Source organism: Mus caroli, unplaced genomic scaffold (assembly GCF_978045245.1).
Source record: "Mus caroli unplaced genomic scaffold, Mus_caroli_1 scaffold_10, whole genome shotgun sequence".
Classification (NCBI taxonomy): Eukaryota; Metazoa; Chordata; class Mammalia; order Rodentia; family Muridae; genus Mus; species Mus caroli.
The window spans coordinates 84,923,051-84,995,139 of NW_028227265.1; the positions used below are offsets into that span (position 1 = coordinate 84,923,051).

General features: G+C 41.0%; 2 protein-coding genes across 2 annotated transcripts in view; both read left to right on the forward strand.

Annotated features, from left to right (window-relative positions):
- The first annotated feature begins 1,290 nt into the window (after positions 1 to 1,290).
- Cyp4v2 (cytochrome P450 family 4 subfamily V member 2) lies at positions 1,291 to 34,365 on the forward strand. Its single transcript, XM_021170035.3, has 11 exons — positions 1,291 to 2,055; positions 6,604 to 6,716; positions 12,941 to 13,026; positions 14,012 to 14,202; positions 14,572 to 14,641; positions 23,271 to 23,397; positions 25,356 to 25,541; positions 29,950 to 30,052; positions 31,356 to 31,490; positions 31,588 to 31,767; positions 33,045 to 34,365. Exons 1-11 carry the CDS (start codon positions 1,842 to 1,844, stop codon positions 33,215 to 33,217), a joined length of 1,578 nt encoding a protein of 525 aa, XP_021025694.1. The 5' UTR covers positions 1,291 to 1,841; the 3' UTR covers positions 33,218 to 34,365.
- Positions 34,366 to 46,783: 12,418 nt separating this feature from the next.
- The window catches only part of Klkb1 (kallikrein B1), a 27,923-nt gene continuing 2,617 nt past the window's right edge, over positions 46,784 to 72,089 (forward strand). Inside the window, exons 1-14 of the mRNA XM_021169470.3 lie at positions 46,784 to 46,927; positions 47,528 to 47,586; positions 52,463 to 52,625; positions 54,635 to 54,741; positions 58,304 to 58,463; positions 58,849 to 58,958; positions 64,470 to 64,629; positions 65,551 to 65,660; positions 66,219 to 66,381; positions 66,477 to 66,589; positions 67,051 to 67,219; positions 68,944 to 69,119; positions 70,184 to 70,279; positions 71,834 to 71,973. Of these exons, the coding sequence (XP_021025129.1) occupies positions 46,797 to 46,927; positions 47,528 to 47,586; positions 52,463 to 52,625; positions 54,635 to 54,741; positions 58,304 to 58,463; positions 58,849 to 58,958; positions 64,470 to 64,629; positions 65,551 to 65,660; positions 66,219 to 66,381; positions 66,477 to 66,589; positions 67,051 to 67,219; positions 68,944 to 69,119; positions 70,184 to 70,279; positions 71,834 to 71,973 (1,857 nt within the window). The 5' untranslated portion in view covers positions 46,784 to 46,796. The remainder of the gene's footprint in view (positions 46,928 to 47,527; positions 47,587 to 52,462; positions 52,626 to 54,634; positions 54,742 to 58,303; positions 58,464 to 58,848; positions 58,959 to 64,469; positions 64,630 to 65,550; positions 65,661 to 66,218; positions 66,382 to 66,476; positions 66,590 to 67,050; positions 67,220 to 68,943; positions 69,120 to 70,183; positions 70,280 to 71,833; positions 71,974 to 72,089) is intronic.

A 72,089-nucleotide genomic window follows, 5' to 3' on the forward strand; every position in this document is an offset into this window, starting at 1 on the left:
TTTTCATTATATTTATGCATTCGTAGGTATATTAGTGTATGTGCATTACAGCCATGGAATATAATAAATACAGTAAATCGATACAATTCTTGAAAACAGGCAATTTTAAGGCCAAATATATATTAGCATATCACTGAGCACTTCTGCTCATAAGCATATGTACTGAATGGAAATAATTGAGTCAAAAGATATCAAAGAGAAGGAATATTCATAATTATCCACAGCATAGGAAGCATCTATATTTATATTACTATGTTTTATGAAATATATTAATGTTCTACACTAGTGTGGATACATACACTATATAACATGCTACTTTGAATAGTTATGATAATGTAACAATGTATGTTTTGCTTTGTCATTTGTTTTCTTTTGCTCTTTCACTTAATGTTTTATGAACTTCTTTTCCTGACAGTACACACCAGATGGCTCTTTTGTAAAAAGTAACTGCAGGGGTGGGCAACATGGCTCAGCCGGCCAAAGAGCTTGACACCAAGCTTGACCTCCAAAACCACATGGTGGGTTGTTGTCCTCTGATCTCCATGCTTGCATACAGATTGAAAAAAATGTAATACTTTTTAAAAAATTCAACGAGGAAAGCCCTAGATGTGCTTTCTTCAGGTACCAGAGGCCACACGGGTGGCAGTCTCTGTATGAAAATAACATTCTCAAGAAAATGAGAATCCAGGGCATCTGTGGATTTCAACTTTCTTGGCACTCTCCCCAGTGTGCAGTAGGCAAGGGCACTTCTCATCCTGCTCTTTGGTAAGGACAATTGGGTGTAGGACAGGGACTCCTGTTCGGTCTGGAGACCTCCATGGGTAGCTAGAAAATAGCTCTCCTAGCTTCTTCTCTCTGGCCTTTCCCTTCTGTAGGCTTGGCATTTTAGCTTCACTTTGACTGTGCCCCATTACTGTTGCCAACCCTCCTCATAGCTCGCCTTCTTCCACCCTCTTCTGAACCCCCCCCCCCCCCACTGCACCCCATCCCCACCCTTGTTCTCTCTCTAGTTCTGGCTTTCCTTGATCAGAGAATGTTTAGGGAAGTGCTAGACTGTGTTTTCCTTTAGTTCTGGTGATTCAGTCTGTCAGCTGACACTCACTGGCTTCCCCAAACTTCTAGGTCATGGGAAGGCCGGTGCTGTGCAGGACCCTGAAGCAGGGTCCAGAGTGTGTCCCGTGCCCCTGGGCAAAGGCCCTGCCCTAGGGCAGCAACTGATGCAGGTTTGCGCAAGGGCTAGTGAATTTAGAATTCCAAAAACTGCCTTTCGACACCGAGGACTCTTCATTTGAATTTTTTTTAACAGACTGCTTATGAGATCTGTAATCCTTCCACAAAGCAAGGGAGCTGCAAAATTCAGCCCACATTAGCGGGCCCTAGGGTATCCGGAACTGGCGATGCGAATTTCTAGTTTCTTCTCCATCCCGAAGCTACCCTAAATTCGACTTCCTCCGCCATCCTCATCTTTCCACACCCTGAGCTTTCACGTGCATTCTGAACTTCAGAGCTCAGAAGTTGTTCCGGTCTTTCGCTTTCGCCTTGAACCCCAGAGGCTGGCGCGTAGTACGCAGACTCCTGCAGGGCATCACAACAAACCTGCGGGAGCTTTCCCCGCCCCACTCGGAAAGTTTGTCCCCAGGGCGAGGTGCCGAAGCTACAGATTTTCCCAGCTCCAGAGCTGGAAGATCTGAGAGGACCTGGTGTGCCCCGGGGGTTCTTTCCCCTGAGCCCTGAGCCGGGAGCTTGGAGTTCCCGAATTTGTCCCTCCCTCCTCTGCACCCTGCAGCGGCTGATCGCCACCTTCTCACTGACAACCCAGAGGGAAGAGGGGAGTCAGAGAGATGTTGTGGCTGTGGTTAGGGCTCAGTGGGCAGAAACTATTGCTTTGGGGCGCAGCGAGCGCGGTCTCCCTGGCCGGCGCCACTATCCTGATCAACATCTTGCCGATGCTGGTAAGCTACGCGCGGAAATGGCAGCAGATGCGGTCAATCCCGTCGGTGGCCCGCGCCTACCCCTTGGTGGGACACGCGCTGTATATGAAGCCCAACAACGCAGGTATGTGTATGTACAAGGAAGTGTCTACTCCGACCCTAAGGCTGTTAGACTCCTCTTCAGTCAGAGAAACCTATTTAATGGACTGCTCCCACTCCCTCCCAACTTTTTCTTGTCACAATTGAGGTCTTCACATCCCTCAGACCTGCTAAGAGAAAGAAGAAATCATCCAACCTCCACCTCCACACCCCCACCCCTTCATCCCCTCCAACTCACCCTTACCCTCCAGGGAATAAATTCCCAATTCTCCCCATACCCATTTCCACTCTAGTGCCTACCAAATTGCTTTGTGCCTCCCATCCTATAACGAGCATAGCAAACATACATATGTGTATATAACATGTGTGTATAGAACCGGTTACAGTATTTCCAAGTAAAACGTGATCAATATGCAGTTAAAATCCTTTTGGCCTTTGTATTTCAATCCTTCTGAGGAAGTCTTTCAAGGCCAACTTCAGCAGACTCTACTGCCAAGGGCCTTGAAGTAAATTTATATGGCTAGGTTCAAAAATCTTACTTATTGGAGAGGTTTTGGTCGTTATTGCTGTTGTTGTTTTTTTTAAACCTGAAATAATCTTTAAAGAAATGTTTTATGCAAAAAAATTTTTGTTCTTTTGCTTTAGAAAAATACCTTAAGTCAGAAAGTTCTTAAAAATAGTGGTATCTGTGGTTCCCTGTTAGGGATAGTGTATTCAGTCTTAACACTTAATCTTCATGGCTGTGTAAGCCTGGACATCCAGAACTGAGAAGAGACTTCCAGATGGCACATTTTAAAAGAACCTACACCAGATCCTACCTTTTCTTCAGATTAACTATTAATAGTTGTTTTACGGGCTGACCATCAATTTTAAATCTTCTTTAATATAGTTTTTAATATAGTTGCATCTCATTTTATTTTTTAATTTTTTATTGGTTATTTTCTTTATTTACATTTCAAATGTTATTCCCCCTTCCTGGTTTCCCCTCCAAAAACTCCCTATCCCATCCCTTCCCTCTGCTTCTATGAGGGTGCTCTCCCACCCTCCCACCCACTCCCATGTCACAACCCTGGCATTCCCTAGGCTAAGCATTTAAATCTTCTTAAGATCCTTTATTATCACTTCTGTGACCCAGGACAAAAACTGTCACAACAACTTAACTTGAATAACATGGGACATCATGGGAAAGTTTGTACGAAAATACTATCTAGGAGAAATCCAAGTAAACTCTCGTCACCTAACACTCGGTGTGACTTATAAGAAGTAATCCAACAACACTTTTATGTATGTCAGAACCATGTTGATAAAAACCCATGCTGTTTAGTTGAATAGTACTCAAAAGAAAGCTAGCCTCCCCTTCCACTCTGACACTTGAGAGTCTATCCTAACCATTCCACTGTGAAAATCGCAGAAGATGAAATACAAAACCCAAAATGCCCATCAGGAAACAGTTCGGTGTCTCTGGCTATATACAGAGCCCCATCATGTTCAGTAAAATGAACCACCCCAAGACCTGGTAAGGTCTTATTTTGAGTGTTGGTAAAGAGTTTTTCAAAGGAGGTTAGTGAATCTGAGTGGCCCAGATAAGAAAAATTCCTCTTTAACATGAGCAGAATCCTAACACCCCGAGTTCAGAAGAAACAATGCAGAAAACAAACTGGTGTCTCCTGAGATTTTTCTCCAGCCACCGTGGTCATCAGAAGTCCAGGCTTGCCAGCCTTCAGACTTCACTGCTTAGGCAAGCTCTTGGCCTTCCCCCACTTCCTCTTCTCCAGTTTCCTATGCAAGTATTTAATTTTCTCTCATTGGTGTTACTCCTCACAGTCTGGACTGCTCAAAGACTCTAGGGTTCTAATTCATCTTAGACATTGTCTTGGCACATTTGTCTCAGCACAAATACATTATCCAAAGGTTGACTTTTTGAGGAAGCATTGTGTATGGAATGTGTAGGGGTGTGTGTGTATGTTCATGCATGTATATGTGTGAAGGTGTGTGTTCGAATATATATGTGTACGTGTGTGTGTGTGTGCATTCAGTTCTTGTTTGCTTGGTTTTTGAGATGGGGTTCCTATGTAACCTTGGCTGTATGTGTGAGTATGTATGGGTATGAGTGTATGTGTATGTATGTGTATTTATGTGTGTGTGTGTGTGAATGTGTGTATACGTGTGTGTTGTGTGTGAATGTGTGAGTGTATGTATGTATGAATGTGTGTGTATGTATGTGTGTATATATGTGTGTATGTATGTGTGAATGTGTGTGTTTGTGTGTGAGAACATTGAAGCACCCTAGAGGAATGAAGAGATCTGCACTCACAAAAGACAACCTTGAGGCATCAGTTCTTTGGGCATTTCCGTTTCCTCATTCTGGAAATTCTATGTCACCATTACATTTCTGCTGTCTGCTGTCACCATGACACTTCAGACTCTAAAAATGGTTCAGGAGGTGCACACAATTACAGTGATAATGATACGTGTTTATACATCTTAGTTTTGAACCGTTTCTTTATAAACAAACTTAATCTGCTCATGATCCTCATTAATATGTCTGAGTGTTTTGATTGTAAAACCGTGTGTTATTATTGTTTTATTCTATTGCACAAAGTGGCCTCTGGAACATTCTAGTGTCTATTTTATTTTGTTTTATTATTTCTCCAGTCTTTTCAGTAAATCACTTTCCATCATTTTAAGGCAATGTCTTCCATAACATTTTCACACATTATTTTTTTCTGTAATTTTATTTTCAGTATTTTAGGTGTTAGATATTTTGATCCTTTCTGGTTTTCCTCATTTGGGATTATAAATGCTTGAGATCACAATTCTATTTGGGTTGTCTTGGCCTTAGAACCCCTCCAACTTTTCCCTTGAAAAGTCTTATTTTGTAGAAGTCTTAGTGAGTAAGGCCAGTTGAAAGGAACTTTGAGCTGCTGCGATTCCTTAAAGTTGTTCTCCTTGGAGTAGGCCTGAGGGAGGAGAATGGCCCCTCACACAGGAATCACTTATTCAGTCAACAAGCACTGGACTTGAGATGAGAAGTGTTGCCCAACTTTCAGTTATGAAACTGACTTGCTTGGATGGTCGCTAAGAACTCTTTGAGCTAAGGGTTCTGTTGTCACTCTTACTCACTTCGTTTAGAGAAATAACATTTGCAGTTATGTAATCTGAGCCAAATTTCTAGATCTTCATCTAAGATGTACTTGTTTACAATAAGCCTTTTAATTGCCAACCAAGCATTTATTGATGCCCTTTGTACTCAGCATTGAGCTCAGAAAAATTGGGCCTATCAGAACCTGATGAGATACAACCTCTGATCTGAGTGACACTGTCCCTTATACAAGAGTCTATGGCTTTTATGCTGTGGCTAATATCCAGATTCAGGCCTTGGTGACCTCACTCTCAGCATTGCGTGTGGACTCCAGTTGGCATCTAAACTCTTACACTTTCCAGTCTTCTGTGTTAACTAACCAACTTTCCCAGTGGGGCCCAACTTTTGGATCTGATTCCTTCTAACCACAGATTCAAAAGCCACTAACTTCCCATCACATCAGACCAAGGCAGCCATAATGCTAAAGTAAACCAGAATACTTGAAACTAATGAATTGATACAGCCCACAAGTTAAAAAAAAAAATATATATATATATATACACACACATACATATACACAGATATAGATACATATGCATGCATATGTGTATATTTCTGTGAATGTACGGTACATATGTGCAGATGCCTGTGGAGGTCAGAAAGGATGTTCAATCCCTTGTAGCTGGATTTAAGGTGTTCTATTATGAGTGGTGGGAATTAAACCTGAGTCCTCAGGAAAAGCAGTAAGTACTTTTACCCACTGAGCCATTTCTCCAGCTCTAATTTTTAAAACTTGAAAATTATGTCTTTAAAATTATGTGTGTGGTGTGTGTGTGTGTGTGTGTGTGGGTGGGTGGGTGGGTGGTGTGGTATATGTATGTGTGTGTGTGTGTGCGCGTGCGTGCATGCTATGGCACGGTGCATGTGTGGAGGTCAAAGGGCGTTGTCTACCTAGAGCCAACTCTTTCCTTCCACCCTGTGATTCCAGGGATCAAACTCAGATTGTCCGGCGTGGTAGCAGACATTTTTACTGGCTGAATCATCTTTCTAGCTCCTTCCCTGCTATTTTGACAATATTTTTTATCTAAGAGACATTTGGGATCTCTTTTTCAAGTGTGACACAATGGTTCAGAGGTCAAGTTTTGAGTCATGGGCCAAAGCTGGGTTTTACCATTTTTACAGGCCCATGGTATTGGGCGTTGATTCATTAAGAATGTATATTTTACCACATCAAATCCTAATAGTTATCTTATAATAACATATCATTGTTACATTTATCTGAAGAACAGATATTATTTTATTAAAATAAACTCACAGCTACAGGAATGTTGTCCACCGCCTGTGAGCTCACACCCCCCTCTCCAGGTTACTTTAGCAGTGATAGAAAACACGTCTTGTATATTTGTTGAAAGGAGATAATGAACACCTGTACAGTTCAATAAACAAATTCTTGTCTTGATTGAATTTAAGACAAAAACATTTTTCTTCCAGAATTTTTTCAGCAGATAATTTATTACACAGAAGAATTTCGACACCTGCCGATCATTAAACTTTGGATTGGACCCGTGCCCCTGGTGGCACTTTATAAGGCAGAGAATGTGGAGGTAAGTATACAGGGTTACAGTAGAAGACAGTTCTCTGTATAGGCTATGATACAAGAGTTTCATCAGAACACAAGAAACAAATCCACCTTCGAATTTCATTATAGTCTCTTCAAAGAGCATTACATTCATGAGGCATTGTGCAGGCCACTCGGTGATTTATTGTTGCAATTCAGTTGCAATCCTGGGAGAATAACTCCGCATGGCTGTATGCATGTCTCATTAGGTCTTAGTGTACTTGCTCTGCTTTTAAAAGAAATTTCTGAGGGAGGTTGTTGTTGTTATTTTTGGTTTTTAGTGTTTCCTACTGGGATTAAATCTAAGGCCATGACGTGTCATGCAAGTGTTCTTCCACTGAGGCCTATGTGTGCTTATGTTTTCTCATTTTGAGACACTGAGTTGACTTCATCAGATAGCTCGAGGCAACCCTTGAACTTGCCTGGAACTCTCCTGCCTGAACCTCCTGAGTAGCAGCTGGTACAGCAACCCGGCACCAAGCCTGTGTGCCAGGCACGGTTTTAAGAGTTCAAAATTCATGACTAATAAAATAGGGGTGTTTTCATCATCTCATATTATATTATATCGATGATATATTTATTATTGTACTGAGGATATGACCCACAAAGAAAAGAAACTAAGCTTTGGTGTTGTTTGCCCAAGAGTGAGTGAGCCCAGAGTCTTCTGAAGTTTTCTGACCTGATGTCTGGAACAGAGGTTTTCATAATTCTTTAGTTCTGTTGCTTGTAATGAAACACCATGACAAAGGTCACTTATAAAAAAAAAGAGTTTAATTTGTGGCTCCAGGGTTCTAGAGGGTTAGAGTCCATGAGTGTTCTGGCAGGGGGCAGGGGCCAGTGGTCAGAGGGCAGAGGGTAAGGGCAGAGGGCAGAGGGCAGCAGGAGGCAGTTAGCAGCCAGCAGGCCAGCATGGTGCTAAAGTAGAAGCTGAGAGCTCACATCTCAATCCACAAGAATCAGGCAGAGAGCTAACTGGGAATGGTATGGGCTTCTGAAACCTCAAAGCTGACCTTCCATGACGCACCTCATTCAACAGGACCACACCTTCTAATTCTTCTCAAGTAGTTCCACCAAATGTTCAACTGTATGAGCCTATGGGGGCCATTCTTACTCAAACCATCAAAGAGGATGTGCTCTCCATTTATGAAGCAGCACAGGGACCATAATATTGAGAAGGAATGAGAGACTTTTGTCTTAATCAGTCTTTTATAGAATTCTCATAGAGTGAAACAAAATTGTTCTTCTACCTCTTTTAACTCAGAATAGCACATAAAGCCACAATCAGATATTATCAATATCTACCCACATGCTTCTTTCAACATTGTGGTGTGTGTGTGTGTGTGTTCTATTTGCCACATCTCAGGCACATGCACATTGTTCTGAGTCAGAGGCACGAATGGTTTATGAAGAAAAATTAGGGCATATGAGACATTCAAGCTATGCATTCAGATGAGCTTATAGGAGATAATTACATTGGGAGTCCAAAGTACAGTAAGATTGATTCCAGTGTTTTTCTTAAAGGTCAGCTAATTCTAAGCAGGCTGAATATACAGGATGAGAACATAGCATAACTGATCTCCATTCACATTATGAGCTTGTTGCAGATGGGATGAAAGTTTGATTTGTAAGGGCAAGCAAGCTACAGGCAGCAATCTCAGAAAAATTATTCCTACAATCCTAAGCCCTTTGTTTTATTAATTAAGGGGCCTGTCAATCCAAGAGGCCGTTGAGGACTGGTTGGCAATAGTGGAATTTGTTGGAGACTGGCCTGAATTAGCATTACTATAGTTTTAGTGATTCCTGGAAAAGGTGGACCATTTTTTATATTCCAGAGAGGGTCCCTCTTCCTTTGTAAGGTTGTGATTTCTGGTGCCAGCCTATGGTGTGGCTTTTCCCAGTCCTGCTGAGGCCCAAAGAAGGTCTGTAGGAAAAAAGCAAAGACATTGAGCCTCGGCCCCAATTAATGAATGGAATGGGAGGTAGCTCCTCGATGAGCTCTGGAGGGAGTTGATATAAAACCTTGTAGGGTGGTGTTGTTTGGTTTGGGTGGCTCACAACCATTCATGAGATCTGATGCCCTAAAGACAGCGTCAGTGTACTTAGATATAATAATAAAGAAATAAAACAAAACAAAACAAACAAACAAACAAAAAAACAACCCCTTTTTGTTTCTTAATAATATTTTCTCACAGGTGTTAGGGAGGGAAGTTGAGAAATAAAGAAGTTCTTTATTCCCTAGTTTTCATTTATATACTTGAGTTTTGAATAGGAAATGGGCTCATTTAATTACGGTTTGACCTTGACATCTATAGGGAATGCCATGACAGACATAAATGTCCAAAGTTGGCCAAATGAGATAAAAGTTTTCCCTGAAGCAGTAGGGTGTTAATTGTCTCAATTTTTATGGGGATCTCCCATTACAGAGAAACAGGTAATAGGTATCTGAAAATACTTCTAGCTTATTCATGGTTTTTTTTTAAAAAAAAAAAAGATAAAGGCAAAGAAATTGTATCGAGGCAAACATGAACAAGTTTAAAAGAACCGAAGAAATGAACACCAGCTATATGTATTTGCCAGAGATCATTAGGATAAAGTCCGTGGGCATTAACTCCTTCTGGGATGGTGGGGCCCTATGACTTGCAGCTGGTACAGAAGTAGATGATTTGCTGAAACTCGGTCTGTGGTAACTGAAGCTATTTTTGTAAAGCTTTAGCTTCTTGGTGAAGCAAGGAAGAGAAAGTAGCAGCCTATTCAAGAAAAGACACACATTGGTGTCAGCATGATGGTTTTGTTTTGCAATGGTCAGTTTATCCCTATATGAATTCAATAAGAATATATTGAATTTGTCTAGAGGGACGTTTCAGATAGTGATGACAAGAAGGAGTCTTGAAATAAATGTGGAATAGCTTGATCTACACCGGGAGAAATGGTTAAGAGACTGAAAGGTTAGCCTTGGAGATGTTAGGAAGCAGACTGGGCAGCCCAAGGTTTGGCCGGTTGGCTGGTGGTTCCTATAGGGTTTCCAGGAGAGTGCCACGGTCCAGCATCAGAGTGCTATGCAATAGTCCCTTTTGTCTGACTTGTTGACTCCATCTGAGAAAATGGTTGGAGCTCATATGAGAAACAGGATGTGTATTTATGGGAGAAAGGTTTGTATGGGAAGAGATACAATGGCACATGTAGTCTCTATGGGAAAGAAGCAGAGAAATTTGTCCCCCCCCCCCCCGACCCTGTAAATGTTATTTCCCATTCTTCTGAGGTTTATGAAAAAAAAGTGAACGAGTCTTGAAATTTGGAACAATGGATTGTTTTGGTTCAGCTGGTTGAGGCAACCTCCATTAAATGAAATGTATATAAGCCTGGGACATTTGTGTTAAGTAGGGCATATTGCCTTGTTTTCTCACCATTGGCAGAGGTAAGGGTATTGATCATATTGAAGCAGAACTTTCCAATGAAACTGAGACATCTGTGTTAGATATTTGAGAGTGGGAATTGAAAGGCAATTTTTTTCTATAGCACCAATGTGTAAAGGAATAGTAAGATGAAAAACAAACAAACCTTTACACTGACACCAACAATATGGTTGTTTTTAGGGACCATGGCAGGAAAGGGCATTTGTGGGAGTAGGCAACCATAAGGGTACTGCCAGAATTTGATTACTATCTGGGACGTCATTTTAAGCACTTGTGGGGTTAGACTGGTTTGTTTATTAATCAGGGTACTGGCAAGGTGTTTTGAGCTACAGTATCTAAGTCTACATTTTAAAGGTCATCTTTTCTTTTTAAGGTGAATAAACAGATTTCTAAAAGCTTTCAAATTTGTATCAGCAAAGAAGTATTATGTCCACCCTTTATATCCAAGGTAGCAGCATGACTGGTGTCAAGTAAAGGCAGCTTTAGCTCTGGATGGAAGAGCAGGGCAAGGTAGGATCAAACAGGATGGAGAATTGGAGCCAGAAAGTGTATGTGCTTCAATTGTGGGATTTTGGCTTTTGTTTTTTGTAAGTTCCCCCTTTTATCTTTATAAGGCTGTGTAGCTAGTCTAATTTGGTTCCAAATAGTGAAATGGTTTTCCCCCATGTTTCTGAATCAACGGTTCCATGGTCAGGATACCAGGGACAATACTTTTGACCTGTGTTTAAAAGCTTATGATTTGACATTAATGATGACTTAGCTCTAGTTCCTATAAGTAAAGGCATTAAGTGTGCAAACTCAGGAGACAAAGAATTCCCCCATAGTGAAAACAAATGCCAAAGAATATCAGGGGATTCATCTTTCCATTTTCCTTGGCTCCATTTAGTCCCCAGGCTTGAGTCACAACTTATTTATGTTCAAAACTCTTGACTTATGTCTTTGAGGCATAAGACTTAATGAACCACAGAGAAAAACAAATGCTGATAAATATTGATCTGAAAAGCAGAAAATGCCTTGTCTGATCCTCTAATTGTTTTGATCTCTAAATTCCTCATTTTTCTTTTATAAATCTCTTATTAAGGTGATTTTTACCTGTTCTAAGCAAATTGATAAATCCTTTATGTACAAGTTCCTACACCAAGCCTTGTGTGCCAGGAATGATTTTAAGAGTTCAAAATTATGACTAATAAAATAGGGGTATGTTCATCATGGTTTTTAGAGTCTCATATTATACTATATCGATGATATATTTATTATTGTACTGAGGATATGGCCCACAAAGAAAAGAAACTAAGCTTTGGTGTTGTTTGCCCAAGAGTGAGTGAGCCCAGAGTCTTCTGAAGTTTTCTGACCTGATGTCTGGAACAGAGGTTTTCATAATTCTTTAGTTCTGTTGCTTGTAATGAAACACCATGACAAAGGTCACTTATAAAAAAAAGAGTTTAATTTGTGGCTCCAGGGTTCTAGAGGGTTAGAGTCCATGAGTGTTCTGGCAGGGGGCAGGGGCCAGTGGTCAGAGGGCAGAGGGTAAGGGCAGAGGGCAGAGGGCAGCAGGAGGCAGTTAGCAGCCAGCAGGCCAGCATGGTGCTAAAGTAGAAGCTGAGAGCTCACATCTCAATCCACAAGAATCAGGCAGAGAGCTAACTGGGAATGGTATGGGCTTCTGAAACCTCAAAGCTGACCTTCCATGACGCACCTCATTCAACAGGACCACACCTTCTAATTCTTCTCAAGTAGTTCCACCAAATGTTCAACTGTATGAGCCTATGGGGGCCATTCTTACTCAAACCATCAAAGAGGATGTGCTCTCCATTTATGAAGCAGCACAGGGACCATAATATTGAGAAGGAATGAGAGACTTTTGTCTTAATCAGTCTTTTATAGAATTCTCATAGAGTGAAACAAAATTGTTCTTCTACCTCTTTTAACTCAGAATAGCACATAAAGCCACAATCAGATATTATCAATATCTACCCACATGCTTCTTTCAACATTGTGGTGTGTGTGTGTGTGTGTTCTATTTGCCACATCTCAGGCACATGCACATTGTTCTGAGTCAGAGGCACGAATGGTTTATGAAGAAAAATTAGGGCATATGAGACATTCAAGCTATGCATTCAGATGAGCTTATAGGAGATAATTACATTGGGAGTCCAAAGTACAGTAAGATTGATTCCAGTGTTTTTCTTAAAGGTCAGCTAATTCTAAGCAGGCTAAATATACAGGATGAGAACATAGCATAACTGATCTCCATTCACATTATGAGCTTGTCGCAGATGGGATGAAAGTTTGATTTGTAAGGGCAAGCTTCAATAAGAGGTGGGATTTTTTTTGTAAGTCCCCTCTTTTCTCTCAATAGGGCTGTGTAGCTAGTCTAATTTGGTTCTAGGGAATGAAATGTTTTCCCCCATGTTTCTGAATCAACGGTTCCATGGTCAGGATATGAATTGGCTTCAATGATGACTTAGCTCTAGTTTCTATAAGTGAAGTCATTAAGTGTGCAAACTCTGGAGACGAAGAATCCTGCATAGTGAAAACAAAAGCCAAAGACAATCGGGATTCACCTTTCCATTTTCCTTGGCTCCATTTCGTCCCCAGGCTTGAGTCACAACTTATTTATGTTCAAAACTCTTGAGTAAATTTCTCTGAGGCATAAGACTTAAGGAACCACAGAGAAAAACAAATGCTGATAAATATTGATCTGAAAAGCAGACAATGCTCTAGGTCTGATCCTCTAGTGTTTTGATGTCTAAATTCCTCATATTTTTTTTGTTTGTTTAAAAATTCTCTTCTTAAGGTGATTTTGACCAGTTCTAAGCAAATTGATAAATCGTTTTTGTACAAGTTCCTACAGCCGTGGCTGGGACTAGGACTCCTTACAAGGTGAGTGAATGAACAAAAGAGATCAAAAGAAAGGGACATGATTGCTCCTAAGCATGGTGCATGAGAAAGTTTATTGTAGAGAAAAGGGAGAGCGTAGTGGGAGAGGCAGAGATATCTCAGAGAGTCCAGGGTTGACATGCCCCTAAGCAGGTGAGGAGAGGGGGACCAGGTGCCGGAACCAAGAGGGCAAAGCTACAAAGAGGAGGAGGTGGACCCTTGGCTGTAGATGGAAGGACACTGGGAGAACGCAGTGGCCAGGACTACTTGGATATGTTAAATAGGCACCTCAGCTATTTGTTCCAGGGTTTGAGACTTAATAGTAAGACAGTGTCTGCTTGTTTAATAGACAACCTCCAAGTGTCTGGTAACCTCTAGCCATGGTAATAGATGGTCCCTAGCCAGGCATGCTTACAACCAGAAGTTACAAGTTAAGAAGTGTAGAAAGCACCCCCAAGAATTAGGAGGGAGGTCTGCAGAAGCGTGAACATATGTTATGGAGGGAAGCCTTGAAAAGTTAGCAGCAAAGCCAGGCAGCCCCAGCTACATATATAAGTCAGCTGTCATCTGGCACCTGGAGATAAGCTGCTTTCCCCAAGAGAAGGCTCAGCCGGGAAAAGGCAGTTAGTATAAACTATTTTGCAGGATTGCAACCATAGAAATTCAGGTCGAGAAATTAAGGAGCACGTGGCTGTCTGAAGAATAAAGCTTGTGGGAGGAACTGATATTCAGAAATTCCTCTTGGAAACAGGCAAAATCGTCTCAACATCTTCAGTTTTATGGAAGGAATTTTAACTAGCAACATTGTAGAGCAAGGTCCAAATAGCTACACAGGGGGCATAGGTGAAAATACCCTACTCGTCTGTCTTTCTTGTTCGAATGAGATCATTGAGAGGCTGTGAGTTGTACTGACCAGTCTGGGTCCATGGCTGCCACGCTGTGGCTTTATCCCTCTCTGATTGATGATACTGCTGTGCTGTGCTTGCAGTACGGGGAGCAAATGGCGCACCAGGAGGAAGATGCTAACGCCCACTTTCCATTTTACCATTCTGGAGGATTTCTTGGATGTCATGAACGAGCAAGCAAATATATTGGTTAATAAGCTTGAAAACCACGTCAACCAAGAAGCCTTTAATTGTTTTTTTCACATCACTCTTTGTGCTCTGGATATAATCTGTGGTGAGTCAGATAGGTTTATCCTATGGAAATTAAATGGCTTAACTAGAAAACAAGATTCCATGGGTAGGACAAACGAGGGGACTGATTGGAAAAGACCTGGGATCCTTCAGGTTGGAGTTACCAATATGAGCCTCCCCAAGAAGCAGCAGCCATTTTGAGCGAGGTGACTGGAGCAGTCACCTTGTCACTTTGCCTGAAAGGACAAAGGGGAAAGGATGACAGGAAGGAACTGGAAGTCGGAGATGCAGAAGAGAAAAGGAGAGCAAACTGAAGAGAACAGGATTTGGTGTTTTCCAGTGTCCCCCTCGTCATTCAGCAAACACAAGCTGACTGCATAGTCAACAGCTGCTTCTCATCTGTGTTTTGCAGAAACGGCTATGGGGAAGAACATCGGAGCTCAAAGCAATAATGATTCCGAGTATGTCCGTACAGTGTATAGGTATGTATGTGTGGGTGGGTGGGTGGGGGTTGTCTTCTAATTTTCTTTAAAATATTTACTGATCTGGGCTTGAAAACCACTGCTGATCACATCCATTTATGTGCTATTTTCATCGTGTTTGAAGTGAAATTTTTGAAAAAAAAATTCAGCTCAGAACATAAGTGTTAACTTTAGCAACAGGAAATTTGTTGTAAATGTAAATTATAGCATATCTGAGTGCTACAGAAATTTAAAATCTCCAACTGCATCTTGATACCAAATGACCAAAGAAAAATCTAAAAGCATTAATAGCACAGCAAACTATTTCTATATATTATTTGTAAGAAGAACACCCTTGAACAGTGGTTTTCAACCTGCAGGATGTGAGACCATTGGGGGTTGAACAATCCTTTCACAAGAGTCACTTAAGACTACTGGAAAACACAGATATTTATATTATATTCATAAAACCAGAAAATTATAGTTATGAAGTAGCAACAAAAATAATTTTATGGTTGGGGGTCACCACAACATGAAGAACTGCATTAAAGGGTCCCAGCTTTAATTAGTGGAAAACCACTGCTCTAGAAGATCTATATCAGAGTGCTGTCAGTGGTGATCACTGATCACTTTTCAGTGTATGTTTTTCTTCTCTACTGAGAAATTTTTCATGTCATTTATTTTCTTCCACCTCTTCCACACTGAGTGGGTGCTGACTGTGCAATTGAGGCAGCTGTTTGTTTGTTTGTTTGTTTGTTTGTTTTAACTTTAAAAGTGGTTGGAATTATCTATTAAGAGATGGAAATGGGATTCAATTTGATTTATACTACGTTAATTCATTCCTCCAACTAGTTTCATCTGAACAACTGTTTATTGAACAGCAGTGATCACGCAGCTACCACACAGTTACCAGGCAGCTTTAAACTGACACAGACGACAGAATAGCATAGGAGATTGAAACGAGAAATATAAATTTAGATAGTCCATCCTTTCATCTTAGGTCTAAACTTTGTCTCATAACTCCTTTTGTGGGTATTTTGTTCCCTATTCTAAGGAAGAATGAATTATCCAATACCCCACCCGGGGATCCATCCCATAATCAGCCACCAAACCCAGACACTATTGCACAATGCCAGAAAGATTTTGCTGAAGGGACCCTGTTATAGCTATGCTGAGGCTATGCCAGTGCCTGGCAAATACAGAAGTAGATCCTCACAGTCATCTATAAGATGGAACACAGGGCCCCCAATGGAGAAGCTAGAGAAAGCACCCAAGGAGCGGAAGGGGTCTGCAACCCTATAGGTGGAACAACAATATGAACCAACCAGTAGCCCCAGAGCTCGTATCTCTAGCTGCATATGTAGCAGAAGATGGCCTAGTCAGCAATCACTGGGAAGAGAGGCCCCTTGGTATTGCAAACTTTATATGCCCCAATACAGGGGAATGCCAGGGCCAAGAAGTGGGAGTGGGTGGGTAGGGAAGCAGGGTGGAGGGAGGGTATAGGGAACTTTTGGGATAGCACTTGAAATGTGTATAAAGAAAATATCTAATAAAAAAAAAGAAATATAAATTTAGGAACTGTAACAGTCACTGACAAAGAAAAGATGTAGTTGTTATCATATTACCAAACATGGGTATGTTCTAGAAAATAGTGCCCAGGGAAGGCCTCTCTAAAGAGCTGTCTTTGAGGTTGTTCTAAAGAAGGCTGAGAAGCAGTCTGTCTGCCCTGTCACTTAAAATGAGAGGCAAGTGCTCGGACAATGTCACAGCAGGTTGCTATCTCATGTGTGATGTGTCAAAGACCACTTCCTTTTCTACATCATTTTAAATTATTTTATGTGCTCATGTGCATGTATCCTGATGCACATGTGAAAGTAGAGAACAACGTGTTGGTTGTTCCCTTCTGTCATGTGTATCCCAAGGTCAGAACTCGGGTGATCAGGCCACGGAAGCAGGTTCCTTCACCTGCTGATCCGTCTCACTGACTTCAGGAGAGTAGAGAGCTTAAAGAAAGTCAGATTTCTTTTTTTTTTTAATTTTTAATATTTTTTATTGCATATTTTCCTCAATTACATTTCCAATGCTATCCCAAAAGTCCCCCATAGCGCCCCCCACTTCCCTACCCACCCATTCCCATTCTTTTGGCCCTGGCATTCCCCTATATTGGGGCATATAAAGTTTGCAAGTCCAATGGGCCTCTCTCCAGTGATGGCCGACTAGGCCATCTTTCGATATATATGCAGCTAGAGACAAGAGCTCTGGGGTACTGGTTAGTTCATCATGTTGTTCCAACTATAGGGTTGCAGATCCCTTTAGCTCCTTGGGTACTTTCTCTAGCTTCTCCATTGGTAGCCCTGTGATACATCCAATAGCTGACTGTGAGCATCCACTCCTGTGTTTGCTAGACCCCGGCATAGTCTCACAAGAGACAGCTATATTTGGGTCCTTTCAGCAAAATCTTGCTAGTGTATGCAATGGTGTCAGCGTTAGGAAGCTGATTATGGGATGAATCCCTGGATATGGCAGTCTCTAGATGGTCCATCCTTTCATCACAGCTCGAAACTTTGTCTCTGTAACTCCTTCCATGGGTGTTTTGTTCCCAATTCTAAGAAGGGGCATATTGTCCATAATTTGGTCTTCATTCTTCTTGAGTTTCATGCGTTTAGCAAATTGTATCTTATATCTTGGGTATCCTAAGTTTTGGGCTAATATCCACTTATCAGTGAATACATATTGTGTGAGTTCCTTTGTGATTGTGTTACCTCACTCAAGATGATGCCCTCCAGGTCCATCCATTTGGCTAGGAATTTCATAAATTCATTCTTTTTAATAGCTGAGTAGTACTCCATTGTGTAAATGTACCATAATTTCTGTATCCATTCCTGTGTTGAGGGACATCTGGGTTCTTTCCAGCTTCTGGCTATTATAAATAGGGCTGCTATGAACATAGTGGAGCATGTGTCCTTCTTACCGGTTGGGACATCTTCTGGATATATACCCAGGAGAGGTATTGCTGGATCCTCTGGTAGTACTATGTCCAGTTTTCTGAGGAACCGCCAGACTGATTTCCAGAGTGGTTGTACAAGCTTGCAATCCCACCAACAATGGAGGAGTGTTCCTCTTTCTCCACATCCTCGCCAGCATCTGCTGTCACCTGAATTTTTGAACTTAGCCATTCTGACTGGTGTGAGGTGGAATCTCAGGGTTATTTTGATTTGCATTTCCCTGATGATTAAGGATGTTGAACATTTTTTCAGGTGCTTCTCTGCCATTCGGTATTCCTCAGGTGAGAATTCTTTGTTCAGTTCTGAGCCCCATTTTTTAATGGGGTTATTTGACTTTCTGGAGTCCACCTTCTTGAGTTCTTTATATATATTGGATATTAGTCCCTTATCTGATTTAGGATAGGTAAAGATCCTTTCCCAATCTGTTGGTGGTTTTTTTGTCTTATTGATGGTGTCTTTTGCCTTGCAGAAGCTTTGCAGTTTCATGAGGTCCCACTTGTCAATTCTCGATCTTACAGCACAAACCATTGCTGTTCTATTCAAGAATATTCCCCTGTGCCCATATCTTCAAGGCTTTTCCCCACTTTCTCCTCTATAAGTTTCAGTGTCTCTGATTTTATGTGAAGTTCCTTGATCCACTTAGACTTGACCTTAGTACAAGGAGATAGGAATGGATCGATTCGCATTCTTCTACATGTTAACAACCAGTTGTGCCAGCACCATTTGTTGAAAATGCTGTCTTTCTTCCACTGGATGTTTTTAGCTCCCTTGTCGAAGATCAAATGACCGTAGGTGTGTGGGTTCATTTCTGGGTCTTCAATTCTATTCCATTGGTCTATTTGTCTGTCACTATACCAGTACCACGCAGTTTTTATCACAATTGCTCTGTAGTAAAGCTTTAGGTCCGGCATGGTGATTCCACCAGAGGTTCTTTTATCCTTGAGAAGAGTTTTTGCTATCCTAGGTTTTTTGTTATTCCAGATGAATTTGCAGATTGCACTTTCTAATTCGTTGAAGAATTGAGTTGGAATTTTGATGGGGATTGCATTGAATCTGTAGATTGCTTTTGGCAAGACAGTCATTTTTACAATGTTGATCCTGCCAATCCATGAGCATGGGAGATCTTTCCATCTTCTGAGATCTTCTATAATTTCTTTCTTCAGAGACTTGAAGTTTTTATTATACAGATCTTTCACTTCCTTAGTTAGAGTCACGCCAAGATATTTTATATTATTTGTGACTATTGAGAAGGGTGTTGTTTCCCTAATTTCTTTCTCAGCCTGTTTATTCTTTGTGTAGAGAAAGGCCATTGATTTGTTTGAGATAATTTTCTATCCAGCTACTTCACCGAAGCTGTTTATCAGGTTTAGGAGTTCTCTGGAGGAATTTTTAGGGTCACTTATATATACTATCATATCATCTGCAAAAAGTGATATTTTGACTTCATCTTTTCCAATTTGTATCCCTTTGATCTCCTTTTGTTGTCGAAATGCTCTGGCTAGGACTTCAAGTACAATGTTGAATAGGTATGGAGAAAGTGGACAGCCTTGTCTAGTCCCTGATTTTAGAGGGATTGCTTCAAGCTTCTCACCATTTACTTTGATGTTGGCTACTGGTTTGCTGTAGATTGCTTTTATCATGTTTAGGTATGGGCCTTGAATTCCTGATCTTTCCAAGACTTTTATCATGAATGGGTGTTGGATCTTGTCAAATGCTTTTTCCGCATCTAACGAGATGACCATGTGGTTTTTGTCTTTGAGTTTGTTTATATACTGGATTACGTTGATGGATTTCCGTATATTGAACCATCCCTGCATCCCTGGGATGAAACCTACTTGGTCAGGATGGATGATTGTTTTGATGTGTTCTTGGATTCGGTTAGCAAGAACTTTATTGAGGATTTTTGCATCAATATTCATAAGGGATATTGGTCTGAAGTTTTCTATCTTTGTTGGGTCTTTTTGTGGTTTAGGTATCAGAGTAATTGTGGCTTCATAGAATGAGTTGGGTAGAGTACCTTCTGTTTCTATTTTATGGAATAGTTTGTGAAGAACTGGGATTAGATCTTCTTTGAAGGTCTGATAGAACTCTGCACTAAACCCATCTGGTCCTGGGCTTTTTTTGGTTGGGAGACTATTAATGACTGCTTCTATTTCTTTGGGGGATATAGGGCTGTTTAGATCATTAACCTGATCTTGATTCAACTTTGGTACCTGGTATCTGTCTAGGAACTTCTCCATTTCATCCAGGTTCTCCAGTTTTGTTGAGTATAGCCTTTGGTAGAAGGATCTGATGGTGTTTTGGATGTCTTCAGGATCTGTTGTTATGTCTCCCTTTTCATTTCTGATTTTGTTAATTAGAGTACTTTCCCTATGCCCTCTAGTGAGTCTGGCTAAGGGTTTATCTATCTTGTTGATTTTCTCAAAGAACGAGCTGCTCGATTGGTTGATTCTTTGAATTGTTCTTCTTGTTTCCACTTGGTTGATTTCACCCCTGAGTTTGATTATTTCTTGCCGACTACTCCTCTTGGGTGAATTTGCTTCCTTTCGTTCTAGAGCTTTTAGGTGTGTTGTTAAGCTGCTAATGTGTGCTCTCTCTAGTTTCTTTTTGGAGGCACTCAGAGCTATGAGTTTTCCTCTTAGAAATGCTTTCATTGCGTCCCATAAGTTTGGGTATGTTGTGGCTTCATTTTCATTAAACTCCAGAAAGTCCTTAATTTCTTTCTTTATTCCTTCCTTGACCAAGGTATCATTGAGAAGAGTGTTGTTCAGTTTCCACGTGAAGGTTGGCTTTCTATTATTTATTTTGTTATTGAAGATCAGCCTTAGTCCATGGTGATCTGATAGGATGCATGGGACAATTTCAATATTTTTGTATCTGTTGAGGCCTGTTTTGTGACCAATTATGTGGACAATTTTGGAGAAGGTACCATGAGGTGCTGAGAACAAGGTATATCCTTTTGTTTTAGGATAGAATGTTCTGTAGATATCTGCCAGATCCATTTGATTCATAACTTCTGTTAGTTTCACTGTGTCCCTGTTTAGTTTCTGTTTCCATGATCTGTCCATTGGTGAAAGTGGTGTGTTGAAGTCTCCCACTATTATTGTATGAGGTGCAATGTGTGCTTTGAGATTTACTAAAGTTTCTTTAATGAATGTGGCTGCCTTTGTATTTGGAGCATAGATATTCAGGATTGATAGTTCCTCTTGGAGGATTTTACCTTTGATGAGTATAAAGTGCCCCTCCCTGTCTTTTTTGATGACTTTGGGTTGGAAGTCAATCTTATCAGATATTAGAATGGCTACTCCAGCTTGTTTCTTCATACCATTTGCTTGGAAAATTGTTTTCCAGCCTTTCATTCTGAGGTAGTGTCTATCTTTTTCTCTGAGATGAGTTTCCTGTAAGCAGCAAAATGTTGGGTCTTGTTTGTGTAGTCAGTTTGTTAGTCTATGTCTTTTTATCGGGGAGTTGAGTCCATTGATATTAAGAGATATTAAGGAAAAGTAATTGTTGTTTCCTGTTATTTTTGTTGTTAAAGTTGGCATTCTGTTCTTGTGGCTGTCTTCTTTTAGGTTTGTTGAGGGATTACCTTCTTGTTGTTTCTAGGGCTTGGTTCCCGTCCTTGTATTGGTTTTTTTCTGTTATTATCCTTTGAAGGGCTGGATTCGTGGAGAGATAATGTGTGAATTTTGTTTTGTCATGGAATACTTTGGTTTCTCCATCTATGTTAATTGAGAGTTTGGCTGGGTATAGTAGCCTGGGCTGGAATTTGTGTTCTTTTAGTGTCTGTATAACATCTGTCCAGGATCTTCTGGCTTTCATAGTCTCTGGTGAAAAATCTGGTGTAATTCTGATAGGCTTGCCTTTATATGTTACTTGGCCTTTTTCTCTTACTGCTTTTAGTATTCTATCTTTATTTAGTGCATTTGTTGTTCTGATTATTATGTGTCGGGAGGTATTTCTTTTCTGGTCCAGTCTATTTGGAGTTCTGTAGGCTTCTTGTATGTTCATGGGTATCTCTTTCTTTAGATTTGGGAAGTTTTCTTCTATAATTTTGTTGAAGATGTTTGCTGGTCCTTTGAGTTGAAAATCTTCATTCTCATCCACTCCTATTATCAGTAGGTTTGGTCTTCTCATTGTGTCCTGTATTTCTTGGATGTTTTGAGTTAGGATCTTTTTGCGTTTTACATTTTCCTTGATTGTTGTGCTGATGTTCTCTATGGAATCTTCTGCACCTGAGATTCTCTCTTCCATCTCTTGTATTCTGTTGCTGGTGCTCGTATCTATGGTTCCAGATTTCTTTCCTAGGGTTTCTATCTCCAGTGTTGCCTCGTTTTGGGTTTTCTTTATTGTGTCTACTTCCTTTTTTAGGTCTAGTATGGTTTTGTTCATTTCCATCATCTGTTTGGATGTGTTTTCCTGTTTCTCTTTAAGGACTTCTACCAGTTTGGTTGTGTTTTCCTGTTTTTCTTTAAGGACTTCTACCAGTTTGGTTGTGTTTTCCTGTTTTTCTTTAAGGACTTGTAACTCTTTAGCCATGTTCTCCTGTAATTCTTTAAGTGAGTTATTAAAGTCCTTCTTGATGTCCTCTACCATCATCATGAGATATGCTTTTAGATCTGTGTCTAGCTTTTCCAGTGTGTTGGGGTGCCCTGGACTGGGCTAAGTGGGAGTGCTGGGTTCTGATGATGGTGAGTGGTCTTGGTTTCTGTTAGTAAGATTATTATGTTTACCTTTCGCCATCTGGTAATCTCTGGGGTTAGTTGTTATCGTTGTCACTGTTCAAAGATTGGAGCAGACTCTGTGTTCCACTCACCAGAAGTCTCAAAATCCTGTGGTGGGTGTCCTGGGTAGCTGGCGGGTGTCAGCCGACCCTGCACTCTAGCTACCCCGGTGCTGGTCTGACCGGAAGAGGCTTGTGGCCCTACTCAGGCCGGATTTTTGGCTCCCCAACCAAAGCAGTGTCAGGTCCCACGTGATTGGACTGGAGCAGAAGCTGTGTTACACTCACCAGAAGTCTCAAGATCCTGTGGCGGGTGTTGTGGGTAGCTGGCGAGTGTCAGCCGACCCTGTGCCCTAGCTACCCTGGTGTTGGTCTGACCGGAAGAGGCTTGTGGCCCCACTCAGGCCGGATTTCTGCCTCCCCAACCAAAGCAGTCTCAGGTCCCGCGTGATTGGACTGGAGCAGAAGCTGTGTTCCACTCACCAGAAGTCTCAAGATCCTGTGGCGGGTGTTGTGGGTAGCTGGCGAGTGTCAGCCGACCCTGCACCCTAGCTACCCTGGTGCTGGTCTGCCCGGAAGAGGCTTGTGGCCCTGAAAGTCAAATTTCAACTAAACCTTTGGTACAAATGCACTAACATTCCTCAGAAGTTGGGAATTCACACTGTAGAGACAAAAGCACTGACCAGAGGCTGTCTGCATGTTTCATAGCAGATTTTTATTATTTCTCTAATACATGTATTATTTGTTTCAGTTCCATGGTATGTATATTAATCTCTTATTTCACCATTTGGTATCAAATATGGATCTCTATTAGCATTGAAGAGCAATTGGCAACATTTCATTTATTAACTTTATCAAGGCCAGGTACCAAATGTCTGGAGATAATGTTCTGATATAAAAGGTGATGTTATCCCATTTATAGGATGAGTGATATGATATATAGAAGAATGAAGATGCCCTGGCTTTGGTTTGACTCTTGGTACCCTTTGTTTAAAGAAGGACGGGACCACAAAAGGGGACTAAAATGCCTACATACTTTCACCAACAATGTAAGTTGTGTGTGTGTGTGTGTGTGTGTGTTAATATATACAAAGCACAGAATCAAGTGGAATTAAATGATTTCGCAATGTTATGCAGCTATCATCAAATCTTAGGATATTCTTCAGTCCAGGATTTTTTTGTTTTGTTTTGGTTTTGGTTTTTATAGGAAACCCAGATGTAGGCCATATAGTAGAATATTTGTTCTCCAAGAGTTAAATTAGATAGAAATACAAAAACAATTATTAATATTACATTTAAGTTACCTATTCAAATAGCACTAATGAAATACTTGCTGGGTGTCAAGGCTGGTACCCAGTGTTGGAGAAAGAGAAACGAGTTACACAAGCACCCTACCGTCTCAGAGAGCAGTCTCAGCGAGTAGGTTATCTATAACAATAATGAAAGAGCATCTGTGGACTTCCTATGCTGATTTGCCAACAGGGTTGTGGATGAGAGAGGAAAGAGACGGAGATCCATACACGAGTCTCTTGGGAAAGGTTTTGGGAAGGGAAGGCAGTAGCTCTCAGATGAAAGAACATCTAACTCAGCACAGAGCAGAAATCAGTGAAAATTAATTTGATAGTACTATTTTCTTTACAAATTGAAAAATAAGCAGGAGATAAGGGCTTTGTTTTAAGCATAGCAGAATCATTTTTGTATTCATGACATGTTTATCAAAGAGCAACGTTTAATTGAAACCATACATGAAAATGCAGTTTAAAATGTGTTGAAATGTTCCTGTTTAAATATCTTTTTTTCCTGTTATTACTGCTTGAAGTATACTGGGAATTCTTCTTTGTGGTAAGGAAAAGCCACCAATGATCACGTGGTGAAGTCAGTCGATGTTTAGTGAATGAGATAATGCCCTGAGTTGTCCGCAGTACAAGCATCAGGTAGCAGGAGGAGAAGCAGGTCACATTTTATGATTACATTCCACCCCCGCTCCAAATATCATGCATCGACATCAGTGACAATAAGTAATGAATTCTAGACTACATAGAAAATACCATTCATTTTGCAAATATTAAAAACTATATATTGATATGTAAACACTTATAAAATCCACAAAGAAAACATAGTATTTTGTTCCCAAATTTCTGAGAATCTACTCATGTAAGCCTCTTCATGCGATAACTCAATTACCCAACAGGAGAAAGAAAGTATATGCAAGCACAACAGATGTGTGGACTATTTTTGTGGTTAATTTCAGATCTAGTGAACATTCTACAATGCTTGCCAGTGTTCTTGATCTGGAGAGAAGATCAGTCCACAAAGGCAGGCTCTGCTAAGTGAATGGTGACTTTGAGGTTGTGGGGCAACGTATTATAATGCAAACACAATGCTTGTCATGTGATACGTGAAATGGGGGCCTGTGGACAAAAGTCAGGTGCTTGCAGAGTGTTAGGGACAAAAGTAGATATAAGCAGAGAAGCCCTCTTGTATGGCTATCACCTGAGACCTAGATGTGGCTAGGGACCCAGTCACACTAACACTCAAAGGCACAGTGTACCAGACTCACTGAAGAGCAAACATGTAGAGTGACATGGCATCAGCTGTTGGTTCATTAACTTGCCATTGCCTGTCTCCATAACTTGATAGAATCATCCTAGAATCAGTGTCCTCTGGAGCCGGGTTCTCCCTCCCATCTGCACTGTTCCTCATTACTTCCCACACATCCCTAGGGGATGTTTCCTAGACAGTGACTCTATTCCCCAGTTAGAAAGACTGCAAAACTGGTACTTGGAAACTCCGAGTTTGTGCTGTCATTCCATTTGTAGTTAAGAGTTTCACCACATGACATCCTCGGTGTTAACCAGAGGCTTTGGTGCTGGTTCACAAGAACCTAAGCTGTCACTGAAATGAACTGAGAAAGTATCAGGGGGGGAGAGGGGAGAAGACAGCATGTTTCCATAGGAAAATGGACCAAAAGTGCAAGTTTTGGTTCAACATTATTGAAATCCTACAGGTCATAGCTGAACGAGTCAAAGAAAGGAAGGCAGAGGAAGACTGGACGGGTGCTGGCAGGGGTCCTATGCCCTCCAAAAATAAGCGCAAGGCTTTCCTTGACTTGCTTTTGAGTGTGACTGATGAGGAAGGAAACAGATTAAGCCAGGAAGACATCCGAGAGGAAGTTGACACCTTCATGTTTGAGGTAACTTTTATCGCCAGGTAATTTTCCTTACTGTATTTCACAACTCAGGATGTACTCATGGCGGCAACACCTGCTTAATGCAAGAACTAGGTTCCATTCCCAGCACCACAGCAACAAGCAAGCAAATGGGGCAGGGTGCTGGGCAGACTGGCTGCTCTTCTAAAGGACCTGGGTTCAAGTCCCAGTATCTACCTGGCAGCTCACAGCTGTCTGTAACTCTACTTCCAGGGGCTATGGCACTCTTATACAGACATACATTCAAGCAAAACACCAAGACACATAAAAATAAATCTTATCCAAAAAGAAATCCTCCATAGAAATGAGACCATCAAGATGGCCCAGGGAGTGAAGTGTTTGCTACCAAGCTTGGGCACTGGAGTTGGATCTTTGCAACCAATGTGGTGGAAGGAAAAATCTACCTCCCAAAAGTCACTCTTTGACCTCTATGCATGTACTATCATTCAAACACATACACACACACACACACACACACACACACACACACACACGTGCTTGCATGCACTCTAGTATAACTGGAAAATTTTTATATCATCGTCAGAAACTATAAAACTCAAGAAAAGGATAATGATAGACATATGATTTCTTTTTATTAAGAAAATTTAAGGGTCTCCAGACTTCTCTTAAGAGGACACAAAGTCTCACATTGTCCTCAGTTCCCTATCTTGCCTTACGTTCTTTCTTAACCTCCCCAAACAGGGCCATTACACTCCTTTTTAAGTCTGGCCCTTAGCTACAGCTATGAGGTTGCTTTAGACAAAGAGAATCGTACTAGTTTGTGATTCTAATGGAATATTTTTTAGCATTTTAATAATTCTTAAAAATACTTCTTGCAAATATACTGCATTTATTATAAGAATATTACAGAGAATGGAGCTTTCTACATGTGGATTGCGGAACTAAGGTTTCAGAAAGTCCTATGATGTAGCAACAGCTTGCAAGTGGAGGTTATAAAAAATGTGCCTGGGCTTCCAGAGGGCCCTTGAGTGCTGCGCCTTGCATTTCATTGGCTACTCTGCCGCCTGCCATCTGGATGCAGGGCAAATTCTTAATTCATTTTTAACTGGTAGATAACTATTGTTTCTGGTTCTGGGATCCAGTGTGATACTTTGATACATGTACACATTAGGGAATGTGCACATCGTGTTCATCAACTCCAGTTCTGGAGTGAGAACATTCAAAAGACTTGAATGCTTAAATATTTGAGCACTCTTTCTGCATGTACACTTGCATGCCAGAAGAGGGCTTCAGGCCTCTTTATAGGTGGTCACGTGGTTGCTGGGAATTGAACTCAGAACCTTCGGAAGAGCAGTCAGTGCTCTTAACTGCTGAGCCATCTCTCCAGCCCCAAACTTTACTCTTTAGGAGTACATAATACATTGTAATTGATTGTAGCCATAAACCTGTGCTATAGATTATGAGGATTCATTGCTTACACTGAGATTTGTATTTTTTGAGCATCTCTCCTTCCTGTCCTTCCCAGCTACCAGCCACTCTCTGGCAACTGTCTTTATTGGGTATGCCTATGAGTTAAACTATTGTTAGTGTATACATGTTAGTGAAATCATGTATTATTTTTCTTTTATCGTGGCTTATTTTACTTTCCCTTATGCTCCCTAAGATTCATCCATATTATCACAAATAATAGGATATCCTAGTTTTAAAGGAGAATGTACATGATTTTATTATACATAGCCTACAATTTAAAGACCCAGTCACCTGTTGATAAGCATCTGCATTATTCATACCCGGTGGAGTCTTTTTTTGTTTGTTTGTTTGTTTGTTTGTTTGTTTGTTTGTTTGTTTGTTTGTTTTTTGAGACAGGGTTTCTCTGCGTAGCCCCGGCTGTCCCGGAACTCACTTTGTAGACCAGGCTGGCCTCAAACTCAGAAATCCACCTGCCTCTGCCTCCCGAGTGCTGGGATTAAAGGCGTGAGCCACCACACCTGGCATCAGTGGAGTTCTTAACAAGATCCCAATGACTTATTTTGGATAATAGGAAAACCAAGCCTAAAGTTCATATGAAAACAACCATAAAAGACACTGAAAATTCAAAACAGTCTTGTGTAAAAAAAAGAATAAAGGAGTCACTTGGTTACTTTAAAAATACTCTTAAAAGCTATAGTAACTGAAACAGCGTGGTTAGAGTATAAAAACATATATAGAGACCATTGGGATGGGTTAGAGATCCAGAAAGTAATTCTGTATTTATAATCAGTTGATGTTTGACAGAGATGCTGAGATACACAGTGGGAAGAATTTACATTAGACAGAGTCTCTAAAATTAGATAGCCACGTGCAGAAGGATAGAAACTGAGCCCTATTCTACCCTTTACACAAGAATGAACTCAAACTGGGTTAAAGATGTAACTGTCAGACATGAAACTGTAAAACTAATAAGGAAAAATATGGGGAGAGCTCCCTAGTGACTGATCTAGGAACTAATTTCTTGAAGATGACCCCTAAAAGCATAGGCAACAAAGGCAACAATATGCAAATGGAATTGCCTCATCGGTTGATCTCTAGGGAAGGGGTTCTACCACTTAAGAGAACACAGTTGTAGGTAGGAAGGGTCTGAAGGCCTTTGTTCTTATTCGTGATCTGTGCCAATGAATTAAATAAAGTGCCTCCGGCCATTCCAGCTCTAACTGGCTTCTCTGTGTGGTAAACAGAGAGCTAGATGAATTGATGGTTTAAAATTTTTCCTTTTGGGCCAGGGTCAGGGAATCTCATGGTAGATTACTTGCCTAGTATATGTGAGACTGTGGATTCAGTTCCCCAAAAAACAACTGCTGGCTGATCCCCTTTATCACATGGGTAGCTGAGAGGGTGATATCCAAGTTGGGAGAGGCCTGTCTTAGAGAGTTGTTTTTCTTTCCAGCAAGGCTCCACATCCTAAATGCCCTATGACCTCCCTAACAGTGCCAGCAGCCTAGGACCAAGTGCTCAAATACGGAGCTGATGGGGGATACTTCTCATTCAAACCACTGACATTCAGCCCCTTCATCCAACAGGCTCATGGCCATCTCATGAGGCAAAATGCATTTATTCCAACTTAAAAATCCCATAGTCTTTAGCAGTCTTACTCTCTTCTATGACTCATGACAGGCTCTTCACTGTGACTCTTGTGGAATCAAAAAACTAATTACACACTTTCCAGTATATAATAGCCTAGAATATACACTCTTTTCCAAAATGGAAGAATACAGGCATAGTCTCGAAACACTGGACCAAAGCAAGACCAAAGAACATTAAATGATTCAGTCATTGTGGTGCTTGCTTCTGTAAAGTCTTCGGCATGTTTAACTTCACCCATAGGAAGCTCAGGAGACATCTTCTCCAATACACTTGAATGGGAGGTTACCCCTTTATATTCAAGAGAAGGAAATGAGTTCTTAGGAGTGCTTCCTCCTGTAAATTAGCAGACAGCCAAGCAATGGCACCTGGATCTTGGTTGCACCCCAGAGCTGCTTCGTAAAGGGTGGCAGGTGTATGGAAATACCACAGGGAGATGAGAAGGAGGAAAGAGGTGAAGGCTTGAAATACGAAGTGGGTGGAGCATCAGGCTGTCCCAATGGTGACTTGACTCCTCACCACCAGCCATACCAGAGTCTCACACAGAATGGTGCAGCCTCTGATTCATCGGCAGGGCTAGTGTTCATTTCCTGCTTTTGCTTCCTTGGGAAGTTATTTAACTTTTTGAAAAAAAAATGTTTCCTGGAGTTATGAAGATTAATTTCTACAAAATACGTAGCATTTTGCCCGAGACTAGCCATGTATTAAATTGGCTGATAGCCAATGTCTTCAGTGGGAGAACATGCTCAGAAGCCCACAAATAATCCCTGGTGGTCTGCACCAGCAGTGAAGGCCTGCCAAAGCAAGAACTCAAGGGAGAACCCTGCAGCAGACGCCACAGGGGAGCGCCTCTCAGTGGCTTGCGATAACTGATGTTCAGCTGCTTTTCCTGTATAGCCTGGTCCTCGCTTGGCTAGGGATGGTCTAGTACACCAGGGCTGGAGATCTGGGGCCCTCCCTCATCGATCATTAATCAAGTAGAAGGCCCCACATGTGTTTTAGGCCAGTCTGATGGAGGCAATATCTCGATAGAGTCCCTCTCTTCCCGGGTGTGTAAAGTTGACAATATAAACTAACCAGTACAGCAATCCTCCTGCCTCGGCCTCCTCCCAAGTGTTAGGATTACAGAAGCGTGCCACTTCTGCCCAGCGAAGGAACTGTTAAATCTCTCTCACACTGAGGTGAGCAGCTGCACTGAATGATTTAGGTGCATCAGTCACACTGAAGCTGTGAGAAGCAGAGTGCGTTCAATTTCTTCCTCGTACATTCTCCAATAGGACTGCACTTCTAAATGTCTCCTTTTTTATATTTACAGGGTCACGATACAACTGCTGCGGCAATCAACTGGTCCTTATACCTACTGGGCACTAATCCAGAAGTCCAGAGGAAAGTGGATCAGGAGCTGGATGACGTGTTTGGTACACGTGCCTTTGTTAGCTCTGTTGGGGACTCTGAGTCCACAGAAGCAATGGTCATTCTTGATCCCTAGGGATGCCATTGCCGTAAACAGAGAGGTGGTGGTGTAGGACTCCTGCCTGTATCTGTCTCCTTGACAAGGCCTAGTGAATTCCCTAGCAGGCATTCAACGAATGTCCTGACATGTGACTATCCCAGAGAAGAGGCTAAGGATGCACAGATCACTGAGATGGTTCATAATGGTCCTGATGCTGAGTAGGTGAAACAGACACATGTACCTACAGCTTAGTGTCTTGGGCTGTGCCTTGAGCAACGCCAAGAAGATGCTGTGTGGGAAGGCAGAGCTGGTTATGAGGGTTAGGGAGGATCCTTTCATATGACTGCATCTGACACAGTGAATGATACAGCAGGAGGATGTGTGTCTACTGTACAATAAACGCTATCATCTGTAAAGTATTCTTAGCACCTTAAAGGAAACCTGTACTGCTAATCAATCATTGATCTTTCTTCCCCTACCCCTGCTCCCCATTGGCAGTCACCATTTTACTTCCTGTCTCATTAAATGGAATCATAGGTGTCTTAGGGTTTTACTGTTGTGAACAGACACCATGGCCAAGGCAACTCTTACAAAGACATTTAACTGGGGCTGGCTTTCAGGTTCAGAGGTTCAGGCCATTATCATCAAGGCAGGAACATGGCAGCATCCAGGCAGGCATAGTGCAGGAGGAGATGAGAGTTCTATATCTTTATCTGAAGAAGATAAATACTGGCTTCTAGGCAGCTAGGATGAGGGTCTTATAACCCACAGCCACAGTGACACACTCCAACAGGTCCACAACCTTCTAATAGTGCCACTCCCTGGCATATACAAACCATCACAATAAGAGGCTTTTGTCTTCATAATGTGACTTTATTAACATATTAAAACTGGATATGGTCTTGGTTTACCTGGTTTCTCTAACTTGGCACAGTGTTTCATTTTATTTGGTTATTCATGATATTAGAAATTATGCTTTGTAGACATTCAACACTGTTGTTGTGGTTCTGCATTGACCTGATGTCTCACCTCACAAAGGATATATATATATACATATATATATATATACATGTATATATACATATATATACATCCTTCTATATTCATATATACACACATATATATGAATATAGAATATATTAGAATATGTGTGTGTATATGTGTATATATATATATATATATATATATATATATATATATATATATATAGTGTGTGTGTGTGTGTTTGTGTGTGTGTGTGTTTCATTTTATACATTTACTGTAACCAGGAAGATCCCATCGTCCTGTCACCTTGGAAGACCTGAAAAAACTTAAATATTTGGATTGCGTCATTAAGGAGACTCTCCGAGTTTTCCCATCTGTCCCTTTATTTGCCCGGAGTCTTAGCGAGGACTGTAACGTGGGTGAGTAGTCTTGATGGTGGCATGGGGGAGGGGCGGGGGTTATATTCCTGATGTCCATCTGGCTCCAGTGTCCTAACACACTGCTTGCTACTGACAGGCGGTTACAAAGTCACAAAAGGAACGGAAGCAATCATCATTCCCTACGCACTACACCGAGACCCCAGATACTTCCCAGATCCAGAGGAATTCCGACCAGAGCGGTTCTTTCCTGAAAATTCCCAAGGACGCCATCCCTATGCCTATGTGCCATTTTCTGCTGGACCTAGAAACTGTATTGGTTTGTATCCATGCAAGTGACTTTCACCTTTCAGGCCCAGGTGATAGATTACTTCCAAGAATCTCTGAAGCACTATGTGATGTTACTCATGGGCAATAGACTTTGAAAGGGGTTCTGTCCTTTGCTTTACACTATAGTTGTAATATGTCATTGTTAGGGGCTAGGGAGGCAGCTCAGTTGGTACTATGCAAGTGTGAGAACCCAAGTCTGTCCGGAGCTTGCATTTAAAGCTGGGGATTGTGTGCACATGTAATCCCCGTGATGGGGAGTCAGAAAGAGTTGATCTTTGTGAGACAGAATACAGAATAGATGGATCAAAACAATAGAAACTAAACCATTGCTCACCAGGCTACAGGGTCAGTGTATCTTGGGAGGTTTCTCTCATTTGGTTTAGACATAGCGGCCTTCTTTTTGTATGTCTTCATTTGGTCTTTCGTCTGTATGTGCCTGCATGTTAAATATCTTGCTTCCTACAGAGACCCACCTTAATGATCTCATTTAACTCATTTAAATTTAACCATGCAATGTTAATTTTTTATTATTATTTTAAAATCCTATCTCTAAAGAGATTCTTAGTATAAAATGTCGGGAGTTGCCTGATTTGGTGTCTTGTACTTAAGGAGTCAGAGGCACGTGGGAATCTCTGTGAGTTCAAGGCCAGCCAAAGCTACACAGTGAGACACTTTATCAAGTAAACAAATGAAATATGGAAAGAGTGAGAGGTGTCATCCCTAGGTGTCCTCTGATGCCCATCTAATACTGGATATGGTCCAGGACCTCTCAGAGCGTCCCATCTGAGGATGCAAAATCCTGTGTATAAGCTGGCATAATTTGCATATGAATGCATAGTTATATCTTCAAGTATACTTAAATCATCTGCAGATTCCCACCATACTAATGACAATATATACGCTATGCAAAATAATTGTTCTGTATTGCATAGGGCATGAATGATGAGACAAAAAGACTATCTTCAGTAAAAGATGTGATTTAAAAAGTATTTTAACCCATGGTCAGTTGAATCCATAGATATTTAATCTACAGATCAATAAGTCCACAGCACTGTAAAAGACGAGATTGTCTGGCTGTTGTAGATAATATGACTCTTGTGGGAGCAAAGGGGACACTCAGAACTTTTCAGTTTTAGCCGTCTTCTCAGGGATTTTGTTCAGTGGCCTACGTGGATGTGAAGTGCCTGGGGGCTGCCCTGCAGCTCCTGTATCTGACGTTTCAGCTGTGTCTACAATTCAAGTGATACTGTTTACTTTTACTTCAAGGTCAAAAGTTTGCTGTCATGGAGGAGAAGACCATTCTTGCCTGTATCCTGAGGCACTTTTGGATAGAATCCAACCAGAAGAGAGAAGAACTCGGCCTGGCTGGAGATTTGATTCTTAGGCCAAATAATGGCATCTGGATCAAGCTGAAGAGGAGACATGAAGATGATCCCTAACTCCATCCTCAAGCTGTGACTTTATTAATGAAGATCATTCCATAGGAAACATGGTATCTGTAACTTTTTAGATTATGAATTGAAAACTATGAATCTTCAAACCTAGTGCTTTTCCTTTCTTGTCCCCCCTTCCCCACCCCAACCCAGATCTTGGGACACAGTCTATCACTGAGAATTTTGGTGTGTTTGTTACCAACATGGATGCCACATCACACCTGGTCTCTCTCTCGAGGGCACAGTTAGCTAGCTGGAGCAGCACTGACATAAACATACAGGAAAAATTATAACAGAGGGACCATCGGCCTGCCCAAAGATCATCATTTAAATGAAATCTCAGAATTAAGAAAATGTTCTCGTTGACTTGGAAATTCATATATCATTTGAAAATGTTGGGTCACTAAGCCCTCAGGATAATGGGCTTAAGTTTTTATGATGTCATCAGAGATATCAGTTATGATGGGAGTAGTTGCCAAAACACTTTCAGATTTTATAATGAAAAGCAGGCCCCTTGCATGCCCCAGTCAAGGTGCAGTCACCTCGTGGCCTGTGTGCTAGAATCTTCTTTCTGTTCTTAGTGGACACAGTCACTTTAGACATCTTATTACTGGAAGATATCCCTCTCCACCACATCCAGCCTCTCACAGAAGCGTAGTTAGTGGCTTTTGAAGTTCAAGTGGCCACAGAAACTTCCTGGTTATGTGCCATTCTATTAAGAGTAGGGGCATGGAGTAGAGGAGACATCAAATGTCTGCCCAAGTTCTGCCATGGCTAGAAGTAGCTAAAATGTCTACACTGATGCCTCTCCAGTTCCTTTCCAATTTACTCTCTCCCACAATATACTTTGGTGTTATGGAACTCAGGACCATGATTGGATGAGTTAGAACTCAGGATTTCTCTCCTTGATGTGGCCATGTCTTTCTTGTAATTCCTCTACTTTTAGAAGAAAGAATCTTTTCTTCTATATTTAGTTACACTGTACGATCGCACTTCGTTCAGCCCGAGACATCTAATTAACTCAGCCCCATGGAGTGTTCTCCCCAAGCTGTCAATTGAATTCCATTCCTTGCATTTTAATTTGGCACACAAGGCTACTATTCCTCACACAATGACTTTTAGAAACTTCTCTTAATAAATCATTTTTAACAGCATCGGTTGTGTGGCTGGTTTTGGTTTTGGTTTTCCATGGCCTAGCAATCAGAAGCAGGAAGCAGAAAGGGTAGAATTTGTATCCATGAATCAGCATCCAAAGGGAAACAATGTGAAAAGGCAGTTATTTGGTAAGAACTAGAACATGGGTCATTTGGGACAATATTACCAAACAGGGCTGTTAGACTCTCCAGAGAGTCCCAGGGCACAGAACTCAAAACAACCAATGAGGGAGATATACACTAGAAAAGAGTCCATGAAATGACTAATGTTACTATCTAGAAACTGGGTCTAAGCAGAAAGTCTCATTCCAAACAATTTGGGAGATCCTTTAATTGGTTTCACTTGTGTAAATGGGGTTTCTCCCAATTTATTACATATATTTAATTCTTGCCTTATACATTTTTAACATTTTATACACTTTTATACATTCATCTACTTATTCCTTTATTTAGTATATGTGTATCAGTATGTGTGTACAAGGCACACATGTGTCAAGGGTATGAGCTGCATTCTCTGTTTGAGTTTATTGACCCAAGCAAGGTAAAGCCAGAGGTCTTCCCTGGGATTTGTCCAGCTGGAGTTGAAGGAAAGAGATGTCAATCTTCAGAAGAAACTTTAGGTCACTGATCGATCCTCTGGAGCAACTTCGAGGAGATGGAATGAAAGGGATGTGTGGGGACGAAAGGAGAGAAGAAGGATGAACCTTGAATGATGCTGGGTTCCCACCTATTCTCAACCACACCTTGGACGCCAAGGGCAGTGTTCGACCTGAGTGCTTTAGTGGATGAATTTTTTCCCCTGTACCTCAAAGCAACTCCATGTTTATACAGTTCAGCTAAACAATAAAGTGTCAAGTCTCATTCTTGGGACATCATCTTGGTTTTCATCCTATTTTCTTCCTGAAGAAAATACTAACTCTTCTGTAGGCTGTATTATTTGTACAGATGTAGGCTAGCTATTTCACAGCAATAGCATTTGATAGCACATAGATGTTCTTTTCTAGAGAATAGGAAGTTAGAAATTCAATCATACTGCTTAGATCCACATTATAATGCAGCCAAATAATCAGATTATAATCTGGAGACTGACCAGTCATTTCTCCCTTTTCTAACTAAGGTAGGCTCACTCTCATGCCTAATACAATTAGGTGTATTACATATTCCTGGGTCAATTTTGTCTTCTGTAATAATTAATAGTTGCACCACCTCTCTCAGCCACTTGCCCAGGAACTATGGATTTTTAGGGCCAAATTCCACCTCTAAGTCTCAGGCTATGTTCCATGGACCTACCTCTAGCTGCATCCACAGCTCAGTGCCGACTTGTAGGTCTGAAGTCTGAAGCTTTATCAAGCAACACTGATGTTCTAGGCTAATCCCTGCATCCCTAGGCTCCAACAGACCTAGAGTCCAGGTCTGCCCCTCATGCCTGGCAGTAGGATAATTCCTCAGGATGACAGTCCCAGAGGAGCAAAGGACAAGAATGGTACTTACAAAATCAGGAGCTACATCTGTCGCCCTAGAGTGGGTGCAGCTTCATTCAGAGTTCTATTGTACCACGAGACAAGGCTCCATGCCGCCCCATGTATCAAATAAAATAAATAGGTAGACGTTGTTCAAACCAATTTTCTTGCGTCTCTCATACCCATGACAACAGTTTTATCAACAATATATTGCCTACACACTTGAAAACTAACAAGAGCAGATTACATGCTCTCAACCCAGAAAAATGGTAAGTATGTAATGTGATAGGTTAACTGGTTTGATTTGTTTTTTTTTTTTGATTTTTAATATTTTTATTACATATTTTCCTCAATTACATTTCCAATGCTATCCCAAAAGTCCCCCATAGCGCCCCCCACTTCCCTACCCACCCATTCCCATTCTTTTGGCCCTGGCATTCCCCTATATTGGGGCATATAAAGTTTGCAAGTCCAATGGGCCTCTCTTTCCAATGATGGCCGACTAGGCCATCTTTCTTTTTTTTTTTTTTAATATTTTTATTACATATTTTCCTCAATTACATTTCCAATACTATCCCAAAAGTCCCCCATAGCGCCCCCCCACTTCCCTACCCACCCATTCCCATTCTTTTGGCCCTGGCATTCCCCTATATTGGGGCATATAAAGTTTGCAAGTCCAATGGGCCTCTCTTTCCATTGATGGCCGACTAGGCCATCTTTCGATACATATGCAGCTAGAGACAAGAGCTCCAGGGTTCTGGTTAGTACATCATGTTGTTCCAACAATAGGGTTGCAGATCCCTTTAGCTCCTTGGGTACTTTCTCTAGCTTCTCCATTGGGAGCCCTGTGATACATCCAATAGCTGACTGTGAACATCCACTCCTGTGTTTGCTAGGCCCCGGCATCGTCTCACAAGAGACAGCTATATTTGGGTCCTTTCAGCAAAATCTTGCTAGTGTATGCAATGGTGTCAGCGTTTAGAAGCTGCTTATGGGATGGATCCCTGGATACGGCAGTCTCTAAATGGTCCATCCTTTCATCACAGCTACGAACTTTGTCTCTGTAACTCCTTCCCTGGGTGTTTTGTTCCCAATTCTAAGAAGGTGCACAGTGTCCACACTTTGGTCTTCATTCTTCTTGAGTTTCATGCGTTTATCAAATTGTATCTTATATCTTGGGTATCCTAAGTTTTGGGCTAATATCCACTTATCAATGAATACATATTGTGTGAGTTCTTTTGTGATTGTGTTACTTCACTCAAGATGATGCCCTCCAGGTCCATCCATTTGGCTAGGAATTTCATAAATTCATTCTTTTTAATAGCTGAGTAGTATTCCATTGTGTAAATGTACCATAATTTCTGTATCCATTCCTCTGTTGAGGGACATCTGGGTTCTTTCCAGCTTCTGGCTATTATAAATAGGGCTGCTATGAACATAATGGAGCATGTGTCCTTTTTACCGGTTGGGACATCTTCTGGATATATGCCCAGGAGAGGTATTGCTGGATCCTCCGGTAGTACTATGTCCAATTTTCTGAGGAACCGCCAGACTGATTTCCAGAGTGGTTGTACAAGCTTGCAATCCCACCAACAATGGAGGAGTGTTCCTCTTTCTCCATATCCTCGCCAGCATCTGCTGTCACCTGAATTTTTGATCTTAGCCATTCTGACTGGTGTGAGGTGGAATCTCAGGGTTGTTTTGATTTGCATTTCCCTGATGATTAAGGATGTTGAACATTTTTTCAGGTGTTTCTCTGCCATTCGGTATTCCTCAGGTGAGAATTCTTTGTTCAGTTCTGAGCCCCATTTATTAATGGGGTTATTTGACTTTCTGGAGTCCACCTTCTTGAGTTCTTTATATATATTGGATATTAGTCCCTTATCTGATTTAGGATAGGTGAAGATCCTTTCCCAATCTGTTGGTGTTTTTTTTGTCTTATTGATGGTGTCTTTAGCCTTGCAGAAGCTTTGTAGTTTCATGAGGTCCCACTTGTCAATTCTCGATCTTACAGCACAAGCCATTACTGTTCTATTCAGGAATTTTTCCCCTGTGCCCATATCTTCAAGGCTTTTCCCCACTTTCTCCTCTATAAGTTTCAGTGTCTCTGGTTTTATGTGAAGTTCCTTGATCCACTTAGACTTGACCTTAGTACAAGGAGATAGGAATGGATCGATTCGCATTCTTCTACATGTTAACAACCAGTTGTGCCAGCACCATTTGTTGAAAATGCTGTCTTTCTTCCACTGGATGTTTTTAGCTCCCTTGTCGAAGATCAAGTGACCATAGGTGTGTGGGTTCATTTCTGGGTCTTCAATTCTATTCCATTGGTCTATTTGTCTGTCACTATACCAGTACCATGCAGTTTTTATCACAATTGCTCTGTAGTAGAGCTTTAGGTCCGGCATGGTGATTTCACCAGAGGTTCTTTTATCCTTGAGAAGAGTTTTTGCTATCCTAGGTTTTTTGTTATTCCAGATGAATTTGCAGATTGCACTTTCTAATTCGTTGAAGAATTGATTTGGAATTTTGATGGGGATTGCATTGAATCTGTAGATTGCTTTTGGCAAGATAGCCATTTTTACAATAACTGGTTTGATTTGATCACCGCGTTCTGGTATACTCTAAAATATAGCATAGGGACACATTAGAATATAGTTGCTATAGTAACTAGCTTTAACAGGAGCAGAACATTCATTAGTGTTGGGCTGGTGTGGCTATTACTCCAACAGTCAGTTTAGCTCATGTAAGATGGACATATTAGCCTAGTTTATGATATAACTGATTTATTCAGACCTGGCTACCCAAAACTGTGGACAGAGGGGCCACTAGTCCCTGGTATCCTTTGTTTGCTAAGAACTTAATTTCTCACACATGTAGTTATTCATTATTTTACTCAAACACCCAGTGTCATTTAGGGCTGGTGAAAGACCTTGGACAACTGCAGTCCCAGGTCCTAATAGCAAACTGTGAACAATGCAGAAGGACATTGGTAACCAATGTATGGAAGGAAAGTGAACAACAGCAGGAAAGGAAGGCGGTGTGGTAACTCTAAGGATGGAGCATTTGAGCAGGGGTCTGGTTGATGTGAGGTGTGTGTACCTGGATACTGTTTAGAAAGTAAGGGAAAGTGAGCTTTGAGGATGTTAGAAGTGAGGGTCAGAAGGTGGACCCTCTTCCCAGCCCACTCAGTCATTGTAAATACTCCTTTCTTTTTTGTGGTTGTAGCCCTAAGACCACATTTTTACAATTGTTGAGCAGAGATGATTCTCAAGTTCTTTCTCAGGGCTCTTCCATATCCAAGGCAGCATCAAAAATGTCTCCCTGCTGCTCAGCCCTCTTATATTTTGAATTTTCCTGAATCCCTCTTATTTCCTCATTAGAGCAGCACAGGGGTGGGGGGAGGGGGTAACATGGCTCAATAGTAAAGATGATTGCTGCCGAGCCTGATGGTCCAAGTTTCATTGATCTCCATAGTTTATATAGTGCAGGAAGAGAACTAACCATTATAAACTGTCTTCTGAAATCCATGGCCTGTGCCTGGTACACACACACACACAAATACAAACACACAAATATACTCACACACACAAACACACATACAAACACACACAAATGTACAAAGACACACAAATACAAACACATAAAGCTACATACACATATAACACGCACGCAAATATAAACACACAAAGTTCCACACACATACATGCACACTCATACAAATACAAACACACAAAGATACACACACATATAAACATTCTCTCTCTCTCTCTCTCTCTCTCTCTCTCTCTCTCTCTCTCTCTCTCTCTCACACACACACACACACACACACACACTGTAATAAAAACTCTGTCTTAAAGGGCTCTGGTAGTGAGACCCTGCCCATCCAGATAGTCTACCTTGACGAGCTCGGTGTCAGCTAAAGAGTCTCCTTAACTACATCTTTAAACTGGCACTTCTCGTGAACCACAGTCTGTGAGCCACAGTCACTGCAGAGGCGCGGCCTCACAGTGTCTGCACAGTCCACAGCAACAGAGTGGGAACTTTAAGAGGGAACACTTAGCATCCTGCCAACTGATGGCTCTCTTCCACATAACTGATTTTGTTCTCCTGAATCCATGAGGAAAATTTAGTTTTCATTATATTATGGGACTGTAACTTCTATCTCATTCTCAGGAGCCTTCAGACTAAGCAGGGAAGTATATTTATGGAGGTCTTAAATCTAGAATGTTACTTTTTAGGCAAGCAACCCCTGAGCATGTCTTGTGCTCTGGAGGCAAGTGCTCCCCCTGCCAGCCCCTCCACAGCCTCTGGTGAGACTAGTTTGCCAATAAGATTGCAAATTTCAATTTTTTTAATGTTATAGAGCAGAGGGGTTTGCTTTGTTGATGGCTGGGGTACCACTTTCTCTAGAAAGCAGTACAGCATGCTATTTAAATACGCTGCTTTATGACACTCCAGAGATATTTATTGGCAACATCATCCTTTGTTTCTAATAAACACAGGTTTGCATTCCAGAAACATTTATCAAATATTTAGGAGCCAACTCACTCCATCTCACTTCCTAGCTAAAATGACATGTCGTCAATGTTGCCAAATAGAAAACAGAGGGGATTTAGCATCAAGCGATTGTAGCCTTTAAATATGTTTTAAAAACAACACAAAATAACAAGGGGGAGCAAATTATTAGTCAGTAAATCCAGGACTGAAAGTTAGACGTTTCAAGGAAGTGTATGTATTTTATTATATTTGGAAACATTTTTCTAAGAATTAAAAGTAAAATAGAGTTTTCTGAGCAGGAGAGAATCTAAACTCCACTAGAGAAGTGCTATCCAGCAGGTTTCAGTAAGCTCTGCTGTAGAGGACCAGATCTTAACATCTTTGTTTGCTTGCTTGTTTGTTTGCTTCGTTTTGTTGTTGTTGTTGTTATTGAAGCCATTCTATAATTATAGGAAGTAAGCAGGCATAGATCGTGCAGCCATGAATGGGTATGGTTGTGTTACATTAAAACTTTAGTTAGAAGAACAAATACTGAGTAAGATTTGTTCTGTAAACTGTGGATTATCAACTCAGTATCAGATGGATCTGAACATAAATTTTCAGTGTTATAAAAAGGTAGAAAAGGGGGGCTGGAGAGATGGCTCAGTGGTTAAGAGAATTGACTGCTCTTCTGAAGATCCTGAATTCAAATCCCAGCAGCGACATGGTGGCTCACAACCATCCATAATGAGATCTGATGCCTTCTTCTGGTGTGTCTGAAGACAGATAACAGAAACAGTGTACTTACATATAATAATAATATATCATTTTTTTAAAGGTAGAAAAGCAATAACCTATAGGGAGAGCTGCCCACCCCATCCCCACATTGAGGTGTGCATCCATGCAATTTCAATAGAAATACAAACACACACACACACACACACACACACACACACACACACACCTGTAAAGGTGAATAGATAAGACTCAAGCTGCTAGTTCCCAAATAAAGAGATGATATGACCACTTTCAAAACGGGAAACCTATGCCTGAACCATGTGTCCCTAACATAAAACACTTCTTTTTCTTCAGGATAAGCACTTAAATGCATTTCCCATGTATAATTTATTAAAATGGAGTCCTTGATATGCTTGTAATATAATGACATCTTGGTATATGTGTACACTGTGAAACTATTACCACTATAAAGTTACTTAACACAATTACCATCTCGGACAATTATTATGTATATTAAGAATACCTGCATATCAGGGCACAGTTGTGTATACCTATAATCCAGCACTCTGAAGATCTAGATCAGTGGTTCTGAACCTGGGGGGGGGGCGGTGTGGAGGTGGTCACATATCAGATATTTACAATTCATAACAATGGCAAAATTACAATTATGAAGTAGCAACAAATATCTTTGTGGTTGGGAATCACCACAACATGAGGAGCTGTGTTAAAGGGTCACAGCTTAGGAAGGCTGAGAAGCACTGCTCTACAGGATGGGAAGACAGCTCAGTGGTGCTCTTGAAGAGAACCCTAGCTCGGTTCCCAGCAACCACATCAGGTGGCTCACAAGGACCTGTAGCTCCAGCTTTAGGGGACCTGATTCCCTCTGTTGGTCTCTGTGAAATGTTGCCATTGCTGGGCATCTATTAGTCCTAAAAACTTTGTATCCTTTGGTGGGCATCACCTATTCTACGAAGTTTCAGATCCCGACAATCGCCATTCCACTTGCTTTTAGAGCTTGCCTTTTTCAAATGCCTCACATAAGTACAGCTCTTCAGGTGGCTGTATGATTTTACATCTCCACCAGTTTTGCATCACTGTAATAAAACACCTGATACTGGGTAATGTATACAGAATAGAGGTTTATTTGGATCATAATTCTGGGGAATGCAGAGTCTGAACAGCATTATGGAAGAGTTTGCAAAGTATAGTGACACACTCCTGGCCTGGGACTTCTGGCTGCATCACAACCTCGTGACAAAAGAACCCGGGCACAACTAACATTAATTTTTCTTTAAATATATGGCCAAATTCTTCAATAAGAATTATGTTCTGAGCTTTTCATTGGGTTAAGGCTTGGTAGCAGATAAAAGAAGCTTATGTACTGACATTTTTGACTTCATGTAGGAGGACATCTCTACTATGTGGATTCTAATTTTTCCCATCATTTATCCCCCAAGGTTTTACCCCCCTATGACTAGATAGGAAAGAAAGAAGGATAGAAGCGTTGCGGGCGTGGGGGAGGGGTGGATTTTTGACTCTGATTTCCTTCTTCTTGCTTCCTTTTTGATCATGAGGTACTACCAAACCTCAACCAACTCCTTGAATGACCAACAGCTACCTATACGACTTCTGGGGCCGCTCACCTTTACAAACGCTCTGTAAAGTTCCCAGAATTCCAGACATCACACAATCACAGAAACTATCTGCAGCTGGCAAAACCATGTCTCTGCTGGCTCACGAGGTAAATAATGATTAGTTGCTTTGAAGCAGCTCAATATCCCCACACTTATGATTATATCAAAAACATATTCTTACAGTATTTCTGTGTTTTTTAAAGAAACTAAAATTCTAGAATTTTCACTATAACTTCGGACTCATTTTAACTCCACTGACCAACTCCCTCTCTAAGCAACAATAGTTACCCAAAGTGTAGTGTCTGTCCCTAACAACAGAAAGAACAGATGAGTTTGGTTGGCTAGACAGAAAACTTACATTCAGTGTCAGCTGATAATGATGGAACACTTGGGGAAGTCCCTAATCCCTGAGTTCTGATTGGTGGAAATTATAACTGTAACTTGGCTCAGATACTGGCAGATTGTGCTTAGAAATCATGCTTCAGCTCCTATTTGGGGCTGCCAGAAGAAACAAGGCTCCCAAGTCCTTGTCTGGTGGCCCTGGTCGGTCAGTGACTTTGCTTGTATGGCGGGAAGAATAAAAGATTGTGCTGTTCCATGAGCCCAGTGGTGATTTCTCTCCTCTTCATCAAGGCTCACAGCCGACATGGTGAAACAGAAGTATTATTCAAGGTCTTTTTGTTGAATCAAGCATCTTATAAACTTGACATCTTGAGATGGTCATGATTTAGCACTGTAGATCATAGATTCCTAGAAATTTGTTAACTCGTTCTATCTAATTTGTTGAGATAATTTTTCGCAGGGATCTCATATTTCTTATTTGTGTTGTGTGAACTGTAGTGTCTCCTCTTTCATTTATGCTTTTGTTTACTTGACTCTGATTTCATAGGTCATCAAACCAACCATTTCTCTATTTTATCTTTTATAAAACAGTTAAGTACTACTGGATTTTTCTCTTACTTTCCTGATATCTATATCATTTCCTTCTGTTCTGCTCATTCTGGGGTCAGTTTTTAAAAATTATTTTACTTATTTACATTGCAAATATTGTCCCCCTTCCCAGTCCCCCCTTTGCAAATCTCCCACCCTATCCTCCTCCCCTTTGCTTCACCCACTCTTACCCCACCCCTCTAGCATCCCCCTTTGATGAGGCAACAAGCCTCCACAGTAACAAGCACCTCCACAAAGGCCACCCTCTGCATGTGGCTGGATCCATGGGTCCCTCCACGTGTACTCTTTGATTGGTGGTTTAGTCCCTGGGAGTTCTGGGGAGTCTGGTTGGTTGATATTGTTGCTCTTCCTGTGGGGTTGCAAACCCCTTCAGCTCTTTCAGTCCTTCCCCTAAATCTTCCATTGGGGTCCCTGTGCTCAGTCTAATGGTTGGCTGTGAGTATCTGCATCTGTCTTGGTAAGGTACGGCAGAGCCTCTCAGAGGACAGCTCCTGTCTGCAAGCATCAGCAATAGTGTCAGGGTTTGGTGTCTGAGAATGGGATGGATCCCAAGGTGGGAGGGATGGTCTCTGGATGGGTCAGTTTATTTGTTTATTTTTCTTTCTTGTTCCCTTAAATATAAGGACAGATTGTTTTAGTTCTTTTCCAGTTTCTTAATGAAAGTTCTATTGCTGCAAACCCCTTTCTTTATTATATTTTCTGCTGCATTACATACATTTTGGATGTGTTGTTTCCATTTTCACTTCTCTCAAATTTATCCTTAACTCACTGGTTTTTCCAGAATCTGCAAATTTTTCATATATTTATGAGCTGTTTATACTTTCTCCAGTAACCAATATCTAGGTTCATATTGATGTGTGAAGAGAGATGTGCTTAGTAGACTCACTTGATGTGAATCCGCTGGAAGTTGACTTCGCTTGAATATGTGATCTGTCCTAGTGTACTCCCCATTGGTGCTACACCCAGTGTGTGTTCTGTTGCTGCAACAATGCTCGGAGCATGTGTGGAAATGTTTTATGTGTGCACTGGAGGGCAGTGCTATCAAACGTCTTGTTTATTTATTCATGTCTGGGTGATGTATCTGTGTTGATAGTCTACTGCAGTCTACCTCTCCGTCAGCACTGTTAATATTTTCTTTATGAATTTAGCATTGGGTTGACTGCATCCATATTTATAGCTGATCGGTCTTCTTGATCAACAGTCCGTTCTATCATTATATACAAGAGCCCCCTTTTCACAGAGGTCACTTTCTAAGATCCTCAGTGGGTGCTTGAAACTCAGACAGCCCTGGACTCCATGGATACTGAACACTAGGAGGCCATGATCATTGGTTTGGTAGCCGAGAAAACCACTGACTGAATGTGGGTGGTGCGCACAGCGAGAGTGTGCTGTACAAAAGGGTGATTCGTGTGACAAAGAACAAGCTGGTATAGGAAGGAGTTCAGCCAGCCAGCCACTCTATGGCTTTCGATTGAGAAATTCTATGTATTAACATTTCATGGTAACGAAGCATCGGTTACTTTATTATAATCATTATTTTCTGGATGGATTCTTTTTTTCTTCATATTTTATGTGTATTTCAGTTTCTTTATGGTTATTGTAATGCATGCATAAGTCATTTCAACTGCTACAACTGAGAAACCATCTACATTTTAAACCAATTGTACCATCCTGGATTGCAAAACTTCTGCTAAGAACTGTTAATAGTTTTATGCACTTCTCTTGTATGTGAACAGCTGCATTTTTCTCCTGCTGTTTCTGAATGCAATGTGCGTTGATGAGACGGTCTTTCCACCTCTTTATCTGGATAACCATTTTATTCGCCATCTTTAAGGAGCTCTTTTGGTTTGTAGGTCCTCAAAGTTTTCTACCAATTCTTCTACCTTCATTTATTTAAGATCACATATAAGTTCCTAACTTTTTTCTTTTGGTGATTTTGGGTTTTTTTTTTTTTGGGGGGGGGGGGCTTTGGTTTTTTTTGTTTTGGGGTTTGCACCTTTAGATGAGAAGTTATTTTAAATTTAATTTTTTAAAGTTTATTTATTCACCCCTTGCATGGTTATGTGTGCACACACAGAAGGAGTATAGGTGTGGTGGTCAAAGGAAACTTTTAGGGGGTTGCCTTACTCCCTCCACTGTGCAGGTTCTGGGGATAGAACTCAGGTTATCAGGCTTGACAGTAAATTCCTTTGAGCCCCTGAGATATCCTGCAAGCTCCACCATGATTGGAGCCTCCAGCTCTGTCATCGTGTTTATATGACTTCCTGGAATTGGTAACATATTAAGTAGCTGAACCTGGACTGGGATGTCCGTGGACTATATTGACAGCATGCAATCCTATTAGTCATTTATCTCTTCAATAGATTCTGGGTTAGCCAACTGTGCAGTTAGAGTTGAATGTGCAAGGCTGTTTGAATCTCGGGTCCATAGAAAATAGCCTGGCATCAGGGTCCATCGCAATTACATTGATGATTGAGTCCCTGGGCTCATGCTTGAATACCCAGTTCAATGGGGCCAGTATCTTATAATCGAGGACTGGCTTAAAGTGCAGATGTTGAAACGAGCCTAGAAACTGAGCCTCCAGAGGTCATGTCCAAACTCAAGGCCATGGGCGTGGGTTTGTTCCCAAATCTATTATATCCAGGACAATTATAGTCCTGGAAAAGATCCTACTGGGGTAGACCGGGTGACTGGGCCCGAGGTTATCATCCTGGAGCCTGGTTCTGCAGGGTCTGGCCGGATACTGGGATTTCCTGGGACGGGCTTGTTTTCGGACCCATGAAAAATAATGTTTACATCACTCTTCTTTATTTGGAACACATCTCCTTGCTGCGCTGCTTAGGATTGGTAGCAGGGTTTCGCGGTTAATGTGAAAAGTCTAACATTCCTCAATGCATATTCACTAGGTCCACATTTTCAACCGGGGCTGGGGTGGGGTGCAACCTATCATCTGGATTCCTTAACAACTCGGAAGGCATTTTTTTTTTTTTTTTTTTTTTTGGTGCACAGAGAATTGTTCCCATGGATTCTTCTGCAAAGGGACCCATTTTGGAGCCTCCAGCTCTGTCATCGTGTTTATATGACTTCCTGGAATTGGTAACATATTAAGTAGCTGAACCTGGACTGGGATGTCCGTGGACTATATTGACAAGTTAAACAGTTGAAACTGATGCCAGAAGCCCAATGTCAACACTGGAGCCAAGCAGAGACCGCCCTCGGTGCCATATTCAGAGGGCTTGAAGACCATCTTCATGTGAAGACTCCCTCTCCTCCAGAACCACAACGTGACCATCCTTCCAGGTAGCTGCTTTCTACCTGTCTTGTTATATCCTGTGTCTTGGGTTTTTTTTTTTCAGTATAACTATTTCTGCATGAACAAAAGCCCATTGGTATAATGCACTAATTTCCTGAGTGTTTAGAAAATCTACAAGGAGTTGTTTTTCTTTCTATACAAATATATTAATGTAAAATATTTTAAGAATAAGTTTTTGATTCTTTTCAAAGATGTTGTTTCTGTGAAGGTTGTGGGTGATATTATTGTCCTTATTCATAATAATTTTGCATTAATCTAGAAATTTAATAAGTGTTTAATTATTTATATTAACTCTTTACAAAATTATTAGAAATAAATCTTCAAAATTAACAATAAATACACTAATACACACTAATAGTAATCTAGAGGTCTCAATTTGCATCTTGGGAAGCATGATAAATATTTTAATTTTCTATATACAAAATATTCCACACCCAAATCTTCCTTCTCCTGGTGATTATGTGCTGTGATTTGCAACTTAGACATTTATCAAAAAGGTGAAGTCCACATTAAATTAAATTGTCTATTAAATACATGGCAAACATGATCTCAACCTAGTAGTTATATGTATATTTTTTCTTTCAAAGGATGATTTTATTCAACCGAGTGTGTTATTTTGTTTCCTTGTTTGCTACCGTTTCCTGTGGTAAGTATTAGCTTTAGGAGTTCAAATTAATAGTGTATGAGAGAGGGATGGTCTTGCAAACTATACCACTCCTGGAGAAAGCCTTTAACCACACAGCTTTGGGGGGAAAGGCAGCTGTTGATACTCCAAGGCAAGAACTTCTCCTTAGATACATTGCCCCAAACACAGATGAACAGGGGAAGGAACTTAGAGACATCACTGCACCTGTTAGCAGAAACATCTGTTTTGAGTTTACTCTATAACAGAGCCTCTCCCACCCCCACAGAGCTGCTTGTCTTTATAATATCAGCCTTCTAAATAAAAACTCTACCTGAAAATTGGAAAGAATATCAGATATTGCATAATGATTCGAGTCTAATCCAAGTATCTGATTAGTATACAGTATTTTTCATATAAGACATACAGAGCCATTTCTAAACTGAAAGTACCTGCTTTGGATCTCACTAGTATAGTATCCCTTTGGCAGTCTGGTGGGACAGCTTTCAACACTAGATGTCAGTGCTCTTTCCCTGTTTATTCCTTTACTTTTCAGGATATGAGCATGGATGACCCTGAACAGCCCCTCTCAACAGTCATTATAGAGGGAGATCTCCCTGGGTATAACATGTCAGGTGTATTCTGAGTCAAAGCTGACTTACCGCAAGGATTGTTTTCTTTTTTTTTTTTTTTTTTTTTTTTTTTGGTTTTTTGGTTTTTTGGTTTTTCGAGACACGGTGTGTAGCCCTGGCTGTCCTGGAACTCACTTTGTAGACCAGGCTGGCCTCGAACTCAGAAATCCGCCTGCCTCTGCCTCCCTAGTGCTGGAATTAAAGGCGTGCGCCACCACACCCCGCAAGGATTGTTTTCTTGACTCTCAAGTATATGGCAAAGATAGGCTTGTCCTTGTAAGTAGAAGTCATTTCTCTAGGTAAGCTCTTTTTTCCCATCCCTCTCTGCTCCCTACATCTGGCCCATCATCTGTAACTGCTCCCCTGTACCATAACTACTGCCATGTTCAAACCAACTAAACACAAATAGTGATAACCAGAGATGCCATGGGCCATGGCTATAAAATTCATGATCATGACAGGAAAATGAGACATGGGAATACATATAATACTTGAAAACAAATACTTTATATAGTCCTAAAGTACAAAATAATGATCACCAATTTTTTCTTTAGTCCTTCATATTTTTCCCGCATGAATCTCTCTGTTGTATAAAGTGTTATTCATGAATAATAATTTTAATTAAGAATTATGAACATTAATGAAAAATAATTTTTAACTTACCTTTGGTATTTATAGCTAATGTTAATGCAAATGAACATTTCTGTTATTTGTTCTTCTTCATGGGTATTTTATATGTATAGACATTCTCTGCACATATTCAATTATTTCTATAGATTAAATTTTTGGAAATAAAGATTTTAGATAGAGGAGTGTGAATACCTTTGAAGGCTTTATGGCATGCATTATGGTATTAGCTTCTAGACAGGCATTCTCTGTTTGGTTTTCCCCACAAGCATGTGGAAGTGAATTAACAATACAATCTCTTAGAAATGAGATGTCAATATTAAATACGTTGTATGTTAAAAAATAAAATGTACAGGTTCACAACACTGGTTTAAACAGCTAGGTTAACAAAGATTAAATTTGAAACAATCAATATTTGTGTGCTGGCTTTGATCACAAATGAAAGGAAATCAAACAATGCGGCTTTAATATAAATGAGTTTAAGAGTTCAGAAACCCATGTGCCCAGTGAATGGCTTCTGGTGGACTTAGAGACTGCCCAATGATTGCACCCGCGCACAGTGTGTCTGCATTGATTTACTGCATTATTCGCTGCTGCCTTCATCTCAGGATGCACAATAGCAAGGCAGGACCAGCACCTCAAGTTGCCTTGGAGACAAAAGTAAATCGGAGCCTTTTTCTAAGTCTGAGAAAAAGCCTGTTACAGACTAGCTCTGGTCAGGTCATTGTACCAGCACTGTGCGCAGTTCTGGCTCTTGTCTGATTGGCTGGAGCATCAACAGCAGAAGTATCATCTCCATCAACATGTGGACACCACTCGGAGATGGTTCCTCAGGAGGAAATCTGGATGCCAATTCAGCAAGGTGACTCTATGCCAGGCTACAAAGTAACAGATGCCTATTCACACTCACTGTTCTAAGTGGGCAGGCATGGTGCAGGAGGAGCTGAGAGTTCTACATCTTCATCTGAAGGCTGCTAGCAGAATACTGAGTTCCAGGCAGTTAGGATGAGGGTCTTATAGGCCACACCCACAGTGACACACCTACTCCACAAGGCCACACCTACTCCCACAGGGCCACACCTTCTAATAGTGTCACTCCCTGAGATGAACACATACAAACCATCACAGTGCCCATTTGCTGCAAAGAGAGGCTTCGTTGATGTAGGACAGTCTCTACACTTATCTAGGGAAGGTGGTCATCACACTGTTAGCAGCTTTCATATACTTACAGTTACTTACACTCGTTTGGCAAATTATCTTTTCATATCTGACATTGAATGTTTAAAATGTTTTAGCATTTATCTATTTTTGTATCTATGTCTGCACACGCATGTGCACATATACACATGTGCTGTGGAGCATGTGTGGAGATGAAGGGGCATCTTGTGGAGGTCATGAGGTCAATTTGAAAACTGAAGGGCCCCATTACAGGTTGTTTAGTTTAAATAGACTCTGTACAAATAATGCTGTTGTTATAGCATTACCACCACCTTTGTTATCATTGCTGCTGTTACCAACTGAGGAGGATAAGCAGTCCCACAGTTAGAACGTGTCTAGTCACTCTTTTTCATTGCCTGAGTCACATGTTAGTTTACCAACATTCAACTGCAGGATAGAAACTTCCAGGCTATCACCCGATCACAGTTTGTGTTTGTGTTTGTGTACGTCTCTGTGCAATGGGATGGCAAGGGAGCCTCTGCTTGATAATTATGAGATGCTAACCACATAAAAAAAACAAGTCTCTTTATAGCTACCCTCACCACTGGGCCTACTATTCAGTGCATTGTGCAAATGGGACACCTTAAGGTATACACTTGGGAACATATATTCCTAGGAGAATTTACCCAGGAATATCTGCTCTTTCCAAATATAAACCTGACTTAAGAGGTAGGCATGGTGACACCTCTCTGATAAGAAGAAAAACAATATTGCTAGGTTGGTTCATCCAAACTGGTCTCAGTGGCAGGATCCCCATATCGATAGAACATAGAAACCCTTACCTCTTCAGTGCTTATTAAAAGACATGTTGTCTAGACAGCCATTCCTTGAAAAGTAAGGACAGCGTGGGCAATGTTGCCACTGGAGTATGCCATAATTAATGAAAACCTGACTGGTGAAAACAGGCAGGCTGCCTAAGGTGGAAAGCTAAGTACAAAGATTTGAACAGAATCTTTTCAATGGATTTAAAGATAGCTCTCTAATGATACGTGGGGTGCAGGATGCCCACATGATGGAGTCGTGAGTCAGCAGAAGCGATGTATCTCAGTTTATTTTCAAGTTAGCTCACTTTAATTTTTTTTGATTTGAAAGGTATTAGCCTTTTTTTCTGATTTATTGAAAATATTCTTTTCTCATGCAATATATCCTGGTTATATATTGTCCCTCCCTCTACTCCTCCCAGTTCCTCCCCAGCTCCCATCTTCTCCCCATCCACTCCCTTTCTGCCTCTCATTAGATAAGAACAAGGTTTCTAAGAGACAACGCCTATACAGGACAACATAAAATATAATAAGATGAAGCAAAAACCATCACAGCAAAGTTGGACAAGGCAAGTCAACAGAAGGAGAGGAGCCCCCAAGAGAAGGCTCAAGAGTCAGAGACCCATTCAGGAGTGCCATGAAAACTCTCAGCTGAAGGCTACAAAATATATGTAGAGGACCCTGTGCAGATCTGTGTAGGCCCTGGTGCTTCAGTCTCTGTTTGCTCACAGGAGTCTTACTTAGTTGGTTCAGAGGACCTTGTTTTCTTGGTGTCCTCCGGCCCCTCTAGCTCTGAGACTCCTCTGTCTCCTCTTTCACAGGGATGGATCTCTCAGCTCTGAGAGGAAGGATTTGATGGAGACATACCACTCAGCGCTGTGTGTCCTAAGGACTCTGAGTCTCCCCTCTCTCCCCTCTCCGCTCTCCTCTCTCTCCTCTTCTCCTTCTCTCTTCTCTCTCCCCTCTTCTCTTTCTTCTCTCCTCTCTCCTCCCTCCCCTCCCCGCTCTGTAAAATGTCTGAGTGTGCATTTCTGCAAATACATTTTCTTTATCAAGAAATGAGCTATAGAAAATCAGTACTCAATACTTATTATTTTGCTTAAATAAGGCTAGCTAAACATCAACATGCAACACTGCATGTTAGAAAAAGGGGACAGACAGGATTGAGAGTCAGAAAGAGTGAGTTTATGTCCCAGGATATCTATTCACTGTGTGATATTAGCCACATCTGAACTCTGGGACTCAGTTATTGACTTCTTTCATGAAAAAAAGGGGGGAAAGAGAGATGCGACTAATGGTCCTGACCTCAAGTTGCCCTCCAAGTGCTGTCCTAAAAAGCATTTTGAAAAAATGCTGTATTTCCATTTCTAAGGTGAGATGTTTTCACAGCACGTTAGACAGCAGGAAGAAAAAAATTATACTGTATTTTAGCAGATAATTTATGTAAAAATTATTATATAGGTAATAAAAGAGTCAACTTCTATGCATAAATGTCTATAAGATGACTTTAAATAGCATGCTGTATTGTTTGATAGTTGTCATACCCGTGAAGTTGTAGGATCTTTGGGTAGTCATTAGGATAAATAAAAAAGGAATGTCAAAACAGGTGCATTTCTATTAAAATGGTTACACTTTCCCCCCAAATCAACTTTTAAATCACAGGGTGTATGACTCAACTGTATAAAAATACCTTCTTCAGAGGTGGGGATCTAGCTGCCATCTACACCCCAGATGCCCAGTACTGTCAGAAGATGTGCACATTTCACCCCAGGTGCCTGCTGTTCAGCTTTCTCGCTGTGACTCCACCCAAAGAGACAGATAAACGGTAAGATGTGACGGTTTGTCATTGCCAGGTTAGATGTTGCTTAAACTGCTTCAAGTTATATGCCAAAATAGTGCGATGTTTCTCAGAGTGTCCAAAGACTCTTTGCATCAGAAGCTCCTAGGCTGGGTCTTTCCAATGCAGACCTAGAATACTGAACCCAGAGACAGAGTCTAAACAGCCACAGCACTTGTTCACAGTGGTAGGAGGCAGTGATGCTGCAGTCAAGGCCTGAAGACAGAGCATGTGACAAGAAAAAGTCCTTCCTCACACTGCAATACTTAGCCTTTCTTCACTTTCAACATGTTATTCTGTCCCCACATGTACATCTGTTATGTATATAAATGTTATTAGCTGGATTATGCATATGAGGGAGAATCTGAGGGTTTTTTTTTCTTTCTGAGATTATATGGCTTCCCTTAATATTAAACATTCTAAGTCCATCCATTTTCCTACAATTTTTGTGATTTCATTTTTCTTCAGCGCATAATAGCATTGCATTACATATTTTCTGTTTTATTCATTTGTGTATTAATTAATTTATTATAAATGCTGCAAATAAAACAATCACAGAACCATATTAACCAGACCCAGAGACTGTACAACTCAGTGAACTTCTATCCAGTTACAGTAATCGTTTGAAAAGGAAGCTGGGGAACGTCACAATGCACTTGATACTTTCACTATCAAATTTATATTTTAATCGTATATATTGCTTTCTAATAGATGGTGACAATTTCACCTGCATAAAGAAATATATTTAATTGCTTTACTAGCTACCATATTTATAGGGAGCAAAGTTGAGAAAGTATAAACCAGGAATTTTGTTGATAATAGATTTGAGACCCAGTAGGCAAGTCTCAATAGTACCTGTAGTGAACCAGTTTACACTTTTAGAATATGCATTTTTACTCTCTCTCTCTCTGTCTCTCTCTCTGTGTGTCTCTCTGTCTCTCTGTGTCTCTGTGTCTCTCTCTGTCTCTCTCTGTCTCTCTCTGTCTCTCTCTGTCTCTCTCTCTCTGTATGTGTGTGTGTGTGTGTGTGTGTGTTTTATTAGGTGGTAATTTTGGCAAGGACAATTATTAAAAATATAGTTGGAAATTTTACCTTAATTTTCTTTCATTTGATCAAGAGCCAAATGTAAATTTTTGCTTCTCTTTCCATACACATACCTTTCATCTTCAACTATGTGAATTTAAGAATTAGAATTTCAAAACTCATTCTCTGACCCCTACATGCTAATCTGTACCAAAAAACCCAACCAACCAACCAAACAACCAAACAATAAAACCCAGACCGTATGTGAGATTTACATTTAAAAAAAATTTGAATCAGGTTCTAAGATTCTTATAAATAGCAACGTTAACATAGCGTTGATATTGAAGACAGAAGAAGCCTCCCGTTATATGGAAACTACCGTGAATCAATACACCAGATGAACATCAAATGCAGACCTAACTCATAGCTGATTCCGTTTTTAAAAGTAAATTAAAATCTTTATAACAATAATCACCATTTTAGAAAATGTGGCTGTTTCAGACAGGAGAATCGTAAGTTTAAAGTCAGCTTGTGTAAGTTAACAAGATCCTTTGTCAAAGTAAACTAAGTAAAAGCTTGGGGTGGCATGGGGGGGGGGGAGGAAAAGGCTGGCGATAATTATTGGGATTTGATTGGCATATTTGAAGCCCAGGCTCTCCTGCTCAGTACCACATAAACTAAGAACAAAACCAATGATCCTTTGGAAAGAGGAGGCAGCGACATTCAGAATGAGGAAAGAATCATCAACCCTCCAGTGTGGTTGGCTCTCCGTACTTGCAGCATGAACAGTAAGAAAAACAACGCTATAGACAGCACGAACTTGTCGCAAGAATGTTCTCTTCAGCAAGTGACAAAGCCATGTTATTAGTTTCCTGACCCCGGGCTTTATTTATTAACATGTACAAAATACTGCATAATTTCTTAATGTGTTTGTTCTATTCCCCTTTTAAAATGTGATTTTTTTTTAAAAACAGGTTTGGTTGCTTCATGAAAGAGAGCATTACAGGGACTTTGCCAAGAATACACCGGACAGGGGCCATTTCTGGTCATTCTTTAAAGCAGTGTGGCCATCAAATGAGTGGTAAGATGTGGATTTTTTAACTAAATTTGAGTTAATAACACTCAAACTCAGAGTAGCTTTTGCTGCAAGTCTATACTATGATGGACTTTTAGACGAGAAAACCAAGAAAGATAACAGAGCTGAGGTAGCATCATGGCTGTAAGAAGGGGGTCCTTTCACCTTGATAATGTTCACATCTTTATCAGTTATAATGCTCAGCCTTAACGGGCCTCTATTATCTATGGTATTCACACACAATGTAAGATTTGTGGGAAATGAATGTGCATCCAGATAATAGACCTTCCCTGTTTCCACAACAGACTTTTTAGATAAGACTCAGGGGACATCTCATCCAAAAGTGAACTTTGGGGTAATTGGTGGTCACCCCCAGAACTGACTTTGCCCTTTCCATGTCAAAGAACAGCTGAAAATGTCTGGAGACAGTTTAGATTGTTAAAATTGGGGGAAATGGTACTCCACGGTAATGCTCAGAGTTGGTGCAGTCAGACACAGCAGAAAACATTCTGGCCACCACGGACGGGGGCCATTGATAAGGGATTCAGACTGTGGTTCTCAACCTTCCTACTGCTGCAGCTCTTTAATACAGATTCTCTTGTGGTGGTGGTTTCCAGCCATACACTTTTCATCGCCACTTCATAACTGTAATTTTGCTACTCTTATAAATCATAGTTGTAAATATTTGTGTTTTCCAATGGTCTTAGATGACCCCTGTGAAAGGGTCTTTCAACCCCTCCAAAATGGGTTGTGACCCACAGGTTGAGAAATGCTGGTTTAAGAAATCTTATTGTTTGCCACTCGGTCCAGACTGAAAGACTGAGTTCTGTCGGTCTTGCTAAGCATATTTCTTACAAGGCATGTGAACGCTAGGATGTTAGAGAGCTTTCTCTGTGACTGCTGTTGCAACTGATGTCTTAGAACACACCATCTTAATTCTCACACCATCTTAAGGGCTTACGACAAAGAAGGCATTTTTATAAGATGACAAGGACTGTTAGAAAGTGAAAGTGCTAAAAAAGAAAGAGGTGGTGAGTTCGATTATATTGCTTTGTTTTCACGTCCTTCATTCCGTAGGTTCAAATTTCAAATGTTCTCATTTTGCTCCAGTAATAACAGCCCTCTCACCACATAAACATTCAGTGTCTGCAATTTAAATTTTAGGCAATTAATGAAGGATGACAATGGCTTAGCTATAAATAAATATAAGTACATATATTTAACCTGAAGTGAAATACTTTAAGATCAAACCCATAAACTAACTTGCTGTATATTACTTGATGAAGTGTTGTGTCTAATTACAGTGACCAACGACAAAATTTTAAAAAATAGAACCATTGTGACTTCCCCAAAGCTGCTTAGCTGTCTTTTTCTCCCCCTAACTTAATCTTCCTCGCTGAGTTTGGCTTTAAAGTTCCTTTGTAATTTTCTTCCAAATACTTTCAAGAAATATCTTCAAGTTAAAAAGGGATCTCAAGGAACCAGTTTTAGTAAAAACTATTGAGAGGCGGGCTTTAAATGTACAGATAATCATTAAGAAAATATTTTTATTTGTTTCTACCTTATCCCAACCCTCAGCTCATTTCTTTTCTTATCTGAAGCAAATTTAAAAGAACCTCATTTTTACAATTTACAGTTTCCTACCCTGCAAACTGCTGGGAGTTTAGCACCCCCACACCCTAACATAATGCTTTCCTTTTTTTTATTGGATAGTTTCTTTATTTACATTTCAAATGTTATCCCCTTTCCTGGTTCCCTCCCCCACCCCAAGTCCCCTATCCCATCCCCCCTCTCTCTGCTTCTATTAGGTTGCTCACCCACCCACCCACCCACTCCCGCCTCCCCACCCTGGCATTCTCCTACACTGGGGCATCCAGCCTTCACAGGACCAAGGGCCTCTCCTCCCATTGACGCCTGACAAGGCCATCCTCTGCTATATATGCCACTAGAGCCATGGGTCCCTCCATGTGTACTCTTCGGTTGGTGATTTAGTCCCTGGGAGCTCTGGGGGGTCTGGTTGGTTGATATTGTTGTTCTTCCTATGGGGTTGCAAACCCCTTCAGCTCCTTTCTATTAGTTTGTATATGCATAGTGTCTCCTGTGTTTAATTAATTTCACAATTCTTAGAAACTTATGGTTATGTACAATAGAATATTGTTTGTGCTAACACACACACACACACACTGCTTGCTTAACTAAGTATCTAATTAAAACAAAACCTAAGAGCTTAATTTGGCTTAATTTCTGTTAAAAGAATCAACTATTTTCAATATATAAGATAAATTTCAGTGAAAGGATGCTTAAATAGAATTGAAGAAACCTTTAAAAACTGGTGTGCTAGCACATGGCTATCATCTCAGCACCAGGGAAGCAGAGGCAAAGAACATTTTAAGTTCAAAGCCAGCCTGGTCTGAAATTCGAGATTGCCACATTCAGCATGGCTTGGGTCCTGGAAAACTGAGTAAGAACATTAAGGGAAGAAAGGACAGACACACAGACCCATGTGCAGGGAAGCTGGAATAGTGTGAGTTATGAGCACTGAACCCCTAACCCCCAGAATGCTTATTACCTACACAGGGGAAGAGTTAACTAGTCTCAGAGGGCCGTCAGGCAGTCTCTCCTCTTGGTCTATAATCATCTTGGAGCAGAAGGTGAAGTTGCTGGTCATTGTACACACTGGTCAATTGCTCCTAAACACTACTGCTGAGACCCCAGGGATGGCTTTGCCCTTTTCCCAAGGGTCTGAGCCACTGGTCCTTCACATGTGGTCCTCAGACTACAGACCACAGACTTTACCTGCTCCTTTCACATTTATAGGAGTTTCCCATGGTTACCACAGGAGTTCCAAACCAGCCAGTCTAGAAAGGACAAGGAAGGATGCTGTGGCTGTGGTGGTGGCCAGTGGTGGTGGTGGTGGTCATAGAACTTAAGAAAGGTTTAAAGCAAAAAGGGAAATGATTTCACTGTGTGTATAAATAAATTGAGACAGTCTGTTAAAAGATTTGACACAGGCATCAGTGTTGTGACTAATAGTCACAAATAACAATCAGACCTGAATAGGTGAAGGAAGAGAAACTGATGCAGATCATGATTTTTTTGTTTTTGTTTGGTTGTTTGCATTGTTGGTGGTGGTTGTTGGTTTGGGGCTTTTTTTGTGTGTTTTTTGTTTTGTTTTTGACCCAGAAGTCAAAGGTTCGCCATTTGTCAAATACTTTGTGCCTCTGGCACACACTATCAGGACCCCTGTTGTTGTTGTTGCCTTCCTTGCTTATCAGTGCCTCTGCTAGCTTGCATATGGAACTGCATTGTTTTGTATTGTTGCATACTCCTTGCAGTTTAAACAGCAAAATAACCTGTTTTTTAATGCTGGAGCCAGGTAAACACACCTGAGGTGAGCGATGTCCAGCAGTGTTTGATAATTTAGACATGCAATAAACATTTTAATTCCTGTACTTACCAGGGAAGTCACCAAAATGGGATACCAGCCTCCAAAAATGACTCTGAGGGAAGAGCAGTTTATTTGTGTCTAAAAAGAAGTTTGGTCGAATGTCTCTGTATTTCCTTTCAGCTTGCCACCGAGACATATACAAAGGACTTGATATGAGAGGGTCCAACTTTAATATCTCTAAGACCGACAATATTGAAGAATGCCAGAAACTGTGCACAAATAATATTCACTGCCAATTTTTCACATATGCTACAAGTGCATTTTACAGACCAGAGTACCGGTGAGTGAGGCACAGTTCCGAGAGGACACTCCAGGGATGCATTAGCATCCTCCATGAAAAAAAAAATCTGCTTCCCTCCAGTCAAGGTGCAAGGGGCATGCAGTCCCCAGCGCTGTCCCTATTTTATTCCTTATTTACATACTTAATTTCAATGTAATTTCCTCCCAAAGGTAGTAAACTCCATGTAGTCAATTGATAGGCTGTGTATGGGCATAGTGTCAGACAATGGTGTCTGCCACTCCATTTGCAGAAGGGAAAAGCGTCTGTTGATTAATGATGCCCAACTGTACCCCTCTGTGGTTATCAATTCAATAACAAATATTATCCTCACATCTTTGTGCACCCCAACAAAGGAAGCATAACAACATCTTTGGTTGACATTCAGGAAGAACTGCCTGCTGAAGCACAGTGCAAGTGGAACACCCACCAGCATAAAGTCAGTGGACAACCTGGTGTCTGGATTCTCACTGAAGTCCTGTGCGCTTTCGGAGATAGGTAACTAGATGACGATTATTCCACTGTGATTGCAATGCCCTAAACAAGAGTGCCCAGAAATACCCACATGCCATTCCCAGGGACCTGGGAATATGATGCCTTTTTATAGATGTGATTACATAGAAATACTTGGCAATCAGAATGATTTTGGATTAACAGAATATGCCCCTGCCCAGTCTCAAGGGTTCTTATATGATAAAGAGAGAAACAGAGGGGTCAGTGTCAGAGGTAGAAAGACTTGAACGGTCTATATTGCTGCCTTTAAAGATGGAAGAAGAGTCCAAAAGCAAAGGGTAGCAGTGGTCTGCAGAGATTAAAAAGGTCACAGAACAGGTCTCCCTACCTGCCTTTCCAGAGGTACAGAAGCAAGCCAGCCTTTGACTGGCACCCAGCAAGACTTACTTTGGCCTTGTGATCTCTAGGGAAGGCCGTACATTTATGCTGCCCAAACCTCTAGTTTTACTGTGACATGCCTACAACAGCATCACTAGGAAAGGAAGCTCCATCAGAAAGAAAACCACAAGGCCATTCGATGGTGTCCGTATCCAGCGAAGTAAGCATATTGCCAGGAATCAACAAAGCCCTATAGCTTCAGACACAGAGGGAGCTCTAATTGAATTATCCAGACAATTGCCTTCGAGTTTAGGACATCAAGGTGCCAGGGATGAGGTTTACTGAAGCCAGTTCACTTACAGTAATCAGTGCCAATACTCAAGACTGGCTCAGCACCAGGCCCTGTGTTAGGTTCTGAATTCTGGGATATGACCGCTCTATGAAAGACTAAGGAGACAAAAACAACCTATCTCTTTTCCTTTTTGTCTTTTATTTTCTGATCGTATCCCCACCATGCTGGGCCATTCACACAACTTAAATAAGCTAACTCTTTAGTTTCAGTACCCCCTTTTATTTTCTAGTTTTTGAAAGCTTGTCTACAGGAGATAGGGTTCTTTATTCAACTGTGTTCTGTTTGGTATACTGCGCTTATCTTAACCTGCGCCCTGCAGACACAACCAGATGCCAGAGGATCAGGAAATATGTAAAGAAAAAAAAAGGACCTCATTTAGCTCATGATTCTGGAGACTGGGAAGCTAAAGATGGGGTGACTACATCTGGCAAGGACTGCTGTGGGTCCGGGGTCATTCAGAGATTCACCACCAGTTCACTGTCACTCTGACTCAAGTATTTTAGTAATTTTAGTAAATTAGAGAATTTTTATTAAAAAGATCAGCCAGGGTCAAACTGAAAAGAGTCTCTAAGGTCCTAGTTATTATATATATATGTGTGTGTGTGTGTGTGTGTGTGTATGTATGTATGTATATATGTATATATACATATATATATGTATAAATATATATTATATTTATCTTCTAAAGGACTATAAAGGCAGAAACCACAACATGATAATTTTGGGAAGCCAAATTCACTCATATCCTATTTGGGTGTGGGCAAGGCTTAATTTTGCAATATACATCCAGCAGGTGCCTCAGTCGTCCAAGCAAGCAAGCGTTTCACACAAAATCGGAACTTAGCAGCTAGCCTGTTAAATCTTTGCTCCATTACCTTGCAAGAATAGCTGAGGCCGTGGCATATTTTGTGACACTCAGGCAATTTTATTTTTTGCCCAGCTGTACCAGGAAGTGGTCCATCAATGGACAGGGTACATTCAATGTAAGAGCAACTTCTTCATGGCTTATATGAGCTTAAAGGAACATTTTGTTTTTACAAGCCAAGCACAGTAAACATATCCTCTAATCATAGTGTTCACCATCACCGGACCTTATGCTGTGCTCTAGCGTGGTAGAAAATCACAGGTCAATGTGCATGTGTGGAAGATACAGAGAACAAACAGAAGCCTTGGTTTAGAGCAACCTGCCCTTGTGGGGTAACTGACCTAGTCCAGTGAGAGCAGGAACAGGTATTACCCAAGTCACATGGAATGCAGCTTCACGACTTTGCACTAGGCCATACTGCCCCCTTGGGAAGCAAGGGTCACCAGGATTTTTGCTGCAGGCAAAGCACACTCCAGCCAGAACAGCACACTGCTGCAAGGGTGTTTTAAACGCAGGTTTAAAGACAAGGTTTTGTTCTGCCTCAAGTGCTGTCCACAGCCTCAACAAGTGAGGTCTGTTAGCGTTCTATCTAAACTCCACCCCCTCAGTTACCTGGCAACAGCCAGGCAGGCTCCTTCCTCTCTTACCCTCTTGGGCTCTCCCCCTCTCTCCCTATTCCCTTCTCTCCTCTCTCCACATGCTCATGGCCAGACTCTACTTCTCTACTCTCTCCCTCTCTCTGCCTTTCTCTGCCTCGGCTACTCACTTAACTCCTCTCCCCATGCCCTGAATAAACTCTATTCTATACCTTCTATACCTTCGTGTGGCTGGTCCCTCAGGGGGAAAGGCTGCCTTGGCATGGACCTGCGGAGATATCCCCTTCCCCACACGTCACCATACCCCCATAGAACATATCTTAATATTTCTATATCTTTTTATAATCACAACATTGGTTAAAGGCTTGTTTTCAGAGTTTAGGCATGGACTTTGAAAGCTTTGGAGATAATCATAGTTGCCCTGTTAATGGATCAATACTATTTACAATTCTAATTAAAAGGACTCCTCTTCTCCTGTTGTTGGTTTAGCATTTGCCCTGATCTGTATTTTCATCTTAGGAGGCAGATGTCATGTCCCATTAACACCAAGATCCATTGCTTCTCCCCACCTTCCCCTCTCTCTTTTCCCCCTCCTCTCCCTCCTCCTTTGTACCCTGTCTCCTTCTCCCTCTCCCTCTCCCTCTCCCTCTCCCTCCCCTCTCTCTCCCCCTCCCCCTTTCCCTCTCCCCATCCCCTCCTCCTCCCCCTCCCTGACTCTCTTCTGTCTTTCTCCCTCCTTTCTTCCTTCTTCCTCTTTCTGCAGACACATGCTCTCAAGGAAAGGGCTGGAAACACTAGGCAATACAGGAGTCAGGTCTGATAAACTTAAGCCCTGTGAGCGGAATTTTCTAGGGAGCTTCTAGACAAACCGAGTGATGATTGTTGTCTGGGAACGAGGAACAGTGGCTTTGGAGGTGCTCCAACCATTCTGACATGTTGATCTTCAGCACATCCATGGGGCTGTTTTCCAGGTCTCTATGGATCTGAGAAAGGGGCACAAATATAAGGCAGTTCAACCCCACACAGCTCTTGCTGAAGGTCAGCCATTTGTTTCTATCTCAGGATTAGTCACAATTGTGTGTCCCTTTGGTTAATTTCTAGGGATTAAAAAAAGTGACTTGACTCATTTTACTAGTATTTAACATAGTTATAAAAAAAGATGAATGTAGGCTGGTGGTGACATTTGCCTTTAATCCCATTGTTCAGGAGGTAAAAGCTGAGTTCAAGGCTAGCCTGGTCTACAGAATGAATTCCAGAACAGCCAGGGCTACACAGAGAAAGCCTATATTGAAAACAAACAAACAAACAAGATGGATTCTGGGCACTTGTATTCTCCCAGCCTCACTAACATTCTGTAACACTTTTAATTAACAGAGTGACCCACTTAGGGTTATTGTTGTTGTGATGAAACACCATAACCAAAGCAACTCAGGGAGGCAAGGTTTAGTTCAGTTTATACTTCTAGATAACAGTGAAGAAAGTCCAGGAGGGTGGGACCTCAAACAGGACAAGAACATGGAAGCAGGAGCTAATGCAAAGGGGGTGAAGGAATGCTGCTTACTGCCTTGGTCATCATGGCTTGCTCAGCCTGCTTTCTTATAGAACCCAGGACCACCAGCCCATGGATGGCACCACCTACCATGGATTGGGCCCCACTCTGATCACTAATTAAGAAAATGCCCTATAGGCTTGCCTACAGCTGGATCCTATGGAAGCATTTTCTCAATTGATGCTCCCTCTTCTCTGATGACTCTAAGCTTCTGTTAAGTTGACATAAAACCAGCCAGGTCATATAGTTAACAACCTAATGTTGGAGTGGAAAATGTCTTTGGAAAGCTAGATGCTCATCTTGCCTGGGTCAGATTCTGCATTTTGTGTGGAACAATAGGAAGCTGGAGTATAGCCAACTAGGGCAACCATCTTGACGGAATTCTTAGAAGTAATGGAAAATTTAGAAACCAGTAAAGGAAGATGTTAAATATATTCAACTTGAACAGGAGTTGAGAAGACTACCTTGGTGTTTGGCAAAGTCTCTTCTGTTCTGAAAGGCTGTCATTAGGGAATGGGTCAGTACACAATCCCATAGGGTTGTTTTAGAAAGGTAGGACTTTGTAGAAAATAATTTTTGAAGTCCCTAACATCTTCAGTGGTCCAGAAAGAAAGTTGACTTTGTCACATGGTGGTGAACTCCTTTTCAACTACAAATGTCCCAGGAAAGTTGTAAAGTGACGTGCCAGGGATGTCTTGGAGATACAGTTGTAGGTTGGCATGGTTACCTGTACATTCACTTCCAGTAGCAAGGCTCTTCATGATTTTTTTTTAATTCAAGTGGTAGAATCAGCTTCCTAGGCTACACAAGTGGGACGTGAGCTCTCTTGATCCAACTGTCTTGAGTTTGACTGGCCTACCATTATTCTTAAGCGTCCATTTTATTAATATGGAATCAAATTGATTCTTACATGCTATCGAATTGAGCAACTCATGTAAGTAGCATAAATAAAAAATAGATGAGAAATAAAATGATATAAGGGGGGATGAAAATGAAGATTTTCTGTTCTCATCGAAGGGCATGTTTGTTAGCCCTTCGGAATTTATGTTAATGTCTTTTCATTAAAATACTTCTTACAATACTCAGAAACAAAACATGAAACAGCATGTTCCCAAGGCTTAGTCATAATACAAGGGAAACTCGAGTCATCTAATGTCCTATTAGAAATGACAGTGCTGCTTATTCTACAGCACCCAGTTGCTGTCTTTCCCAGGAGAACAACTTTTACTTTTTTTAGCAAAGAACAAACTACAAATTCTGAGATAAGTTAACAGGCTTTCCCCCTCTTATTGAAAATGAATTCTCTCTCTCTCTCTCTCTCTCTCTCTCTCTCTCTCTCACACACACACACACACACACACACACACACACACAAATATATCCTGATCCCGGTTTCCACTCCCATTACTCCTCCCACAGCCCCTCCCCTCCTTTTCTATCATTAGAAAAGAAACAGGCTTCTAAGTAATAAAACAAAGCAAAATAAAACAAGAAAACAAAACCAAACACATTGAACTTGAACAAAATGAAGAAACAAACGAGAGAAGGCACAAGATTCAGAGAGCTACACACACGTCCGCACACTCAGGAATCCCCATTAAAAACAGTCAAGTGGAAGCTATACCCAGGGGAACCTCTTGCAGACCAGTGCAGCCCCAGTGCATGCTGCCTCAGTCTCTCAACGGGCAGTTTTTAACTCAGGGTGCTGATTCCCGCCAATATCAATTGTCATAATCACTTTAGTTACTATGTTGAAACAAACACAAGCAAACTCGGGCATTGTGTCACTGAGGAATGTTCACCGCTGAGTTCACAGGTTGCCCCATGGATATTTTCCAGCACTCTGCCTTTGCAGACCTGAATGTAAGCCAGGTCATCACCCCCGATGCCTTTGTGTGTCGCACCATCTGCACCTTCCATCCCAACTGCCTTTTCTTCACATTCTACACGAATGAATGGGAGACAGAATCACAGAGGTGAGTGTGAGCAACATGTGCCACCTTCTAACCCTTTACGTTCCTTGCGAGGGTCTTGCTGGTTGCCCTAACAGCGCTGGAGCCTGTGGTTTAACCGATGCTTTTCAGCCAGGTGCAGGTTACTTCACAGATTAGCAGATTCTTCCCTTCCATAAAACAAGCATACTATTTAGTCAAACCACAGCGGCAGAGGCAAAAGGGAGCAGGATTCATTCTCACTGGCATTAAGGTTTGGGATTGGCTTGGGTTACAGCTGCTCATGCAAACTGTTCTTTAATCTTGTGAGAAACCAGAGCCCTGCTTATCCAGATCTAGGGTCTAGTCTGACCTCTTCATCTTTACACAGCATTTCCTTTATGTACGCTGTGGGGCCTGCAGAAGGATGTGTGTGGACATAATACCATGGGTAGCATAAATCCAAACCAACAGTCTTTTGATGCCTTCTCTTTTTCCTTTTTCTAATTAGAAGGTGGACTTTAATCCTCTGTCCTCTTTTCTGGATGTCTGTACCTACTAGGTGTTTTTTGCCAGAGGGAGAGGTGACTCTACTTGCATTTAAGTCCTGTGATATTTTGGAGTCTTGCAGTGTGACTGACTGAAAATAATTTTTTCAGAAGAATACCATTTATGGAGTTGCTTAGAGAGAGAGAAAGGAAGGAAGGGAGGGAGGAAGGAAGGAAGGAAGGAAGGAAGGAAGGAAGGAAGGAAGGAAGGAAGGAGGGAGGGAGGGAAGGAGGGAGGGAGGGAGGGAGGGAGGGAGGGAGAGAGAGAGAGAGAGAGAGAGAGAGAGAGAGAGAGAGAGAGAGAGAGAGAGAGAGAAAGAAAGAAAGAAAGAAAGAAAGAAAGAAAGAAAGAAAGAAAGGTCTGTCTAGTGCTTCTAATGCTGTCTTCTTCTTCTTCTTTCTCATTTATTTTTAATAGAAATGTTTGTTTTCTTAAGACGTCTAAAAGTGGAAGACCAAGCCCCCCTATTCCTCAAGAAAACGCTATATCTGGACATAGTCTCCTCACCTGCAGAAAAGCTCGCCCTGGTAATGTAAATCTTGGTGGCACATGGCATGTGTCCGGGTTTGGCTCTTGGTTACTTGATAAATACCATGACCAAAAGCAAGTTGGGAGAGAAAGGGGTTTGTTTTGTTCACATGTCCCAGTCATAGCTGATTCCTGAGGGAAGTCAGGCTAGAAACTCAAGCAGAAGCAGAGGCAGGAATTGGGCAGAGACCATGGAGAAATGTTGCTTTGTAGCTTGCTTCTGTGAATATATATATCCATAAATATATTCATGCTACCTGCCCAGAATTGACACTGCCCCGGTTAGATGGACCCTCTTCCATCCATCATTAATCCAAAGAACATCCCACAGACATGCCTATAAGTTAGTCTGAGGGAGACGATTCTCCGGCTGATGTTCCATCTTTTCAGGTGACTCTATTTTGTATCAAGTTGACAAACACTAACAGCCACATGGTGCAGCACATCTTGGGGTCCTCTAAGAGTTAATGAAATGGTTCTCAGGACTCTAGAAACTTTGCCAATGTGACTCGTTTCCTGACTTGTTATATATCCTTTGATATTTGTGTATGGTGCAGAACCCTGCCATTCCAAAATTTACTCTGGAGTTGACTTTGAAGGGGAAGAACTGAATGTGACCTTCGTGCAAGGAGCAGATGTCTGCCGAGAGACTTGTACAAAGACAATTCGCTGCCAGTTTTTTACTTACTCCTTACTCCCCCAAGACTGCAAGGAGGAGGGGTAAGGAAACCTTTCTTTGATGATCAGCAAGGTAATTGTTTTCTAGTTTTCTCCCTGTGTGTGGGTTTAATTTTATACTGTTCATTTATTTCCAGGTGTAAATGTTCCTTAAGGTTATCCACAGATGGCTCCCCAACTAGCATCACCTATGGCGTGCAGGGGAGCTCCGGTTATTCTCTGAGATTGTGTAAACTTGTGGACAGCTCTGGTGAGTGAAGTTCGTTTGTTACGGAACTGCATGGCTGGCTTGGCTGTTGTGATTAATGTCTTGGTCTTACGTGATGGGATTGTTTATATGGTTTCTGTTATGGTTTGTATATGGGAGTGGCACTATTAGAAGGTGTGACCCTGTTGGAGTAGGTGTGTCACTGTGGGTATGGGCTTTAAGACCCTCATCCTAGCTGCCTGGAAGTCAGTATTCTGCTAGCAGCCTTCAGATTAAGGTGTAGAATTCTCAGCTCCTCCTGAACCAAGCCTGCCTGCATGCTGCCATGTTCCCACCTTGATGATAATGGACTAAACCTCTGAAACCTGTAAGCCAGCCCCAATTAAAACTTGTCCTTGGTCATGGTGTCTGTTCACAGCCGTGAAACCCTAACTAAGTTTCCTTGGATAAAGGGAAAGAATGCTGATCTGTGTCTAATCCTGCCACATCTCAACACTTTTCAGACTGTACAACAAAAATAAATGCACGTATTGTGGGAGGAACAAACTCCTCTTTAGGGGAGTGGCCATGGCAGGTCAGCCTGCAAGTGAAGCTGGTATCTCAGACCCATTTGTGTGGAGGGTCCATCATTGGTCGCCAATGGATACTGACAGCTGCCCATTGCTTTGATGGGTAAGTTTTAGGGTCATCTTATTATACCAATGTGTGTGTGTGTGTGTGTGTGTGTGTACATGTAGAGGTTAATCTCGGGTATCTACTTGTACTGCTTGTTCATCTTATTTGTTGAGATAGGGTAATTCACTGAACCTAGTGCTAACCTTTTTGACTAGACAGATAGGGATCTGCCTGTCTCTGTCTCCTGGTACATCCTTAGCCCTAGTTCTGTGTTGGGGATCTGAACTTGAATCCTCAGGTTTGAGAAGCAAGCCCTTTGCCCACTCTGCCATCTCCTTGGCCCTGAGATATTTGTTTTTAGGACAAGAAAAGTTTCAAAGTTCTTCCCTAGAAAATATTATAATTTTAAATTTAGCCTGTATATCCTTTACGTGGTTAATTTAAAATTCAAAGGATAGGTCGATAGATTTTTAAGCAACAAAATACCTTTAGTTCCTACTGGGGCTTATTTTAATCAGTACAGCTACATGATGGCTCGGATAATGAGAGCAACTGTTTTTGGGTTTGGTAGACTGAACCTGATTCTCCCAAAGCTTCCTCAAAAGGCACAGAAGCACTCCTGTATTCTTTCTTGAAATAAACATAAAGTAATTTCTAAGTATGTCTTGAGTGTTTTCAGCCACAGCGATTATACTGTGAACTGTAATCCTTTATGAACACAGTGCAACAGAATATGAGCGTCTTCCAAGATTTTAGCAACAGTAAAGGGTCCCTGAAGGGGACACTGATAAAAATGAATCCACAATAAAATGTATGACAAACCCGAGGCATTCTGAGAGCCCTCTCCTGTGCTGTGTCTGAGGACTCCTCGGCAGCCTTTGTTCCTGACACACAACATCACGCTTACCGAGCACTGTGCATATCGCCAGGCTGCGTAGTACCAGCAGATGGTACCCTAAACCCAATCAGACTGAGGATTCTTGAATAATGTGAAACTGGTGTGTGTGGTATGTGGGCCTTAGGATTTCTGCTCTTACAGGAACATAACAGTTTAGTTTCAACAACAACAACAAAAACATTAAGATGTCTCTTGGCACAGTGTGTGTTTGGATTGCACAGTGTTAAACTTTGATTTTCAGTGTTGCTCCAGCTGGTTAGTTGAGTTTCATAAAAACTCATTGAATGAACTTGGGCTTGGATATTAGAGTTTCCAAAACTTTCTAAATGGTCCTTAATCTAAGACGAGCATTTGGTTCTCCACATTTATGCGAAGTGGTGGTTCTCAGCTTTATCAGTTATAAAAGTAAAATATTAAGGAACTCCTAAAATCATTGAGGTTGTTCTTTGTCTTTTAGTATGAAATACTTAGACATGTTTTAATTATTTATGTGGAAATAAACAAGCCCATTATTCTATTATATGAGCATTTTCTAATAAGTGGTAAAAATTCTCCATACATCAAAAATTGTCTTGCAGTAAATTTCTTTATAATATATTATCAGTAAATGTTTAATACATGTACCTGCTTCATATAGTCACACACAGAAACATAAAAAAAAATCTTTTCAGGCAAAAGGGAGTCTTCAATGGAAAAAAGTTTTATTAAAAACTAAATCTTCAAAGTCCAATACGACTGCTGTAAGCAATGACAGGTTGCCTTGCCAGAAAAAAGTGACTAGGTCATATGGAATGTTGTCTTTCTTTTCCCTCCACCCCTTCAAGAAAATGTGCTAAGAAAAAGGAGTGAGGAAGGATGCCAGCGTTACTTTGTTTCCCCCTAGGATTCCCTATCCAGATGTGTGGCGTATATATGGTGGAATTCTTAGTCTGTCCGAGATTACGAAAGAAACGCCTTCCTCGAGAATAAAGGAGCTTATTATTCATCAGGAATACAAAGTCTCAGAAGGCCATCACGATATTGCCTTAATAAAGCTTCAGACGCCCCTGAATTATACTGGTATGCAGCATATTTAAGAGGAAACTGCACAACTCAATGGTATTGGTATCAATTTCCACTTCAGTTTGCGTGAGAAGAGAGATCTGCAGCAATTGTCTTTGTGTCCTGGTTGGTGAGGCTGAGGGAGAGATGAAGCCACCTGGGCAGTAGAAATCCTGTGTCCTCCCATACATTCACTGCTATCTGAGGGGCAAAAAAGCTTCATTATTTTCTCAGAGTGGCATGCAACTGAGTATATGGTATTGGTCTAGGAAAGATTTTGACATCTGGGGACATTGGGCATCTTTTGACAAGATTGGCAGAATGACTATGGCTTAGGAATATACAACCATATGAAAGTGAACGGGACTAGATGTTAGTGCCCAAGAATACCCTGGTTAACAATGGAGGGACACGGAGCATGGAGCTGCTTTGGAGGCACATCACTCCACAGGAATGGAATGTCTGCCAACACCATTACCTGCAAGTGTCTGTGAACAATCATGAGACCTTAGACAGCTTGGCTTTCCTCCTTCCACCTCTAATATCTGCTGCATGTGTGCTAATCTCCATGTTGCTTCCCTGCAATAATTAAGCAACGTATTCAAATAAAGCCCTGGGAGAGTGTGGATATTTTTGCTCTGTTTCTGAATTCTGCTACAGTGTATATTAAACAAGACATAAGAAAGTAGACATATGTTTGCCAATAAATTTTGGTTGAAGAGTCCCTCTTCCCCATGGAGATTTCATTCCAAAATGCCATACAGAATGTGAGAATTGTCTTGAATTGTGGGTTTTAGAAATTGCTCAGAAAGCTGGAGGGTCGTTCTTTTTAGTTTTAGCAATGGGTTTCATTATATTTCATACATATGCATAGTATGATGTAATTGTATTCACACCCTTCACCCTCTCTTGTCATTTCCACTCCTGCAGTTCTCCCTGCTCCTCCCAAGTAGTCCCAGATGGGTCATTCTTGCTCTGTTGCTTTGTATCAAAAGAATAAGAGAAAAAGATAGATACTAATTTTTCAAGTTCCCATCTATGGTTTTAATTAGTCCAAATCTATTCATGAAATTTTCTTTCAGAATTCCAAAAACCAATATGCCTGCCTTCCAAAGCTGACGCAAATACAATTTATACCAACTGTTGGGTGACTGGATGGGGCTACACGAAGGAACAAGGTACAGTATGGCATGTGAAATGTTCCTGTCTTACATGCTAAAGTACAGAGAGTAGATCCACTCAACAAGCCTTACCCATGACCTTTCTGTTCATTCCAAAGTATTGGTCCTCTGATTCCCAAGAATGTGAATTTTTTTGCATTAAACATCAATGAGCTAATCCTTTAAGAATATTATTCATAATAGAGATTATTTTTATGACTCTGCATTAAGGACTGTGGCCCTATGATATTATCAAGTCCACTGAATCCCATCTGGTCCTCAGTACTCACTGTGTCCCTGTTTGCTAAGTTCTCCCTTAGTATCAATAGCCAAGGTGCCAGCATCTCTCTTGAAGAACAGTTCTTAATATTTATTTAAATGCCTTCTTGTAAAAAATCTGACATTTCCTCTAATTATGCCATTAAATCCTTATGTAAAATACATAGATTCATAAAGAGAGAAAAGTAGATTGCAGTACAGATGCCAACGTTTGTTAACAGAATTTTACATAGTGATAAGCATATTTGTTTATTAATGTACTCAGTAGCAAATTGTTTTAAAATCTACCATAATGCTGAAGTAGTTATGGGCATAAACAACATTTTCCTTTCTGTCATAACTACAATTCAAAGTATCTGTGACCCTTACACTACAGTGCTGCTAACAATATCACATTCCTGCATTAGTTATCTGAACTTAAAACTGAAGGGAGTGTGCAGCTCTATTTGAAAGGTTGAGAATATAGAGGCGAGTTTTTCGCTTTCCCTTCCGCTGAGTTTATGGATGCCTCGATTGTATGGCTCTGGACTCAAGACCCCTGTGTGTTGAGATGAGCTATTTTTCTAGAAATAAGAATGCTTTCTTTCTAGACTGAGTGCCAGATAACCACCATTAGACATATTTGAGTGATTTTTTCTTTTAAAAAGGAGATGACTGGCTATGTCTTCTTTATATTTCCAGAACCAGTCAGTACTGTATTCAATTAGTTCCCATTTTCCACTGTATTTACTTGGCTACATATATGTGGACACACACATATACACATGCATATACATACATACATACATACATACATACATACATACATACAAACATACATACAAACATTTGAGAAATATAGACATGGGTAGAAATTAAGTTATCTGTAAATGTATCATTTGTTGTGGAACAAAATACTTCTCTGCTGTCAGATGTTTGGATGTATTCTCATAAATTGTACATTTTATTATAATTTGAATTTCTAAAACAATGAAAGGCAAGAACATCCTCTGTTTTAAAGGTACAAATGTATGAGACAACATTGTTTTTGAGGGGGGCATTGGTTGGTATAGGAGGATGCCTGAGATCATAGAAACCAAGTGTGCAGTAGCTTGGGTGATAGGGAGTCTGAAATACTTCACTAGAAGGAATGCAGCACAGATCACTGCTTCTTCATCTCCTTCTTCCCCTTCTCCTTCTCCCTCTCCCAGTCTCTCTTCTCCCTCCACCTCTTGCTTCCGTTCTCCCTCCCTTTCCCTCTGCCCTTTTTATTGAACTTCCTCTCCTTAAAGGCACTTCTCAATTGCTTCATAGGTGAAACGCAAAATATCCTACAAAAGGCTACTATTCCTTTGGTACCAAATGAAGAATGCCAGAAAAAATACAGAGATTATGTTATAAACAAGCAGATGATCTGTGCTGGCTACAAAGAAGGCGGAACAGACGCTTGTAAGGTAATGGGGAAAAAAAAATACACAATAGTTCCATGAAGACAGTTCATTCAAAAACGAATTTTCAAAGTTATATTTCATTAGTTTCGGTTCTGAAGTTCCAGAGTTAAACGATTTGA

Bases quoted from the DNA above. Each gene is read 5' to 3' on its own strand.
- Cyp4v2 (XM_021170035.3), top strand. From the start codon at position 1,842: ATGTTGTGGCTGTGGTTAGGGCTCAGTGGGCAGAAACTATTGCTTTGG. The intron at 2,056-6,603 runs GTATGTGTATGT...TTTTTCTTCCAG, and splicing joins TATGAAGCCCAACAACGCAG to AATTTTTTCAGCAGATAATT. The intron at 31,491-31,587 runs GTGAGTAGTCTT...TGCTACTGACAG, and splicing joins TAGCGAGGACTGTAACGTGG to GCGGTTACAAAGTCACAAAA.